Here is a 72,089-nt window from a genome sequence, read left to right as displayed (position 1 = left end):
AGTTAACCATTTAACTAGTCACAATTAAGGCGGAAGCGTGATATATACAAACTAAACATATGTATCCATGTGTTTATATATGTATATGTTCATGAATAACCTAGTTTATTCATGTTATAAGATTACCAATAATCTATTTACTAGAAACCCGAAGCAAGGATCAAATGATACGGAAAAGCTAAACTATCAAGCTAGTAAATACTTACATTCTTAACCCTTTAAGAGTTTAGTAGATGGTTGAAGAAGATGATGATGTGAATGTTAGATTTTCAAAGGAAAACCCTCAAACGGAATATACCCCGAGCCTCCAACACACACCGAGCTATGCTAGGAAGCTTGAACACGAAAAAACCGAGACCCGAGCCCTTCTTTTTCTTTTGGCCGTAAAACAAGAAAGAAAGAAAGAGTGGTTTTATTTTTTGGTTACTTGAAAGTCTTTATGATCATTATCTTTTATCATCATATCCATCCATCCATGATGTTTGGTATATGGTTAAGTAAAACATACTCATTATATACCAAATACATGACAAGATTTGACCAATACATTGGGGTGTGGGGCCCACCCAAAACCGGCCCCAATTATATCCTTTTTTTTTTTTTTTTTTTTATTTTATTTTATATTTTATAAAATATATAAACACCCCATCTTTTATAAACCATTTTATAAAAGAATACATAGTTAAATAATTATTCCAATAATAATTATTTGAATAAATAAATTAACCAATTAATTTATTTAACACTTTCAAGTAAATATTCAGAAACCCGATTTTCTGAATGTATCGTGTTCTGTATTTGTTTTATAGATCTTATCTTAACAAATTTATAATTGGTGTGTGTCTAACTCGTTATTGGGTATGACCCGACTTGGATCAAACACGGCTAGCCGCATTAACCTAATTATGTGTCTCGGGCATATGGTATTCCAACAATCTCCCACTTGCACGAGACTCATAGGAAGTTAATGCTAATGGTGAATACCGCCTAACAACAGGTCACCACCCCTAGTGTGTTTGACTAAGTGCCATTCAATAACATCATCCCCTTCAAGTCCATACTTGATATGACATAGGTAAGTCTTATCACTACATCCCTTTGTTGCTAGATGTCCTGTCAAATCGAAGAGACACAGATTGATCATTCTCTCATTGATTTAACTTAACAGGCCTTAGACATCTAAACTCTCAACACATAAGAGGAACAAATCCCATCTTGACTGCATACATCCTTGTTGACATCTCGTATGATATCTGAGCTCTTTCTTTTTACGTCATCGTGTTACCGAAAAACAAAGAAGAGAGTCAAGTTATCAGACTTGATGAAAAGACCAGATCCAATATGCATCTCAGGTCAAAGGACACAATGATACTCGCCTTTACTCAAGGATTACTTATGATCAGTTGCACTAACTCTATGCAGTGATCCTTGAGAGCGGATCATGTCCAATATTTGTATCCCACAAATATCTATGAACCTTGGTGGCAAACCTATGCCTTATATTCATCACATGAATATCAACCAATCCGGGTTCATAATAGTCTTACCTTCATACTTGTTCCCACAAGCATGATCGACTACGGACGTTTAGAACAACATAAGTCATTCATGGATTAAACATGCAAATATAGAACATAACTCATTGAATAATTAAACATAATTAATTTTCATGAGATACCCATTACATTCGTTCTTTTACAAACACTAAATACAGATTAAATCCACTCACTAGAATACCGAAGTCCTAATGCACAAACATGACCCTCATGCTTTGGCCTATCGAGGAGCTTCGTGAGTGGGTCCGCAATATTTTGATCGGTATGAACTTTATGAATACATATCTTTCTCTTTTCAACTTCATCCCTTATGTAGTTGAATCTGCGCTCAATGTGCCTCGTTTTCTGATGAGCACGAGGCTCCTTGATCTGTGCAATAGCACCCTCATTGTCACAGAATATCTCTAGGGGCTCCTGAATGGTAGAGATAATCCCTAGATCCATGATGAACTTTTTCATCCATGCAGCCTCTTGGGCTGCCATTGAAGCGGCGATGTACTCAGATTCTGTAGTGGATAACGCGACAACATCCTGCTTCGAACTCTTCCAAGAGACAGCGCCTCCATTCAAAATGAAGACATATCCCGACTGTGATCGAGAATCATCTCGGTCAGTTTGGAAACTCGCATCCACGTAACCCTTTACGACGAGTTCCTCCTCACCAGACCCATATATTAAAAACATATCCTTAGTCCTTCTAAGGTATTTTAATATATTCTTGACAGCCATCCAATGACTGTCACCTGGGTTGTGCTGGTATCTACTCGTTATGCTTAAAGCATACGAGACGTCCGGTCTGGTGCACATCATTGCATACATAATAGATCCTATTGCCGAAGCATAAGGAACATGCTTCATCCTATCCTGCTCTTCCTTAGAGCTAGGACTTTGGGATGAGCTCAACACGGTTCCTCTAGGAATAGGTACCAAACCTTTCTTAGAGTTTTCCATCCTGAACCTTTTCAGGATTTTATCAATGTACGCACTTTGATTGAGTCCGATCAATTTCCTTTGTCTATCCCTATAGACCTTTATTCCCAAGATATATGTCGCTTCTCCAAGATCCTTAATTGAGAAACGACTACTTAACCACGCTTTAACGTTTTCCATACTTGGTATATCATTTCCAAATAAAAGTATATCATCGACATACAAAATAAGGAAAATGATTATACTCCCACTAGCCCATTTATACACACACGCCTCATCACCGTTTTGGACGAAACCAAACGCTTTGATTTCTTCATTAAAACGATGATTCCACATCCGTGATGCTTGTTTCAACCCATAGATTGATTTCTTTAACTTACAAACTTTATCAGGATTAGATGGATCGACAAAACCTTCAGGCTGAACCATATGGACATCTTCCTCAAGATATCCATTTAGAAAAGCGGTTTTGACATCCATTTGCCATATCTCATAATCAAAATGAGCTGCAATGGCAAATAATATCCTGATCGACTTAAGCATCGCGACCGGCGAGAAGGTTTCATCATAATCAATCCCTTGAGTTTGCGTGAAACCTTTTGCTACAAGTCGTGCTTTGTAAGTATCTAAATTTCCATGCATATCGGTCTTCCTTTTGAAGACCCACTTACATCCAACCAGTTTGGAGTTAAGTGGACGATCAACCAATTCCCAAACTTGGTTATCGTGCATGGATTGCATCTCGGCGCTCATGGCTTCAAGCCACTTGTCACAATCAGATTGTGACATAGCATCTTTGTAGGAGATCGGTTCATCCGAATCGACCAAGTAACAATCATCCACAAGAAATCCATATTTCTTGGGAGGTCGACTAATCCTATTAGATCTGCGAGCAACGTGTGTATGATCAACCATTTGATCATCTTCAACATCCTCGTGTTGAAAGCTAGTATCGACCAACTGTGTATCATCCAGTGATTCTTGAACCTCTTCAAGTTCCACTCTCTTTTCACTAGGTCCTTCCATAAGGAACCTAGTTTCTAAGAAGTGTCCTTTGCGTGAAACAAACACTTTTTGTTCACTAGGATCATAGAATATATATCCTATATCATCCTTTGGGTATCCTATGAAGATACACCTGATGGATCGAGCCTCAAGTTTATTTGGGGTGTCACGTTTAACATAAACTATGCATCCCCATACCCTTAAATATGAAAAGGATGGAACCTTTCCATGCCACACTTCATAGGGTATTCGATCCACCTTTTTGGTCGGGGCCATATTCAAAATACGAGCCGCTGTGAGTAGCGCATATCCCCAAAATGATGGCGGTAGTGAGCTTCGTGCCATCATTGATCGAACCATGTCCAACAGTGTTCGATTCCTCCTTTCGGATACTCCGTTATGTTGAGGAGTTCCAGGAGGAGTGAGCTGTGAAATAATCCCACAATCTCTAAGATGACTTTGAAAAGCTTCACTTAGGTATTCGCCTCCTCTATCGGAGCGGAGTACCTTGATTGTTCGGTCGAGCTGATTTTGTACTTCATTTTGAAATTCTTTGAACATTTCAAAGGCTTCATGTTTGTGTTTCATTAGATAAACATACCCATATCGACTAAAATCGTCGGTAAAGGTAATGAAGTACCTTTCACTATTCCTACTAGTTGGCTTGAAAGGTCCGCATACATCCGTATGTATGATACCTAACAAATCCTTAGCCCTTTCATTTGTACCTTTGAAAGGCTCTTTGGTCATCTTGCCTTGAATACAAGATTCACACTCATCAAACGAACCTAACTCGTTTGTTTTCAAAAGACCTTTCTTTTGGAGAGTATTTATACGATTCTTGTTTATGTGTCCAAGGCGACAATGCCAAATGTAGGAATCACTCAAATCCTTTTTGAGTCTTTTAGTAGAGGTTTGATATAATGAGCTATTTAAGGTATTATCATGAACCAATTCATAAATACCGTTGTTTGGTACAGCTTTAAAATAAAAGATACCATTAGATGATACATGCATTTCTGATCTTACAAATTTAAAGTCAAAATTACATTGTCTAAGAAGGTGCACAGAAATAATGTTCCTAGTCAAACTAGGAGCATACAAAACATTTCTCAAAACAACTTCCAAACCACTTGGAAGCGATAAAGTGAAGTCTCCTCTAGCGACCACGTGCACCCTTGCACCGTTGCCCATGAAAAGATTCACTTCGCCCTTCTTTAAGTCTTCATTCTTTTTGAACCCCTGCAACCAATTGCAAATATGAGTTCCACATCCGGTATCCAATACCCATGTGTTAGAAGAAATAAGATTTAGCTCAACATTAATCATAAAGACATTACCCGAGGTATGCGCCGCATTCCTCTTGTCTTTTAGCTCTTTTAGGTAGACCGGGCAATTGCGTTTCCAGTGTCCGGTCTCCCCACAACCAAAACAAGGATCATCCTTATGACCCCTCGGTTCCATAACCTTTTGTTTCTTTGCCATAACCGGTGATTTGCCCTTACCCTTAAGATGCACAGGAGGACCCTTTCTTTTGGCTACCTTAGCCTTAAGATTGGGTTGAGATCGATTCTTGGATCTACCTTCATTGATCGCAAACATGGGTAAAACCCTTTTGCCCATGCTCGCCTCGGCTGTTTTAAGCATTGAGTGAAGTTCTCCAATGGTTTTGTCCCACCCGTTCATGTTATAATTTAACACGAAAGTGTCGAACCTTTTCGACAAAGAGTTAAGGATCAAATCCGTTGCTAACTCTTTTGAGATGGGACAATTGAGCTTGGCGAGGCGATCAATGTAACTTTTCATCTTAAGTACATAAGTTGAAACTGGTTGATTATCATCCATTCTACATGCATGCAAGGCTCGAACCGTTTCGAACCTTTCAACTCTTGATTGCTTAAGGAACATTTCCTTAAGTTGAGTAATCATGTCGTACGCATTATGGTTTTCGAAATCCTTTTGGATTTCGGGAACCATAGTCGCCAACATGAGGCATGACACTTGAATGGAATCTTCCGTGAGTTTGACCCAATTCATATATTCGACCTCACTTCCCTCTTCTGGTTCTTCGGGGATAGGTGTTTCCAAAACATGATATAATTTTTCTTGTTTTAGAACAATCCTTAAATTTCGGAACCAATCCGAAAAGTTATTGTGGTTAAGACGGTCTTTAGCGAGAATAGATCGGAGAGATACGTTTTGGACGTTAGGGATTATGTTGTCGTCGACGTGTGCGGCCATCTGCAGAATTTTAATTAAGTTCATTTTAGTGTTTTACCTTTTAATTATTAATACCCTTTTTATATATACCAAATATAATTAATAATTAAAATCTAGAATCCAGCGATAAACCCGACTCCGGTTAGGTGACCTTTTTCCCATTGTCGGTTTATCAAGGTAGTTATTCATAACAATTGCAAACCCTTTTGCAACTTCTAGAGTTTATGGGACCGGTTCGAAATCATATTTCGTGTCGGCATGTTTATCCCATCAACACCTATTAGACCCCATGCTTGGGTGACCCTCTTCACATGGTTCTAATTTAAGTCGTCCTACTTGTATCAACTTGTAATATTAACATACAAACGGTTAGGTGACCTTTTTCCCATTTATATGCCAATATTACCTCAACATATTAATTTACTCTACGCGGTTAGGTGACCTTTTTCCCACTAAGAGCTTACTAATATGTTAAGCGTTATACAAAAGGATGGTGTTTTAACTTATTATCCTTAATTTTAAAAGGGAATTTTTAGTTTTAATAATTCTAGTTGTAAAACTTTAAATCATGTTCTAACATGCATTTAGTAACACGATATTTTGAAACCATTTTCAAAATTCTAATTTATAATAAAGCCATTTTATTATGGGCGTGAGACGGCTAGTTAATAAATCCATTTTATTAAACTATGTGTCACGTAATTACCGATAATTATTAGAACCCGTTTTATGCTTTGTTAATTAATTCTATGTGACGAAGTTGATATCCTAATATCTAACAACCACACAATCAAACAATCAATTAACAAGCATACACAATTATACTAGACACGAGCCACTAAATTAGACCACACTTGTTAGCCGAAACAAGTGTGTGTCTTAGGTCCAATCCTAAGGGACACATGACACATGGATGTTGTAGCTCCCACTCGATCCCGCATCCAAATGCTTCGAGCATCTTCTTCAACCCCGTTGTGATCCATTGGGCTTGAACTTGGGCCTTTAGCTTCCATAAGCTTCCATTTGGGCTCAATTGGTGGGCTTAGGTCCTTTTGGGCTTGAATCCCTTTAATGGGCTTGTGAGACCCATTATCACCATACCCGGCCCAATTAGGCCCAAACTTCCAATTTTGCAATCTTCTTTAATTTTACAAAATCAAATGTCCTAATACATTTTTCTATAAAATAAAGATATTACAAATAACCTATTTATTACATACCCATATGAATAAATAATTACAAAATTACAAAATTGCCCCTAATTAATTATTACAAACCGAAACTTGAATAATTAATTACAATCACAACATCAACCACAAACAAACATCCACTTGGTCTACGGCTCGGTCTAGTATTTAACAAACATAACCCTTTATGTCTTAGGAACCCGTTCCAAAACCCCTTGACTTTATCGGGCCTAGCCCAACCCAATTTGGGCTTGACCTAATAACGAGATTATGGGCTTCGGCCCACATGTGCAAAACACATGGGCTTCGGCCCAATTAAAAAACTCATGGGCTTCGGCCCATTTAACCAAAAATGGGCTTCGGCCCATTTAGCTTTTTCCCTTTTATATCCAGTTAGCCCAATAACCGTATTCAAGTGGGCTTCGGCCCAAATTCACCCGAATTGGGCTTCGGCCCAAATACTCGGTTTTATTTATTTATTTATTTTTTTTTTTTTTGAACAAAGCCAAAAACAATAACAAGATTAAATACAAAAAAAAATCATGCATGTTAATTTTTTTGTATAAAATCTTTCAAGGGGAAAAATATAAAACCGAGAACCCGAAGCTTAGTTTCCCGTATCCCGGCTCTTGATGCCATTTGTTGGGTTTCTATGAAATTAACAAGCTTAGTTAACCATTTAACTAGTCACAATTAAGGCGGAAGCGTGATATATACAAACTAAACATATGTATCCATGTGTTTATATATGTATATGTTCATGAATAACCTAGTTTATTCATGTTATAAGATTACCAATAATCTATTTACTAGAAACCCGAAGCAAGGATCAAATGATACGGAAAAGCTAAACTATCAAGCTAGTAAATACTTACATTCTTAACCCTTTAAGAGTTTAGTAGATGGTTGAAGAAGATGATGATGTGAATGTTAGATTTTCAAAGGAAAACCCTCAAACGGAATATACCCCGAGCCTCCAACACACACCGAGCTATGCTAGGAAGCTTGAACACGAAAAAACCGAGACCCGAGCCCTTCTTTTTCTTTTGGCCGTAAAACAAGAAAGAAAGAAAGAGTGGTTTTATTTTTTGGTTACTTGAAAGTCTTTATGATCATTATCTTTTATCATCATATCCATCCATCCATGATGTTTGGTATATGGTTAAGTAAAACATACTCATTATATACCAAATACATGACAAGATTTGACCAATACATTGGGGTGTGGGGCCCACCCAAAACCGGCCCCAATTATATCCTTTTTTTTTTTTTTTATTTTATTTTATTTTATATTTTATAAAATATATAAACACCCCATCTTTTATAAACCATTTTATAAAAGAATACATAGTTAAATAATTATTCCAATAATAATTATTTGAATAAATAAATTAACCAATTAATTTATTTAACACTTTCAAGTAAATATTCAGAAACCCGATTTTCTGAATGTATCGTGTTCTGTATTTGTTTTATAGATCTTATCTTAACAAATATATAATTGGTGTGTGTCTAACTCGTTATTGGGTATGACCCGACTTGGATCAAACACGGCTAGCCGCATTAACCTAATTATGTGTCTCGGGCATATGGTATTCCAACACCAGTTTCCTGAAACATTGCTCATACATTATGTCTGATTCGCTGCCAGTGTCCACCAGGACTTTTGACACTTCGTAATGAGCAATGTGTGTAGTGATAACAAGAGGACTGCTGATGGAAGGGCTTCCCCTGATTCTTGGGAAGATGACTTGTTGCTCGCACCAATCTCCTTGGATTTGCGCGCTTCTCTTTTTTGATGTTTGCCCTTGCCTTCCTCCCTCGGCTACACAGATTCTTTTCTACTTTTTGCTGGCTGAGGCTCCTGATTGTTCATTTTCTGGTCCCGAGCCTTTTACCAGGTGAGCCAGCTTGCCTGATTTCACATCCTTCTCAATTGCATCCTTCAAGTGGTGGCATGCGTCAGTGTTGTGTCCTGTGGATTTGTGAAACTCACAGTACTTGCCACTGTCTGATGGTCCCTTGTAGTGTAGTGGCTTGGGGCTTTTGAATTGGACATTCTCAGTGCTTAACACCTGTGAAGGCGTTTTAGTGAGGGGAGTCCATATTCTTGGCAGAGGTCTGTTAGGATCTCTGCCGCCCTCCCTCTTGTCACCCTCCCCGCGATTACGAACATCTTTTTGGGGCTGGGGTGAGCTTGGTTGCGCCTGCTTTTCTTCGGAAGAAAAACTGGTTGGTTGCAACCTGGACCATACAGAGTTCTGTTTGCCCCTCTTTTCTTTGCTGCGCGGTGACTCAGCTTGATGCGCTCTTTCTCTTGCCCTATCTTGGGCAATTTGTTTCTCATTTCTCGCGAAGACTCGCGATGCCTCCATTAACTTGGCCCACGTGGTGGGCATGCCATCTCTGCTTACGAGAGCTCGGCGGAGTTGATCACTGCGCGCGCCTTGTATAAAGGCCACGCGCAGGAGTTGCTCAGTTATACCTCCGATTGCCAGAGACTCCTGATTGAAACGAGTGATGTAGTCTTCAATCGTTTCATCATTCCTGCGCACGCAGTGCATGATGTCATCAGGATCGCGCGTGTGTCTGCGCTGCTGTACGAAGTGGGCTTGGAACTTTTCCAGTAGTTCTTCGAACCCATCAATTTGCCCAGTCGGCAAGCTCTCGAACCAGACACGCGCCGCGCCCGTGAGGCAGCGAGCAAACATGTGACACCATGTTGGCATCGTCCAGCTCTCTAGGTTTCCCGTGTTGTAAAAACCTTGCAAGAAATCGTCTGGATCTGTTGTGCCGTCATATTTTCCCAAACCACTTGGCATCTTGGTTTTGTGCTGGATGGGAGCCTTAGCGATGCGCTCAGTGAACTTTGAATGTTTCACCAAGATGGCTGGTCTGTACGGTGTGGTTACGTCCACTTGCCCTCTAACTGGTGGGCTGTACGGCATGTGCAGATCCAGATCGGCTCTGGCTCCAGGCGCCATGTTCACAGGCGCGCGGAGCTGTGAGCCTCCTGCATGAGTATCTCGCGTCTTCCTCATGCTGTGCACTTCTTCATCACTGAACTCAGTGTGTGCAGTGTGAACAGAATGTCCTTCTTCCGGCGCGCGCGGCCTTTTTGTTCCATGAGCAGTTTGCTTATCAAGCGCTTGCCTTTGTGTTAAGTCGGCTAGCTTTTTCTGCTTGACCATCTCATTGTACTTGTCCATTAGACGCCGCTGCTCGTTTATGAGCCATTCTTTAGGATCATTTGTTTCATCTTCTGGACCCATTGGTCCTTTTTGTTTCGCGCCGGCAAGATTTTGTAACGTGAGATCGTCTGGAGGAGTTTCAGTCTGGCCGTGAGGAGTTGTGATGAAGGGACGGTTACTGGTGGTGCGCGTAGAATCACGCGGCCCCCTCAGAAACTGCTGTCCCTCATTAACGTCCTCACGTTCAATATCCTCCAGAACTTGATCAACGTTATGAACGCCAGAAACCATGGTGATTTTTTGTTTTTTTAAAGATCTGATGAGATCTTGCTGCCGTTGTAACAGTGGATGGCGCCAATGAAGAGACGTGGATCGACTCACTGGTAGACGATCTACTTTCCTCGGGTGTGATTATGTTTCTTCACCGATGGTTTTCTTGGATCTGTGTTCTTCCACCTACAAAATGAACAGCACCGTCAACTTACCCCTCAGAAAGGGACAGAGGGGTCCTCTTTGGGGTAACCCTCCGGTGTGAGAATAAGTATCTGTAGGAGAAGATAATGTTATCCCAGTAAGGAAATCTGGAGAGTATTGCTTAATAGCTGAATACTCTGTGTGATTGTGTTACTAGATGTAACTGTCTGTGAGTGAATGTGATTGAATATGATTGAATGTGAATGAATGAGTATGTTATTGGCTGTAACTGTCAGTTGTTGGATGATCCTTTCCTTGTGGAGTTGATGCTGTATTTATAGTGCTAGGGTTTCCACTGATTGGGCTCAGCCTTGTTGGCCTCCTCCAATTGCTCTGCGCCACGTGTCCTCTGGGACACCTGGTGCTTTCTCATTGGTTGTAATCACGTGGTAGCACATGTGTTATGCTGAGTTGTCCACCTTTCATTTGGCAGCTGTCAACATCAGCATATTCTTATTCCTTAAAAAGATACCTTCTGGAAGGTTGTCTGACGTGCACAATCAAGGTTGCCCTAATCCTGATTTGGATAAGGACGAGGTTGATTATGTGCATGTGTGATACGCGCCTATCCTGAGGATGCGCGAGGTCTTCATCTTCTCTTTATTCTCACGCGCAGATGTTTCATGCGCAGATGTGATATGCACGAGCATGTGATATGCGCCACGTGCGGATGCGCCACGCGCATATGTGATATGCGTGAGCATATGTGATGCCTGAGCATCTGTGGTGCCTGGGCATATGATGCCTGAGCATGTGTGGTGCCTGGGCATATGATGCCTGAGCATGTGTGGTGCCTAGGCATATGATGCCTGAGCATGTGTGGTGCCTGGGCATATGATGCCTGAGCATATGTGATATGCGCCATGCGCATAGGTTTTGGCTTTGTGCCTTCATAATGTCTTGATTTCAAGTCACTTGTCTGTATCTTTGTGGGTTGACCCGCCTCGCTCGGTGTTGAGACGGGTACATACCTCTTCACAAGCAAACGTAAATTTCAAGGCTCTTTTGCTCACAAGTAACATATAAATTAACATGTAACCAATACATGCATATGATGATTAATCATCATCTATTTCACGCTATCAAAAAACAATAACTTACCACTTAACACTATTAAACATATATATATTAAAATTCGTCGGTGCATTATGCTTATGTAGTTATGTAATATGTCGGAAATCAAATAACCCACAACCATATTTCCACATAATAATTACCGACAAATTAAATCTCTTTCGTAACAAGCTTGGACATACCGAATGGTTCATCGGTAATAGTCATATGTTATGTATTGTAATTAATATCCAACTTGAATTATCATTGAAACTAGTTGAAATTATGCCTGGAAAAGTAGAAAGCATTTGATATGGAATTTATGGAGGTTGGTGTATGGTGATGCATTAACCAGGGCACATGACATCGACAATGTTTTGTAAGTTGGGCAATTGCTTTTACTCAACCATCCAAATCTGTGACTCTAGAAAAACAATACATGAAAGTAGGTTGTACCATTATTATTGTACGCTTCTTAAAACCATGGAGGTCACATGCAATGTCTCAGAGACTCAAACGCAAGCTAGCCAGGGCTTTATGGTTTGATAATTAATGATAATGTATTAAGGGATAATCTAATTAATCCAATCTTTTTAATTTGGATCACTATACTTCGTATACTAAAGTTAGTTGGTCATCAAAGTATATATCAAGTTTTAATTATAAATACGTTATGGTAGGCGTTTCTTTTAACTATTTGAGCGTTTGGTATTTTCTTAGTTTTAGAGAGTTTGTGTTATGAATATTACGAGCCCAACCTCGCGGCTCAATTCAAGAAGCCCAACAAGTGTGATATAAGCAATACGGTTAGGAAAACGAAAGGCATGATCAACGAATATTGTGTAATGGTTTCTTCTTCCCATCTCCCTCCCCCCTTCTATGTTTCTTGTTCCTATCTTGCTTTTAGTTTCTTAGTTGTAATTGTTTCATGAAATTAATAAAGATATAGTTGATTAACGTTTCATTACGTGTTGCTTCTCTGCACTGGCGGATCCAGACATTTAACTCAGTGAGGGGAAAAATAAATTGCATGAAATTATAAAATAAACTACATTAAATATAGCAAAACAAAATTTATATTACAGTTGTATTCTATGTGATTTCATTGAATGGTGTAAATGTTAACTTAATTCGAAACACTTTAAAATGCTTATTTTCAATTATACAAACTACACAAGCATTCGAAAAATCCTTGCCAATTCGATTACACAAATTTGTCATTAACATCTTCATCGTTGAAAAAAAAATCATTCACCGTTGCGGTTCCAACGGGTGAAACTAGTTCTTCAAACGAACTTGATATTCATGAATTGCCTGCATGTCCGTCTTATTCGTTTAACAATTAACATATGTTTAATTGATCATTAAAAAAAGAAAGAATAAGCTTGTTTTTCACTTTATAGGTCTACAAGAAATATAGAGTACAGAGCTTATTAAAAAAAATGAGTCTTAACTGATTATTTTTATTTATTTATTTATTACCAAAATTACCGCTACAAAACTTAATCATTACATAGTCTCATTAAATTTGAGTGTGTGACTAATCTTCGTTGGACTTGTCTTCAATCCGCCATTGCTTCTCCTTCTCTGTGCTGTAACTATATCAATCACTGCCGATTGAAAAAAGGTAACAAAGGATAAAGTTGTTTCCAAAATATATGAAGGGTTATATTTATTCATCAACCCGTCTTTTTTGTTAATTTAGATATAAATGAAACTATTAACTGTTTTAATAAAAAAACTGAAATGTTTAGATGATTTTCTTACACATTACCTTTCTCTATATTCTCTAAATTAAGGATCCTAGAAACTTGGATGACAGTCCATTCACCCATCAAACATACGATTAGGACATACAAAGATGTATAGGTATGTTTGTATGTGATAAGAATGATTCTCTCTTTCATATATTTCAGATTATTTGTTGTATTAATTTGTATATAGTATTTTTGTAACTATATATAATCGAAAGAATAATAAAGGAGACCACGTTTTCAATAAAGCTATATATGGCAATTGGTCTTCAGGATTAATGGTCGTGAGTGATGGTTAAAATTTAGGATCTCTAAGATTTCAAGTTCAAAACATGACTCAAGGACTTTTTTCACAGTGATGGACTTTCTCCTTAATAAGGCATCAGAGCCATTATGATTAATGAAGATGTTTTTCTCGCATACACCTAGTTTCTAAACTTGTTCATCTCAGCCTAAACATGCTCATCGGTCTTCTTTGATCGATCATCTCTTTATTCTACCCACCTCCCACCACCGATGATCTTGTCGGTTTTATTATTTGTCCCCATGCCCTTCTATTGAAAACAATGGTTTAAACTTTAAGTGAGCATAGGTAAGGCGACGAGTCTTGCACATGTTCACGAGATTGTTTATGAATGTTACGTTAAGAGGTGTATTATGTGATGTTATGAGTAGTTGTTATGTGTCAGACTAGAACTCACTAAGTATATTTGACTTTTAGTATGCATATCATGTTAATTTTAGGTAATCTTTGTACTAGGATGGAGTGCATTTACAAGCTATATATATCCGGATTAGTGACTGACATCTATGTAGGAATTTTATGTTTGTTTACTTTCATTTCAAAGACAACATGTCATGTTTCACTGCTTTATGACCTTAAAATGTTTCCATTGCCTTTAATTAAATGAAACTATCTGGTTTAACAATAATGTTTATGAGTAAATCTAATCACTGAAACACCCTAGGTTCAGGGCATTTCAAGTTCATTAATAAAATTAACGAACACACACTTTTAAAGTCATTTTTAATAAACAAACACGAACAAAATGTTATGTTCAGTTACATATTCCCAAACCACTATTTATCCAACAAACGCTTAACAAACAAACATAACCAATATCTTATTCAATTCTATTATGTTCATTTACAACCCTAAATAGAAGTTATCAACCACTAAACCAAAAAAAAGGATATTGATTTTTAATACTCCCAACCTTCGCCCATTGATAGATAACACTCCCAACTTTCACTATGTCTCCATCACTCTCAACTTTCACCGTATTTGTTTTTTTAATCACTCCCTCGTTAACTGAAGGCTAACGCCGTTAGTGGAGACGCTAGCGTGACTTTTTTTAATTAAGTCAGATGAGGTGTCATGTCTACTTGGAAATTACTTTTAATTGATGTTTGATTAAAAAAAAAATAATTTCCAAGTAGGCATGACACCTCATCTGACTTAACTAAAAAAATTAAGTGGCAATAGACAGCAACTCAATGAAACAACTCAAACTTTATACTTTGAAAAGTAGACACTAATGAAACATACCCATAAGGGCGAGGTGGCTATCGAAATTTGTGATGACAAGTGGCAATAGACAGCAACTCAAACTTTATACTTTGAAAAATTTGGTTTTGAGTCTTAAACTGTTTGGTTCATGGTACCGTTTTTAAGGTTTTAACTTGATACAAAATTATGTTTTTTTTATATAAGAAAAACTTATTTAAACCGTCAAAACCGTAGGAGCCAGCCAGTTCATTTGACACAATCAACCGTACCGGTTCATTTTTGCCTTTGTCCAAAACCATAGTTAGTGGTTCGACTCAAAACGTTTTCTCGAAACCGGCAAACCAATCATTGGGTTTTACACTTTGTTACAAATATTTCTTCATGGAGTGCAAAGGTAGCAAGGTACGGCCTGTTCAGCTTGTTATAAGGATTGGGCTCATGCATTCTAGGCCCACTTGGTTATAACTCAAAATCTTTTTTTAATAAGGGATGGCCTTCTAGGTAGAGGTGTACAAAACCGGGTTTAAACCCAACGAATTGGTTTATAAATCGAATCGGTTTGGTCAACGGTTGGTCAAAACCGGTTTGACTCAAACCGGTTCGGTTTATAAACCGGTTTAGAAGCAAGATAGGCCGGCATGGTCATGTCGGTTCGATTCGGTTTATAAACCGGTTTTAACCGGTTTTTCTCAAACCGGTTTGGTTTTAAAACCGGTTTGGTATATCTTAAGGGGAACCGGTCCTGAAACTGACGGTTTGGGTCGGTTCTGGAACTGGTTTGGGTGAAATTGGTTTTTTTTACACCTCTAATTCTAGGCATTAGGTAAGCAGAGAATTTTGATCCCTGTGACCCTGTCCATTTGTCTCTTCAAGACATACAAGTATACATCGATAATGATATATTTTAGGCTAACTTAAGTTACAGGAGGTTTTCGGCCTTTGGTCTGAAGGCCTCTTCTAACAAACTTATGTTATAAGTTATAACATGTTTTGGTTCTTGGGACAAGAGAGGCCGACTCAACCCAACTACAAGGATCGGCGCATCATATTGTTAATGTAACATACTAACATGGGGATCTACCAAAATCATGAAAACAGTTACCTTTACACCATAGAATACAAAATTTACAAATGGGAGATAAAAAAATCTGATTAAACTTGCTACTGTTGGTCAATCATTCAATCAGTATATGGACATATATAATTCTAAATAATGTTTAGATAACTTAATATTTTTATTTTATGTATTTAACATTTATATCATTTGCTAAGTAATCAAACGCATGCATTTAATTTAGCTTTGAAGGGTGCGAATGAAGCATAATTAATCCTAAAGATGACTCACTTATAAACACAAGAATTACACAATTACAAAAACTCCCTTATCTTCTAAACTCTCTCAAAATTCCATCTTGATTCTTGAAGCTAAGAAGTTTTAGAAGAGCCCCTCCCCATCATGCAATTCTTGTGTTAACTATGCCTAGCCAACCCCTTAATAAGGGATATTATAAGCCTATAAGGTGATCAAGAAAGACCTTCAAATTCCAACACTTCTAGTCATCATTTCTTGATATCTCCTATAAGATTCTTGTTTCTCGAGCCTGAATTTCTCGTGGCAGTTTGCTATAAACTTATCAGCGAGACGATCAATCTCATTCATCTCATCAACGGTAATCTCAGAATCATTACCATTTTCATTACCCATGTTCTTCTCTTCAAGCCATCTAAGGTACCCTGAGAGTTGAGACTCTGGAGCCATGTCGTCCACGAAGGAATTCCATGTGGGATCATAGTATACATGATTGTTATACAAGTTAGGTGAAGTCATTGGGACAACATGAGATGAGCACCAATTGTAGTGGAACCTAAATGAACCAAAGTAAAGCTTATTCTTGTTCTTATTCTTGTTCTTATTCTTGTTCTTATTTGTAGTGCCCACTTTCATTTTCATTCTTTTCCCTTTTAAGTTTTAACTTGTAATGTATTTGGTGATGCTATGCACTATGCAGGACCACATTTGATGGCTACAAGACCCGACAAGACCAACTTCTGCTACCATGTCTTTCTTTCTTGGATCAAAGTATGCATCAAAAGTTGGACCGTAAAGAAAATGAGCTTGTACCTTTTGAACAAAAACAAAAAAATATATATGTTGGTGAAGGAAAAAAAGATTACAAGCTGATTATATATTCATGATGGGAGTAACGAAAAGGTTATAAATATTTTCCAACTTAAAAGAAGTATGCTTTTGACCGTCATTTGATCATAAATTACGCAAGAAAACGTCTAAACGATTCGGACGCATGGTTAATCATAACATACACATGGAAAATGCTTAGTTGATCTAAGAGGCAGCATAATCTTTTATATATGGATTAGAGAAAAACAAAGGATTACAATTATTTTCAAATATAAGCAACTAGGCAAGTATATTTTTATCGGTTTGTAATAATGGGATTACAAGATATGACCAAAAACGAACAAGCTGGACATGTCGGCATATAGTAAAAAAACGGGTTGTCCGACTATCAAACCTAAATTAGTTCATATGGAGCCATTGACATAACCATGATTTTTTACTAGCGTTATATTTCAATATCACTCGACTGTCGGATACATAGTCAACGAATATAAGATACTACATAACACAAAATACAAAACAATACCATTTTCACGTGATACTAATCTTCAGTTCTTTACCATTTGGGTCGGCATCCGTCCCTCTTTGAGCTCTGGTTTCAATGTTGTAAATATTTTTAACATATATATAATTAATTCTCGTGTGTTCCTAGTTGTGTAATTAGTTACTTCTTCTTGACAAGTTTTAATCTATAACATGTCGTCTTAATGTTATTTATTGCTGATAAAAACATCAGGCCTTAAAACAAATTTCTTATTTTGTAACCAAAACACTTAACAGTTAACACTTTTGCTAAATCTACATAAATACTTGTGTTAAAAAGTATATGAAAATTTTGAGTGCATAGTTTTCCGGCTTTACCTTTTAAATACTGTAGCCCTGATAAAGCTCCCGAACCTGCTTGATTTATTTGAACCAGTATTTTGAAGTGGTCAGTTTGGTCAAATGAGTCATAGAAAATAAATAAAAAACTACAAGGTGGACTATGGGAATCAGAAGAAACAAAATATAAAGGACGATCAGTCCGTGCAACTCGATGAGGTAAATATGCCCGATTCCCCGCCGTAATTACTACCCCAATAGCTTTTTTTATGCAAAGATTACAAAATATATATTTTATTAACTTATATATATCTTATCTTGTATATACATTTAACTATTTTTAAATGACATCATCAATCTCGAGTAATCCTATTTATTTTCTAGAGTCTAGAGACTCGCCTGTTTTATTTATGAATGTTTTTGGTGATTATCAAATAATACATGTATTAGTTACAAAATATATTTTGAATAAAACATGTTTTTATGTTAGTTAAGTAAATATTATCATGGTAATACGACGCGTTCGCTATAGTGATTAACTTATTCATCCTGAAAACACCAGTGATTAACCTAAAATGTTTCTTCGTTGTGATTAACCTACGACGTTTCTTCGTTTGATGACTAATGGAGACATAGATTATGGTTCAATTCAGAGTACTGAATCAAACCGTATAAAAGCTAAATTAATTTATTAACGATGAGGGTGAATCCACATAAATATACATAGATAAATTACTAAAATAAAAAAGGGAATATTTTCATTCTGACAACAAAACATTAATATAGAGAAGGAATGCTTGCAATCAAAGATACCGCCGTGTGATGTTACCTTGAACTACGCCGTATAATTATACTAATTATTTATCTATTAATATTAGATTATAACTTAATATAATACACACACGCCCGCTCTCTTAGGCTATATGTTCTAGTTGGGTTAGTTAAAGTGTCACGTCAGTATCACGTAGGCAGTGGAACTTTAACTAACACCCACTCGTAAATTCACGCGTTATTGTTTAACTAGACATTATATAAAAGAAAAAAAAGAGAAAAAAAAGTGATTGGTTATTTGGCATTGGCCCGACCATTTCCTTGTTCAAAACATCGTTATCCTCCATAATGATGGGCCCTTAACATGTTAACGTGGTTTAAACACCATTAAGGGTTGGCCATGTAGATGATAATGTCACTTTTGCAGCCCCACAACGTACGTCTAGCCTTGTATAGCTAACTTAAATTAAGAAAAACAATTCTCTCATTAACATTGCCGTTTGTGAAGTCGATGAACCCATCATAGATGCTCTACAATACACAACCGCCTACCTCACTATATTTCTCTCCCGTTTTATGAAAAGTACTACGTTCCAATGTATTTTTGGATTCTCTACTAGAAAATTTTAGTTTATTAAATAAAAGCCTTCTCTTATACAAAAGTTATGAACCTAGATGGATGAAAAATACTACTTTGGATCTTGATTTTTTTTTCTAACTTATATATACACATGCCTTGTGGATAGAGTATGGTTAAAAAACTATTTGAATGTGTTTTAAACATGAATATTATATTGACAAATTTTATAAATATTTATGTTACTAAACAGAGTTTCTACTTATCAATACCATTTTTATTATAAATTGCTAGTAAGTTATATTTTTGTAATTCTTTTAGTTTAATTTAATTACACACAAAAAAGAAAATAAATAAATAGGGTTCTTAAAAGAAGATCGGTGATTGAGAGATTAAGTGTGGGAGACAAAGATCGATGGTATTAGGGTGATATCATATAATGAGAAAAAAATCTCCATATATACCAATTGAGGGAGAGATGATTTATATTTATTTATACTAAAATATGTTACAAGATATATTTTAGCCAGTCATGACTCATCCCAAAACAAATAACCTATGACAATTTTAGGTTTTCTGAATATAACTTGTACACTGATGGCTATACCATACAACCCTTTCATCCATCCATAGGGTCAAGTAGTACCGGACCCACATAAACTCTTTTTCACATTATTTTTCTTTCGAACTTCATGAATTTTTAATACAAAAATATTTCATTTTCATACATGTACGTATCTAAAGATTGACACATCTCAAAAATCACATAAAGGAAGATTGTAGGCATCACCCTTTAACTTTATTACAACTTCCCGCATCTTTTACAAGACCTAACCCTAGCTTTATAGATATCAATAATATTTTTATGGAATATTGGATTTTAATAATCCCTATTGAATGGTATTGGCCGATAATAATCCCTATTTATATTATCGCCACTGACGGTCCCAAATTCAAAAAAGTTGGCCCTCAATGGTCCCTCGTTAAATATGACTTAACGGCGTTATAGTTTTTTCTGAATTTCAAACCAATGCTTTAGGGCTTTTGATCGTTAGGAGAATACGAGTCGATTGGTGTAAAACTTAGTTCGAAACAGTGCTTCAAAATGACGAAGCAATGCTTCAATTCGGGTGTTTGAACTTACAATTAACCAAAATCAAGTCGTTTAGATCATTGTTTGGAGCTAAGTTTTATATCATTCGACCCGTATCTTCCTTCCGATTAATAGCCTTAAAATGTTGGTTTGAAATTCGGAAAAAAATATAACGCCGTTAAGTCTTTTTTAACGGGGGACCATTGGGGGCCAACTTTTTTGATTTTTGGACCGCCAGTGACGAGTAAATGAATATGGATTATTATCGGCCAATACCATTCAATAGGGATTATAAAAATCCAATATTCCTATTTTTATTCGTTATCTAATTTTTGTTACTAATATATCTATATTTGAAAACATACCAAAGCCATTAGCCTATTATGATTTTAACTCGTGGATGAAGACCAAACTTCGTTGTCAATTATCTTTACCTTAGTTACAATGCTAGTTGGGTTAAGTGTGAGACAACAAGTTCACTAAAGCCATTTATAAAACACTGTTTTAGGATTCGAACTCGAATAAGACGGGTTGTATGTGGGTGATAAGACTTTCAGAGTCTCCCGTAAACCAGCTACACTAAAGGCAGTTATAATTTTTTTTACCGAACTCTAAAGGATTAAATACCATTCAAATACTTGTGGCACAAAAAAATGTGTTTCTTGGGTTTAGGGCATGCATTTTAATATGAACACGCGAGTTGGAGAGATGTGGGGTTGGATGCATTTTGATGTCCTAAGGAAAGGAGAGGTTAAAATAAGACGCAACCCCGTGTGACAACTAGCTAACATGGATGACAATAGAATACTGGCGTGTTATCTGATGTGTAAAACTAATACAGATGTGCATGACAAAATCATTTGCTTACTATTTCTTCCCTAATTATTTAACTCATGAAATGAAAATGATGATTGTACATAGTCATATAAGATTGTAACATTCTAGTTAGCCACTTGTTATGTGATGAAGATGCGCGACATTATGTAAGTACAGTTGTCATCTGTAGGTTTTGAGAATTCTTACAAGTATTAAAGTTCAACTTCCGTGTCCTCATACTTCAAAAAGTAAAGTTTTCATGATGAACACGTATGTAATCAATCATATCGATCGCCTCAATGATTAAGGTTGATATAAATTACATAATACTAAAGAGCAAAACTATAAAATTATATAGAAAAACACATAAGCAATTTGCTTCATCCATGTTCTGTCTTTTTAAAAAGCAACCCTTCTTACATGAGCATAACATAGCATATGAACTTTTTATTGTTATTGTTAACTTTAGAGGTTGAGTACTTGAGGGCTATATTGTCTCGTATAAAGAAGTGGGCCTATTTTTATTTTTGAAGCAACCCAAAGTAAGTAAAAAAAAATAAAGTTAAAATCCCCATCCACAAACTTAATGAAAGCCCAAGTTCCTCACAAGTCACAAACGTGATTCATTCATGAGGTTCGTTTTCACTCTACAAATGAACTAGTGTATTCTTTTTAGCTCATTAAGAATTTAGGCTGTGAGCATTATGGTAAGACAGGTTAAACTTTGTAACATACGTTTTAACTTACACTGGTTTGACCGATCAGTTTTTAACAAGTGACAATCATGATTCATTACACATTCATTAAAGAGATTTGATTTGGCACCACCTTAGCTGATGCTACCGTCACGGTCACTTTGTCGTCGCCATCCATATCGGTGAAGAACTAGAGGCCACTAATATGACTTGCGGCAATATTTTTAGGTGTGCCAATAGATGAATACAAACATAGAAAACAACTAAACTGAACTGAACAGCAAGTTGCATGTCCATTTTTCTCGTGAAGAAAGGATTAGTAGACTACTGAAAATTATACAAGAATAACTAGCTCTTTTTGTATTCAGATAGTAGTTATCGGTACCAACAACGCCACCACCACTGCCACCAACACCATCACCGTCTCCGCCTCCACCCGCTGCTGCCCCCACCACCGCCACCCGCCAGGTGAACCTATTTTTGTATATTTCTTTTCTAAAATAACTCATTTCAACACGAGTCCATTTGGTCATAACCAGTTTCACCCGAACCAAATTGCTACTTTTCTAAAATACCTTGTTTAGATTAGAACTCATTTTACTCATAATCCACATGACCTTCTCAATTTACCAGACTGGATGTAAACAACCTCTATATACGTTTTGATATATAATAACCTATATTTATAACCTCATGCACATAACCTGCCCATGTACAAGAGGCATGCGCCTTATGTACTCCTCATGCACGCCCATCACCTATAGCAGCATGAAGCGCAAGACCCCGCACTTGAGGCGCACATTTTTATAAACTTATAATCATACTTGATAAACTCTCAAATATTCATAACAAATGAAATTCTAAAATAGACTAATAATTAGAATACAAGTACCTGCTTGCAGACTGTTTCAATAATAACAGAAGGTTAAACTGTTTAGAAGCGTAACAATTTATACCGAATCTTTTTATAAAACAATTGAATCGTTCGCACATTATACAATCAATAAATTTGACGTTTAAACATCTCATAAACCTCAATACCTTTAGGATGATTTCTAACTTTATCTTTAATAAATTGTTTTTCTGAGCAAGCAAGAATGGTACTAAGAGCCATACTATTAGTCCCCCCTTGTTCTTTTAACCAATTATAAAACATACACCTAAGTTTCATCTTCTCTATAGCATATGACAACGAAGACGGGTATCCCGATATCGACCCCAACGAGTACCCCAACTCGTTGACCAAAAAGTCAACCTTCATTTCAAGCACCTCTTTCGACTGGTTAACAATTTGAGGCGCCGATTTCACCATTTCCATCACAACTTCTTGGTCAAACCCTGCGTTGACCAAACAATCAAATCGTTCACGAAGCTCTCGTGCTCTCCCGCGAAACCGCTTAAGTGCGCGTTCCATCTCCTTCGAGTTTTCAACGAACCCTAAATCTAGTAAAAACTTTGTTTTTTCTATAATACATTCCTTAGATGACGGAAGCGGTGTAACTTTCGATCCGATAGCTAAATTCATCAGTTCCTCTGGGTTTTTCATTATTATTTCACAAAGACGTTTTTTCCCCGAATTCAAACAATTTAATGCCGTTTTCACGCCCTTTAAACTACACGATCCGAGTATATGCGGGTGCGAACGAAAAACTTTCCCAATAATATCAACATCCATTTCAATTCCTAACAAAAAACAATAAGACCGCTGTAAATTTGAAAAAAAATCCCGCATATTAATTTCTAGAAACCGAGAAAATAACAATAGAATATCCGTCTTGGACGCTCCAAACTTAAGCAAAAACGTTATAACCAAAAACGTTATAAGCCCCGAACCTTCTAACAAAATTGTCGGATGTTTACGCAATAATCTTCCTAAACGCGCATTGTCACACTCTAATTGTTTTAATACACACAAAACTTGTACCATATGTGTCCAATTGTAGCATTCATCATCTGATATATTCTCAACAAACCAACTATTCAAAATCCCTAAATTCTTTAACTCCGTAACAACCTTAAAAACGTCACTAATTTCACCACCGAGTAGAACACAAGGACACGACCCCACAATTTTAACAACGGCGGATTGATGTAACAAACAGAAACCTTCAACTTCACGAAGCCGTGACAACAAAACCCCATCATCAAACCTAAACACTTCTTTAACCTCCTTATAAATCTTACCTATACTTTTACTAGCAAACCCGTATTGACACAACACACGATAATTCTCCAACAACACCTTATCATCGGCCAAGAACATTAAATCACGCGGCAAAAGCGTCGTAAACTCACACGGGTCCAACCCCATGCTCTCGAAAAAGGGCTCGAACTCGTTAATCGGATGGTACCGCAAGAACCGGGTCACGAATTGCCCGATATTCTCATTATTATGTTTATTAACATTATCATTACTAACCCCTTTCAGCAGATTTTCAAGAAACCTAGGGGAATTCCGACTAATGTTTTCGGCATCGATAAACTGTAAGTTTCTAGTGGAATGTAAGTAATCTAATAACGCATCTTCGGCTTCTCGATAATCCGTAACCTCATTCTTCGATTTGGGGTTACAAGTTGCTTTTGTGCGATAAATTCTAGGGCTTTGGATTGCAGGGTGTGACCCGATTGGGGAAATTGGGTTATTGGTAAAATTAATAATAACCCTTTTGAGAAAAAGTGATTTTTTAAAGTTCTGGATGTGATTCATGAATGGGGTTTTAAATATTATACAGGAAATTGATGAATGTGAGGTTCAATAGTATATGTAGATGCAGAGGTTGAAGATAAAAGATTTACCTTGTGATTTGAATGGTTGTATTGGTCTGATTGTGGCCATTATTTGGGAGAGATCAGATTGATATTATGCAGTGGTATGGTAGCCATTGGAGATGAAGCTCTCGTTGAGGGTTTTTGGGTTCTATGCCACTGGTTGTTGGTTGTTTTTGTCTTTGAACTATTAGCCCTTGTGGTATAAGTATTTTCATAACTCTGTCCTCAAGTTTTTTTTTTAGAAAGGCGAACATATTAAGTGGGTGTTTGGCCTAGCTTTTTTAGTTTTTCTTTTTTTTTTTTTATGAAATAAGCTTCATTTGGTGTTTGGTTTAGTTTTTTTAGCTTAGGCTTATAAGCTTATATAAGCTAATTTGTAGAAGCTTATTGAAAGATGGTTATTTAGCTTATTTGAAGAAGCTTATTTGTTTAAGGGAGTAAATTACTCATTTGCCTTCAAATGGTGATGGATTAATAATATTAAAGTAACTTATTACTATAACAAATTAAAAATGATGAATTTAACAACTTATTAAGATGTATAATCAACTTGTAGAATATAAGCTAATCCAAACACTTCAAAAGGGCTTATCAAATTATATAAAATAAGCTATAAGCTTCAAAAAGATATAAGCATAAGCACAAAAATATAAGCTAGGCCAAACACCCCCTAAAACGAAAAACGAGAACAGGATGTGTTCCCGAGTTCATTTATGTGTAAAGAAAGGGAAGGAAAATAAAGTTCATTTATATAGTAATTTGGTGTATTAGCTTTATTAATTCCAACTATCATCTTTTGAATGTTGTCGGTCTCAACTAACAAATTTACTGATAATGATCTCAATTTTTATCATATTTGTTCTCAACGGGTAGCGACTAACAGATGCTAACACCGTTAGTTGCAAGTCGTCGGAAAAACATTTTTGGCTAGAAAACTACATTTTCGTCCCAATGCATCTTTGTAACTTTAGATAGGACCTTTAGGAATCTTTTTCTAGTAAACGTCTCAGTTATCGAGGTCGTTGGAACCCTAGAACCATCAACGAAATTAGATGGTGGTGCTCGGTGGTGGTGGTTGATTGGTGCTGGTGGTTTTCAAGTTGAGTTTCCCGACAAAAAAAATGTGACATTTCCGGCCAAAAGCATTTTTCCGGCGATCCGCAACTAACGGTGTTAGCATTATGTTAGTGGCGTACTGTTGGGAACAACTATGATAATATGTGGGATCGTTATCAGCCAATTTGTTAGTTAGACTGACAACGAGCAAAAGATGATAGTTGAGATTATTTTATCTTTGTTTATTGTTTTTTAACATGCCCATTTTAAACCAACCTATTTTGATATGGCCTAATGTAATCTGTAGCGACATGATCTTGTTAAATGAAAGTGGGAATTATATAGCTTGAGTTTGAATTTTTTTTTATTTTTTTTAATCTAAGGTGTTGTTTGTTTTTTCAGAGGTAAAATGTCTCCAGTCTACGGATCATATCTGCATGCATATGTAGTAGAAGAGGTGGACCAAACCTCTGCAATCTACAAGAATAAGACTTTGTTTTTTAACATCTGCAGACTGCTAATAAACTAAAAAATTTTAAATAAGCTGAAATTTAAATAAAAAAGTCATTTAACAACAAAATTTAAGTAATTGTCAAACAACATTGAAATAATATTCATAAAACCACAATAACATTTTTTTAAAAGTACAAACTAACGGCCTTGGGCATCCCGGGACATTTCCCCAATGACAAAATCAAGCCAAACAAACAAACAACCAAACCTAACCAAATAACAAAGCTAAACGCCCCGAAAAGAAACCGACCAACTACCCTAAAACCAGCTAAGACCAATCCAACAAGTAAGCTAATAATCAAATCCAACCACTACAATTACATCACAAAAAAGCATAACAAATATCGAAACTCAATAGTCTGCAGCCATAAATCCAAATCTTCCAAGCATAAACCAATCAGTAACAACTTTTTTGACCATTTTCATTGACTTTATATCAACATGATAAAGTGGTTTGCTAGAACTGGTATTTTGGTGGCAAATTGGGCAGGTCAGATAATGGTCTGAAACGTGTCTCTTTAAATGTGTATACATGTCTGATTTGTTTCTTTCTTTTATAGTTCTAAAACGTTTTGAGATTATATAGATTTGGTTCAATCCTCATCTCCAACCTGTAGTGGCGATTGAGATTTTGAGGCCGGCGGCGGCTGTTTGTTGGAGAGAGAGAGAGAGAGGCCGACGGCGGTTCAGGTGGAAAAGTTTAGGCCGCGGGCGGCGGTGACGGTTCTGGAGGAGGAGAGCAGCGGTGGTTAGGGTTGGTACGGGAATGAGAAGGCTAGGGTAGGAAAGGAGAGACCATAATGTTTTTTTTGTTATGTTTGATGAATGAAAAAGGAAGATGAGAAGAGGATATAAGTCACAGGTCCATATCTTCTGGGAAAGATGATGCACAGACCTTTTTAATGAAAGGTCTTCGGAAAAACAAACAAACTGCAGACCACAACATCTGTGCGTGGTCTGCATGGCGTAGACAAAAGAGGCCAGGAAGAGCTTTTGAGAAAAAAAAACAACCCCTAAGTCTTGTACGTGCTTTCATGTAGATATTGTGTGACATAAGTATTAGGAATGACTAAGCCTTTTAAATACTTTTGAGTAGATATTGAGTAATGTAAGTACTAGGGAGGACAAAGCTTTCTATGCGCTTTCGTGTAGATGTTGTGTGACGTAAATACTATAGAGGACTAAGCCTTCTTCGTGCTTTCATGTACGCAGGTGCTATGGACTAATCCTTCTACGTACTTTCGTGTCGATGTTCTTTGACGTAAGTATAAAGGAGGATAAGCCTTCTACATGGTTCAAGTGTATGTGTGATGTCAAGTTTTGATGTGTATGACGTGGTGATATTGTTTGTGATGAGTCAAGTTACCCAAGTGGTGTCATAAACAAGAATTCACTTAGTGTAGTTGATTTTTAGTATGCACGCATGTTGCGGATAAAAAATGTGAAGAAGCTTGGAGTGATTGCAGAGCTCTCCACACTGTTCTAGCGTCCAAGACGATGCTTTGTGTAAATGTAGTTATAAAATGTTTAAATTTTGCTGAAAGTTCTAGAAATCTCTTATTTAGACTGTGCTTATGAGTGAACCAACTGTACGTAAAGTGCTCGGGTTGGGGGTATTACACCTAAATTATGTCAATCCAAACCGTGCCCCCCTATCAAAAGGATATGTATCATGCACAACCAATGGCAGATTTATGTAGAAAGGAGGGACGATATGTTCTCATCTTAAAGTTTATATTTTAACGTCCCGAACTTATTTTCATGTTTTTTTAGCTATTATTCTGGTATAGATTGGGTTTTTTAAGGGGTTGCCCTTTTTTGCGATATTTTCCGGGTAATTTCGGGTGTAGATAGAGTATTTAAAAAACCCGTTTGCGGGTATTGGAAAAACCCGGTTCCAGTTAAGGATCTGGTTTCAGTTTTCGGGTATTACTAGGTACAAATCGGGTCCGGTTACGGGTACGAGTTTTGGTGCTGAAATGCATACTCTATCCGGACCCTACGGGTAGGGTTGGATAATACAGGATCGAGTTGTAAAATACCGGGTATAAAAAACCCGGTTCCAAGTTTTTTTTTTCAATTACGGTTTGGGTTTTTTGTGCATCTATAATTATTGGTTTGGAGATAGTGCAAGGTATGCGAATGCTCTAAACACTACAAAAAAAGAAGCTTTAGTGGCGACACTTGTCGTCGACATTACCCTATTTTTTGTCGCTAAAGATTTTAGTGGCGAGATGTCGCCTATATTGTGTCCCTGCTAATTCTCACCACTGATACCCTTCTTGTGTCCGCTAATGCCAACACCTTCTCCGATAATTCCTACGCCCGAGATTTTTCCGGAAAAAAATACAAATACCAACTTCCATATTTATTTTATAACAAAACACGATTAATTCACATGAGATTAAGTTTTAACTTGAAATTGACAAACAAACATGACTAAATTCTCATTAAAACCGGTAACCATTATACAAAAGTTCAACAAGAACGGCTGGAGCTCTAGCTAAACATACACTATACATAATTTGTGCATAAAACTACAAATGATAGAAACTAGTGTGGTTGAAGGTGGTGGCCATAGCTGAAGTTGCAGGTACTACAATGGTGGTTGTCGAAGCTGAAGTTGTAGGTGGTGTCGCAAGAGGTGGTCGGTGATTGTAGAAGTTGCAGGTACTATCAAGTTTTAGTTTGTGCATAAAACTCGATCTCCCCGATGAACTCTCTACTGTTCACCCGACTTTTCATGTATCTAATCTCAAGAAGTGTCTTGTAGAGGGTAATCTTCATATACCTCTCGATGATGTTCATATTGACGAGACCATCCACGTTGTTGAGAAACCGGTGGAGATTGTGGATCGCATGGATAAGGAAACGAAACGTAGCCGAATTCTATTAGTTAAAATTCGTTGGGAATCTCAACGTGGTGCTGAAGTTACTTGGGAATGTGAAAATCAAATGAAGACCAAGTATCCTCATCTCTTTGTTGCAGTTTCACCTTATTTTCTAGGATGAAATTTCCAAAAGTAGGGAATACTGTGACAATTGTCAGTTTGCGGTTTCTAATTTATTGTATTGTAACCGGTTTCCGCATTTAAAATTTTCGTATTACTTTTTATTTATTTTTGTAAGGCCTCGGTCCTGGTGCCATACTTTGGCGTTAGATTTACTCATAAACATAGTTCTAAATATCTGAGTTAATTAAAATTTTTCGCGGAATATAAAACTTCAACCATATATTACATAATCATTCAAACCTTGTCTTAACATCAAACTTTTGTCTTTAACATAATATAAAAAGTCATATTTAAACATCATAACATTCTTCTAAATATTCCAACCTTTTCAGTCCAGTGTCATGTGTCTTCATTCAAGCTAGCTCCTTTAACCTATTCACCTACGTGCATACTAAAAGTTAGCTACGCTAAGTGAGTTCTAGTTAATCAAGCAGCATACAGTGCATCCATATTCTACATACATAACCTGCTTTACTTTTTTTTTACATACATAAGTATATACCTACATTCTTACTTTCATACTTTTGTTCTTTCATTCTTTCATATTTTATCTTACTTTACATACATACTTATATGTTTTAAAGAACCTTTCACCCTATAACCTCAAAGATATTATTAGGGTTTGCCATCCTCCTTCACATATATTATTAGGGTATGTCACCCTCTTACCATACAACCATACATGCCTTCAATTATAACTATATTTAAGTACTTTCATACATACACTTAATCTCTTCTATATCATTCACATATGTCATTCATATATCATTCATAACACATTCACATATCATACACTTATCACTTAAGGTAAGTGTATTAACTAAATGAGGCTAGAAACTCACATGTGTCATGTGCTTCTCAGAGTTAACTATAATACCCCACATTAGCTGTGCACAGCTAACTGTGTAATAATTATAAGTATCAATTAACTATCTCTAATTATAACATACTTCTAGGTTAGTGTAACCCCTAGCTAACTAGTGTAACCCCTAGCTAACTAGGGTCTGGGGCAACACCCTTGGAAGCGGAGTCTAGGGGAAGCAGCTCCTAGCAGGGTCCAAGAGGCAGAGCCCCTGGCAGGGGTCGAGTCGCCAAGTCAGCTCGGAAAAATTTTATTTTCATTAACAGTCCTTTACTAAAAGTTCATCAGAAAACTTAAGTTTGAAATAATCGAATGGAAGATTATAACGAATCGAATTCGATTCGATTACTTTGTCCATTCGATTCAATTACTTTACCTATTAGATTCGATTACTTTCCCCACTCGATTCGATTACTTTTCCCACTTAATTCGATTACCCTCTCCATTCGATTCGATTACTTTTCGTTTGAATTTGATTCTATTTTCATCATTTTCCAGCCTTTCTTTTTGACTAGTTTTGCCCGTCTTGCATAATAAATGAGCCTAGGACTTTAACCAAACTGTTTCCTTGCACTAACTTGGTTCAAACGTTACCCATTTGTCCCGTTTCATACCAAACATCTCGTTTACGTTCAAGTTTATATTTTTCTTACATAATAAGGCCCGATTTACCTTAATACCAAATCCTAGGGCAAACCGACCTCAAAAACTTAACCTTTACATCTAAAACGTACCTTTTAGGTTTGGTTTTGCTTCGGCTTGGATTCAACATGTGAATCTGGACGTTTTATCTCGTTGTTTAATGATGTTGAACACGAAACTCAACCTTTCTTCAGCTTGGATCTAGGTCCGAAATGATTAGAGTGTTTGTGTGTGTTGTGGAGGCTAAAAGATGGAAATGAGGGTTTTAGGGTTTTAGGGAGGTTTAAGGGTTTATATACTCTTAAGCACATGGACCTAAGGCCTATCACCATCCTTTACTCCATTTTTATTGTCCAAGTTCACACTCTATTATCTTTATCTAACCAAACTAAATAATTACACACTATAAGTAAACAAAATTCTTTTATTTATTATTATCAAAAGTAGGATGTTACAATTTTGTTTGTTTTAATTTGAAATATCTTAATGTTAGAGCCAATGTGCAATCAGTTGCGCCCCCGCATTTCGTCGTAGGTTGGGGTGTAACGATAAGATTGTTGATCACAATCCTGATATCACCATCACCATCACTAACATCCCTCTCAACATCAAATGCCTCTTTTCCGCCATCACAAACCACCCTTATCCGCCCTCTAATGTCCATCTTAAGTCGCTCCCATTCAACAACTCCGATCATGGTCTCCCTCCCAACTCAGAAAACACAGATGGCCAGTTTCCGTCCCAAATCGTAAAACTCTTACATGCCTCCACGGCCCTCGAAGCCCCATTTCGTATGTTCATCTCCGAGGTTATTTCGGATGAAGGAAGTCTGTTGATATGTATTATTTCATATGTGTTCACAAGGTGGGCTAATAGCGTAGCCGAATCCTTTTTGCATTTTCAATTAGTCGTTTACCACCTTCGGGGTAGCATATTGTTCTATTTGGTTGAATTTCCCTCATCGGAACCGAGTCGATGGTGGAACCCATGATGAGTTTCCAATGTTGGGGTTCCCAGAATCTTGTCAGGTTACGATCACACAATTTTCTCGATATGTTCAAGATGCCGATGGTAATGACGAGTTGTCAGTTACTTCCGACCCCAAATATTATTATCACTTAACTTTAACGACTGCTTATGTAACACGGTTGAAGAGGCAGAACCATTGGGGCTGGAGGTCTTGCGAAAAAAAAACATTAAACTTCCGGATTGGTGTATTGGCCCTCTTGTTCCATCGAAAATGCTGCAAAAGAATTTGGGTTGGAATATGAGTTTGGGTAGTATTGGTCAAAGATCTGGAAAACGACCGAGTATATCCAACCCAAAACATGCATTGATTGGTTAGACTCGTACCCTACCAGGTCGGTGCTCTATATTTCATTTGGGTCTCAAAATACAATAAGTGAGACCCAAATGATGGAATTAGCAAAAGGGTTGGAAGAGAGCAAGAAGCCTTTTATTTGGTTAATCATGCCACCGATCGGGTTCAATTTAAGTGGAGATTTCTGGCTTGAATGGTTGCCTAATAGTTTCGAGAATAGGATAGAATAGAGAATCAAGGATTGGTGGTCCATAACTAGGCACCTCAGCTAGAGATACTATGCCATCGGTGCTTTTCTAAGCCATTGCGGTGGAATTATGTGACAGAGAGTTTGAACCAAGGGGTGCCACTAATTGGATGGTCTTTGGCGGCATAACAAGGCTTTATTGCGAAGATGTAGATGGAAGAGGCAGATGTTTGTGTGGTATTAGCGAGAGGGGTATAATAGGATCATGAAAGAGGAGTTGAGTGTGGTAATTAGTGCAGTATTAGATAAAGTTGAAGGCGGAAAAGGTGAAGATATGAGAAAGATAGCAAACACGTTAAAGGAATCGATAACAACAAGTATTGAAGTTAATAATGGTTCTTCTTCTAAAGCCATGCATGGATGATTTCTTGATCACCGTCCTTTCTGCATTTTAGTGATTGTTTTATGCTAATATATGAATTCAACATGCAAATAAACTGATCTTAATTATGCATTGTGTAGAAATTCAAAATTTTAAAATGATAGCAAAATGGTCCTTAGCGAGTTATTCAGAAACACCATAATTGTATTGGCTCGATCTGTGACGCACTATGACCTCGTTTCATGTGAAATTAGGCCACACCGATATAGTTCAACAAGAGGGCTGAATGTTCAAAAAAAAAAAAAAAAAAAAAAAAAAAAAAAAAACAAGAGGGCTGAAAGAATTCATGGTGACAGCCTGACAGGTTTGGTGAAAGAGACTTTACATGAGATATGTAATTGATTCAATATGAAGTTGGGAATGTTACTCTGAACTGATAATTTTATTACGTACAGAGATACCACGCCTTATATTGGCGGATTTACAATACCGAGACAAGGAAATTACATGAGTAATTAAGTTGTGCCTCTATACAAGGTAAAATTGCATCCCTTTCTATGTTGATTGTATTTCTCATAAATTTATAAAAACTAATAAGTTATATAAAACTATTTACTGAAACAAATAAATAAAATACCTAAAAGAATTTTAAGTCTATGAAACTTAGTATACGTAAAGAAAACCAAGAAGGGCTGTAAGCGGATTGAATCGAGCCAGATGAGACCTTATCCGTGTTCATCTGTTAAACTTTTATCGGAGAAACGGACGGTTCACCTACACCCTACCGAACGAAAATTCGTGTCCATATCCGTTAATTAAGGAATTGAGTTTGTCTGCGTATGTTTGTGTCACTACTAGAAAAAGAGATGTTTTTCTACAACTGAATTTGTAGGAAATTTGTTGGAAAATCCAGTTTCTAGCAATTTTTCAACAAAAAGTTACGTTGGAAAAACACATGCTTGAAAATCGTTTTCAACCGTTTTCCAACAACTTTTCTTACAATTTTGCTACAAAAACATGTGGTTGTAAACTTTCTATAACTTTCCTACAAAAACTATTTTGACTTAACATAATGTTTATTAGATAATGTTGTAGCAAAGTTGAAGCTTATTTTTTTGTTGGAAATCTGTTGGAACTATTTGTCGTAGGAAATTTGTAGGAAAGTTTTGTGAGAAAATGACTTGTTTTCTAGTAGTGTGTCCGTTCATTAGTATTATAAACGAACGCTAACGGAAACTAATAGACAACTGACCACTAATGGACAAACAAACACCAATGGATACTAACGAACGTTAATGGACAAACAAACACAAACTTATCAAAATACTTAACATAAACGCTAATGAACATTACACCACATGATATCTGAAAGGGAAAATTCCCATAATGGTCCATTTATCTAATTCAACTTTCCGACTTTGTCCCTTTGGTATCTCGTCGTCAACGACATGATAGCGAACACCGACAATGCATTACTAAAACAAATAGGTTAACGACACGTGGCCGGAATAGGTCGTCGACTAGGTGTTCTTCGGCCCATAATTTAATCACAGACGATGTGTTCTTGTTAACGACGTTAACGGCGGACTGCCATACCTGACACCCGTGTTCACATCGCCAGCGAAGACCTACCGGATCTCATGGCCGGTGACTTGTTGGGTATAACATAGGGTTGACGATGCGTTATGTTGCTAACGTAGGGTAGCAGCGATGCTTTATCCACTAACGCATCGTGGAACCCCTGCTTTAAACATTAGCGCATCGTTGCTACCCTATGTTAGCAACATAACGCATCGTTAATCCGATGTTATGTCAACAAGTCGTCGGCGTTCGCTAACATGTCGCCGGCGACGATATACCAAAGAGACAAAGTTGGAAACTTAAATAATGGGGAAAAATTTGGAACCACATTCTGTAAATGAGTCATTTTGAGAATTTTCCCTATCTGAAAATACTTAACACTTAATATATCAGCCAGACACATAATCATATCAAAATATGTTTTGGTGTTCAAAATCAACAAACTTCTAGTGTTTCACGAGAAACAAGCTTCAAATTCTTTATTTTTCAAGGCATTTCAACATACAAAACACTATTAAACGGACGTTATCGGAAGGGCGCTATCGGGTGTTCACGAACACTATTGAACGACCGCGGCCTTTGTCCGTGTTCAACTGTTAAGCTTACCAAACAATTTTTTTACTCGTATCTAATTCGAAAGATGAACAAACTTTCTACCGAACATCCGATTCACTTACGGCTCTAAAACCAAAACCTAGTATCAAAGAAAAAAAAAGCATGATATAAAACAAAATAAAGAAAGCTGTCTGCTTGCCGCCCATTCCAGCCAATCATTTATTAAAGGTTTTTAGAATGTACTGTTCTGAATTAATGAGTTTTGAGCGTTTTGTCCAGTTTTTAGAATAGGGACAGATACACTGTTCGGATTTTGGGCAATAATTGTACCGTTTATTCAATGTTTTGTAAATAGGGCCATGATATTATAAGAGTTCACATGTTTAGATCGATGGACATGTCTTTTAAAAGACCCGACTAAGGATTCAGTCTCACAATACAAACACCAATTAAATTTGCTATGGAAGCTCAAGCTGTCAACAATAAACACATAATCATGCTACCATACATGGCACAAGGTCACTTCATACCCTTCTTAGAATTAGCCTACAAGATCCTTGATCACAATCCTAATTTCACCGTCACCATCGCAAACAGCCCTCTCAACATCGAATACCTCCGTTCCGCCATCGCCAACCGCCCTTCTAATAATATTATTCATCTTAAGTCTCTCCCCTTCAACAGCTCAGATCACGGCCTCCCTCCTAAGTCCGAAAACACAGACGCCTTACCGTCGTCCCAAATAATAAAACTCTTGCATGCCTCCACCGCCCTCGAAGGACCTTTTCCTGGGTTCATTTCGGATGTTATATCTTGTGAATTAGGAAGTCGGGCTGTATGCATTATTTCAGATGTGTTCATGGGGTGGGCTAATGAAGTTGCCAAGTCTTTTGGCATTTTTAATTACTCTTTCACCACTTGTGGTGCGTATGGTACCGCCGCATATTGTTCGATTTGGTTGAATCTCCCTCACCGGAACCTAGCAGATGGTGGAACCCATGACGAGTTTATAGTGCCAGGCTTCCCGGAGTCTTGTCGCTTTACAGTCATGCAACTTAATCAATATGTTCGAGATGCTGATGGCAAAGATGAATGGTCAAGAGTCTTCAAACCGCAAATTGCATTGTCTCTTCAATCCAATGGATGGTTATGTAACACAGTTGAAGAGTTAGAAACATTGGGGTTGGAGGTCTTGAGAAGTTTTATAAAACTTCCTGTTTGGTGTATTGGCCCCCTTATCCCATCTAATATGTTAAAAAAGAATTTGGGTTTGGATATGAATTCGGGTAGTATCGGTCAAAGATCCGGAAAACAACCCGGTATCCAACCTAAAAGATGCATTGAATGGCTAGAGTCGCACCCTACTCGCTCGGTACTTTATATATCTTTTGGGTCACAGAATACAATTAGTGAAGTTGCAATGATGGAATTAGCGAAAGGGTTGGAAGATAGTAAAAGGCCTTTTATTTGGGTGATTAGGCCACCAATAGTGAAAAAACACGTATCCACTCTTCAGGTATGGGTCCTGGATCCAATGAGTCCACAAGGTAAGATACGATAATTACTACCAATGATATGAGTGTAACTTCCCAAAGTCCAATGACCGGAACCTGCAAAACAGACACCGTGAGTCTTGTTACAGGAAGGACAAGAGGGGGGTGGGGGTCTTCCTGTAACCACCCTCCGGCGTGAGAATCAGTAACGTTCGTAAATGGAGAAAGTACTGAAGTAAACAGACTAAATGTAGTCAGAATGCAAGTGAGTGAATGAATATCTCATACCATTTGACAAGGTATTTATAGCCGAAGGATGTAGGAAGGTGATTGGGCCAGCTGTCCTCTTCCAGAAGATCTTTGATAACTGCCTGGACGCGTGTCCTATTGTGATAGGTTGAGCTATACGTCCCATGTGCATGGGTATAACAACCTGGACACGCGTCGCCCAATGATAGGATGGATTGCACCCTGGCCATGTGCACGGTTATAACAAACTGGCCAGGTGTCCTTTATTTATTGGCTGTTCAGTCACGTATTCCCCAAGTAAGAGTCATGAATCTTCTTCTAGAGAGTATTTGAGTGATGACAGCTGTCCTACTGGCATTGTCTTCCGGATGTTTAGGCGGACAGATATCCCGTCCCGCGGATGACTTTTGAGGATGCCAGGATGCTTCTGCACGTGTTGTGAGGACGTTCCTCCTCATTCGTGATATGCGGGTGGTCCATGTGTCCCGCGGGTGGCTTATAAGAGGATTCTCTGTGACCCGCGGGTGGTACTTAAGGGTATTTGGGTCTTTTTGGTACCCTACCTCTATAAATAGGATTTGACCTGAAAGGTGATTTTAAATCCGAATGGTTGCCTATAGACTTTGAGGAAAGAATTGGGAAACAAGGGTTGATGGTGTATGAGTGGGCACCTCAAATAGAGATTCTATGTCATCGATCAACCGGTGCTTTTCTAAGTCATTGTGGGTGGAACTCTGTAATGGAGAGTTTAAGCCAAGGGGTACCACTGATTGGGTGGCCGTTGGCGGGAGAGCAAGGATACAATGCGAAGATGTTGGTGGAGGAGGTAGGTGTTTGTGTCGTGTTGGCGAGATGGGTGCATAGTAAGATTACTAGAGAGGAGGTGAGTAGGGTGATCCACATGGTGTTGGATAAAGTGATGGTGGAAAAGGTGAAGATATGAAAAGAAAAACAAGTGAATCTGAAGAATTGATAAGAGCAAGTGTTGAAATTAATAAAGGTTCTTCTTACATTGCCATGAATGATTTCTTAGCTACCATTAATTCTTTTTAGATTTAAACAGTCATTATATGAGTTAATGATGCAAATAAAGTAAAGTTGTCACCGAAACTTATTTAAGCTGATGATAGCCTAAAAGTATAAGTTCCCATTATTTGGATTCTGTACGTAACCATTATAGAAGTTTTAGTTGTTAAGCTATTATTATCAACTTTGAATATTTTTATTTTAGTACATATACTACTAATATGTCGATATAAACATGTTAATCAATTTTTGATATTGTTAAACTCATTTTGTTATTAGACTTATATACGTGATTGAGTTTCGACAATTAAAAATTTTCAAATTTCTCTTTTTAAAACTCAATAGCAACTGGATAATTTCCATATTCAATCAGAGTTATATGACTGGCGAATCTTGAACGAAAACAAGAAATACTTAATTTTTCAGACGAAAGAAGTAAATTTACACTTTTATGAGATGAGTAAATCTCTCATATTTGTCATCTTGTCACTTTTCATGTAGGCAAACTTTTTGTATTGTTGAGCCAATATTTCCTACTCAACACATTTCATATTGTTGAGCCAATTTACACTCTTAGGCTATGTGTAGTGGAGGGGCTATAAAATGAGGCATTTTGCATCATGTGGCGCCCAATCAGTAAAGGGTGGGTTTTTGTTTTTGGGGTGTAATGGTGTTGTAGCCCCCCCCCATATATATATATATATATATATATATATATATATATATATATATATATATATATATATATATATATATATATATATATCGCAAACAATATAATAATGATATAAACACAACAAAAGCCCGGCGATAAATAGTTCGCACCCCCCTTATAGCCCAACTAATTGCCTGGGGGCGGTGTTTGCGTCCCAAATCGCCTAAATACCTCGCCCAGTACATATAGCCTTATGAGATGGGTACCCCCACGTTCCCACCCCACCACTTCCGAAAAAATATGTATTTTGGTTAAAAAAAAGGCAAATTCTACTCACACATCACCTAGGCTTATCAAGTAGGCTTAAATACACATCATTCAGCATACGCTTCGTATGCTCAATATACGACCCGTATACTGAAATCTTGGTTTTGACTTTTTTAGATGTCATACGCTTTGTATGTAATGTTATACGGTTCATATAGATTATATAAACAAAAATACGAATCATCTAAAATGTATACGAGTCGTATGAAATTTGTTGTGTAAAATTAATAAACATCTCGTATAGAAATGATACACTCATATAATATAACATGTGAATCGTCTAAATTGTATACTAGTCGTACTCCCACTTTTGTGTAAAGTGGATAGTCGTATATGACATTCTATGAGGCGTTAGAGAACATGTGAACGTTATACGAGTCATATGCTATTTTATACGATTTGTATGCCTAATTTATAACTATAAAACTAGCTCTTAGCTCTAGAAAAAAAACACATAATCTTACTTTAATAAAATCTACCTTCATATATCACTTCTCACTTTTATTTCTATTTGTTACCGGACACATAATTTTAATATATTTTATTTTTATAATATATGGTTTTTGATAATACATAGTTATACGAAAGATAATATGTTTCATCCACTCAGCGTGTTGGCTTTTGCTTTGTTTCGCATATGTAATATCCTATTTAAATTTAACGTTAGTCCCATTTTGAAATTTAGTTAATATTTGTTTTTTCAACTGAATTTGTTTCAAATATTTTATTTTAATTGCTCCATAAACTTTATTAAATTTGTTCGGCTATTATTTTCATCATGTGTTTTGTCTTACTTAAGTTCGGTTTCAACTGCCAAAAACCGCTTCTAACTGTTTAGCACAAGTTTGACATAATAAACACGAAACGATGAACACCCTAAGTACTAAGCTCGCATAGTTGTATAACAAATACATAAAAATATACTATTTCTGTCCTATTAAAAGTGTCATAGTTTGAAAAATACAAAGTTTAAGGTGGATTGAATGATTACTATTCTTGCTTACCAAGTGACAATAATGTCCTTGGAAATTGGGTCCACCAATATTGTTGATTAATGCTAGTTGTGTGTGTTTAAGAGTAAACATGAAAATTGGCTAATAAATTTTAAAAATGGACATTTAGAATGAGACAAATAAAAAAAGGAAATATGGACACTTTTAATTGGACGGAGTGAGTAAGTGTTAGCATACATCAAACCCATAAATAGTTGGAAAAGAAGAATACTACTACATCAATCCAAATTACTAGAATCCACACATGCATACAATAAAAAAAGATAGCATTTGTGTGCGGCAACTTCAAAAGATAAAGCATAATATCTAAATTGTGAATTTATCATACTAGGCATTATCATAAACCTTGATCCTCATCACTACCATCATCATCACCAAAACTATCATCATCATCATCACCAACACCACTAACATCATCATCGCCAGCATCATCACTAGCGTATCACCGAAATCATGAAGGTCCGACTCCTCCTGCGACCGAGAATTATTTGGCGGAGCCGGCGTATCACGTAATGGCACATCATCAGTGGGACCGGAACTTGTCTCGAACCAGCCACTTTATCATCCAATCCATCCTTATCATACGCTGCTTCACATTAATTAATCATATATCCTGATTCACCGTCCTGACATTGTCTGGCTGCCCTTGATCGACATGTGGCCCCTGAACATATACATAAAGTTAGGGATGACAATGTAAGAAAGTTTTGAACAACAATTTAAATAATACTATATATTGAATTTAGTAACATCAATCAATCAATCAATCAATCAATCAATCAATCAATCATACCCAGTGAAGTCCCATCAACAGCAAAACTATAAGTAGGGTCTAGGGAGGGTAGGATGTAGGCACACCGTACATATATCCAAAGGGATAAAGAGGTGGCTTCCAGAGAGACCTCAGCTCTAAAGTACATATGTATGAAGCAGTACAAAGGAAATCAAAGTTCAACAGTTAATATAAAAAATATTAATAATACTAATAATAATAATAATAATAGTAGTAGTAGTAGTAGTAATAATAATAATACTAATACTATATATATGTGAAGAAAATACCATTATGGTGTGTGACTAAAATAAGGAAAATAGAAGCCATAAAGTATTCCTTTCTCCCTATAAATCCTTAACTTTAATTCTACTTCTTCAAGAATTCATATCCTCAACCATGTCCTCAGAGAGGTTTGGGTCTATCAAATTATGCCTAATCCTCTCGTCCCAAGTCCATTTAGTTCATCCTCTACCCCTCATCCACCCTATAGTAATGTTTTCTACGGATCTAACAGTATTCGCCGCCCGTCTTCTCTTCACATGTCCAAACCATCTCAATCTCCACTCTCTTATCTTGTTTGCTATGTTTGATACCCCTAATATATCCCGAAACACAACGTTTTTTAATCGGTCTAACCTTGTGTGCCCACACATCCAACGTAGCATTCTCATTTCTGTTACCTCCATCTTCCGCACTTGTGCCTTCTTGATGGCCCAACAATTTGTTCCATATAGCATTGCAGGTCTAACTGCAACCCTATAAATTTTCCCTTTAGTTTAGTTGGGAAACTTGTGTCGCACAATATACATGCGGCTGCTTTCCATCTACACCATCCAACCTGAACTCGATGAGTTACATCACTGTCTAATTCCCCATCGCTCTGAACAAATGATCCTAGATACTTGAACTTCGTTACCTGCGGAACCACCTGCCCTTCAATGGTGATCTGTGCGTCGTCATTGTCATATACCCCACCAAAATCACAGTGGAGGTACTCCGTCTTAGAGCGACTAATCCTTAAATCTTTCGTCTCTAAGGTTGTTCGCCACTCCTCGAGCCTCATGTTTAGATCTTGTTTTCTCTTAGCAAGTAACACAATATCGTCTGCGAACATCATGCACCACGGGAGCTTCCCCTGAATCGACTTTGACAACTCATCCAAGACAACTGCAAAAATAAACGGACTCAACGCTGACCCCTGGTGAAGACCTACCTCTACGGGGAAGAAATCAGTATCCCCCACTGGCGCACAAACACTTGTTGCACTCCTAGTATACATATCCATAATTATCTCTATGTATTTCCTGGGTACTCCTCTACCCTCCAAGCACTCTCAAAGCACCTGTCATGGCACACTGTCGTAGGCCTTTTTCAGGTCAATAAACACCATATGAAGGTCACGCTTTTTCTCCCTTTACTTTCCATCAATCTTCTTATATGGTGCATTGCATCTGAGGTGGAACGACCCGACATGAAGCCATATTGGTTCACCGTAACATGAGTTTCTCGTCTAAGTCTAACCTCAATCACTCTTTCCCATAGCTTCATAGTATGGCTTAGTAGTATGATTCTCGGTAGTTACCACAACATTTGGCGTCTTCTTTGTTCTTTTAGATAGGAACTACAACGCTGCTCCTCCACTAGTCTGACATCTTACCAGATTTGAGGATACTATTGAACATAGTAGTTAACCACATGACTCCTTCCTGTCTAGGCCAACCGCTTTAGCCCTTCCCATCCTCCTAAGTGCAGTCTGCACCTCTTCTCGTATGATTCGTCGGCAGTAGCAGTTATTCGGTTGTTGTCGTTGGAAGGTTGTGTTGTCATGTTCTTCTTGGTAAGCTCTCTCATTGTTAAAAAGATTGTGAAAGTAGGTTTGCCATCTTAGCTTGATGTCCTGCTCCTTGACCAGTACATGCCTATATGTATCCTTTATGAACTTCACAGGCCCTAGATCTTGCCTTCTACGCTCCCTGGCTTTGGTAATCTTAAAAATAGCATGTTCCCCCTATTTTACTTCTAAACGTTCATACATCCGTTTGTAAGCCGCGTTCTTTGCTTCCGCCACTGCCTTCTTCTCATCTCTCTTTGCCGTTTTGTAGATCGATCTCCCTCAATTCCACTCGCTCCTCATTCGTGCACCTCATAAGCTCTCTAAAACGTCTTTGTTTATCTCTTATCTTGTCTTGAACGACCTCATTCCACCATCAAGGCTCCATATGCCCACCTGTCTTTCCTGTTGTGACCCCGAGAGTTTCCTTTGCTACTTGAATGATCTTTGTCGCCAGAGCTTCCCATATATGAGTTGAGTTCCCATTTATTCGATTCCGCGTCTGCAGTATGAGTTTATCCTTAAACAGTAGGAGATTTTCGTTCTTCGAATTTCCCCATCGAATTCTAGGTGTACCATTCTTCTCTCGAACAATTAGCTTATTTCTGAAGCCTATATCTGTCACCAGCAGTCGGTTTTGAGACACAACTGTCTCCCCAGGTATGACTTTGCAGCCCTTCCACCAACGTCGGTCTCCTTGCCTCATCAAAAGGCAGTCAATTTGGGTGTCGCGTCCGCCACTGCTAAAAGTGATCAAATGAGAATCTTTTTTCCTAAAATAAGAATTTATAATACCTAGGTCATGAGCCACCGCAAACTCTAGGAGATTTGTTCCGGTCTCATTCCTATCACCAAAATTGAAACCCCCATGTACGGCTTGAAAACCATCGTTAGCCTTACCAATGTGTCCATTAAAATCACCTCCTATACAAATCCTCTCACCCCTAGGTATGCCCCCTACCACTGCGTCTAGGCAATCCCAAAATTCTCTCTTTTCTTGATCCCCTAAGCCTACATGAGGCGCGTAGGCGTAGACTACTACCACTACTTCCTCTCCTAGTACTAATCTCAACACCATAATCCTGTTATTATATCTTATCACCTCCACCACACTAGTGTGTAGTTCCTTAGCCACTAGAAACCCCACTCCATTCCTAGCTCCATCAGTACCCGAGTACCACAACTTATACCCATTACACTTAGTCCCTCTATGCCCTTTCCACTTAGTCTCCTGGAGGTATGCTATCTGAACCATACGTCTTCTACGCACATCTACCAATTCTAGCAACATACCATTTAGTGTTCCTACATTCCATGAAGCCAAACATAATATATACTCCCTATCTTTATCCTTTCCTACACCCCTCATTTTAGGACATGGTCTCAAGTAATATTCATGGTTGTAAACCATAAATAATAACTTGGTTTGGTTTGGTTTGAATATAAATTTTAACAATTTATGTTTGATCATATATCTGTCCATGTCTCTGCATATACCCATGCACAAGTGGCTGCTCCTGAACGGCATGTGGCCCATGAGCCTGTACATAAAAAAAGGTTTAGTTTCAAATGTTAGTATTCAAATATAACTAATTCCCCATGATATACCTGACCGCTCCACGACCACTGATCCTGAGCTGCCAACAACTCCGCAATTATTATATCCCGCTCCTCCACCTCTAGCAGCTGTCTTGGAAACCACAAAACTCCTGGCCACAAGGACCACTACAGACCACCATCGGGAAAAATCTCGGAAATACGCATGAGTGTAGGCCTTTACTCTTATTCCTGTTCCCGGAATGATTTCTTTCATCAAAGTCACGTAAGATGTCGAGTTGCTTCGGAGGGAACAAAGTCATGGAGGACAGCCACACTATATTTTTTGTATAGCCCAAAATTCTGCAATCTTTGTAATGTATGGCCTGCCACAGATGTTGCTGGTGCTCTTCCTAACTTTATAAGAATTAAAATACATGGCCATGATATACGCTAGATTGTAGTTAGCTTGGGTCATCATACAATAAAGATGGTATAAATCACATTTAGTGCGCCACTCTTGACCCATGTAACGAGCACAAATTGTAGATGCGATCACCCTTTGTACGTATCTATTTAATGGTTTTCTGATCATCGTTACTCGTTGCTTCATACCTCAAACTCATCCAAACTCACGATAACCTATATTAGGCCAAAACTCTATCATCTGTTGACGAGTAATCTCCCTTAACCAATAGTTAAACACCGTTGTCTCAACCTCCTCCGTCGTGTATAATCCCATATGCATTCCAATTCTGCTAATGATAACTCTTGTTATACCTTGTTCATTCTAAAACAAACTGCTCTATTATAATGCAAATCATCATACGGACTGAATGAAAAGGTACAAACTCTTTTATTATAATGCAAATCACCATGTATTGGAATTTATGATAACTTATGTATGTTTTAAATTAGTTATATGATGTAATGTTTATCTTTAATTATGTTTAATTATATTAATGTTGTTTTTTCTATTGCATTATAGTTTCTAAAAATAAGTCATACGATCACTATGGATGTAGAAAAAGTTGAAACGAGACTGAAGTAGGAAGAACTAATTTGTAAATCTAACTAGTATACGAAACATATTGAAAATCATTTGTATCGCACACCCAACTTATATATACTTCATAACTTGTTTATAATTATCTGAAAATCATACTAATATACGAAACATATTGTTTTTTATATAGTTCGCATGGGATGCATAGACATGTAGAAAGATTTGTGTTTTGGCCATACGCGTAGTGTGACTTGTCATATGCTTCGTATTGCATATAGTAAAAAGAACACAGGGTGATTAAATTTTCAAAGACTCTTTTTTAAAACCTAGTATTCTTCTTACACGAACATGCTATGATTAAAGGTTCAAAATTATTTTTTTAAACCTAGTATTCTTTTTACACAATTCATATGCTCAGAGAGATTGATTGATTAATTGTTCACACACGCATACTGCAAAAGTAATTGATCAATTTTAAAGATTCTTTAGCATACTTTCGTATTATTTCTTATACAGTTCATATTGATTAATTTTCATGATTTTTCAAAAAACCACATGCATAAGATTCGTATTCTTTCTTATACAGTTCGTATGGTCATGTTAGATTTATATGATTTGTATGAAATGTTATACGTCTCGTATTTCATATACAACGGAGGATACAAATTGTATACAAAAGAATATGGTTCGTATAGTTTTTTTATAGTATATGACTTGTATAGTTTTCTATATGATTCGTATGCCTTCGTTGATTTGACTAACTTAAGTGATTATTCTTTACGCTGCGTATGTCAGCATGTGCTTCGTATAAAATCTATGATAAAATAGGGGATGGTGTCAAATGTTTTTATATGGTGTGTCACACCCCTAATTAGAGCCTAGAAGTGTGACTAATAGTTGGTACATGTTTTGTAAATATATCAGAGTTTAAGGTTGTAAAACGGAAGTTATGGTTATATATTAATATATTTCAAAAGACGAGGATTAAACACCCGTTAGTTGTTACAAATTTGTTTGAAGAAGGAAAACCGTAATTTACATTATTTTAATAATAAAATTGCGACTGAGCCATCAGATCGACTAACGGCTATCCATCATCTCCAAACATCTAATCTTGATTACCTATAAAACAGTTTAAAGCACGTCAGCAATGCATGCTGGTGAATCTGTTGACAAAAAATATTTTAATACTTAAGTATCCCCTCGAGAAATCGTAGGCCTCGACCCAACGTGGCTTAGGAAACAATCAAGTATTAAAAGTCTGAATAACTATTACAAATTACAGCTCAACTCGAAATCGTTCAGCGAACACCGTAGCGTTCGAGATCGTAGCCACTACCTATATACACAAGATTATCACCACTCAAACATCGTAGGTCCGGCCCAACGTGGCGAAGGCATAATCAGGCGTGGTGCGATGTACCCACCGTCTAACCACATATGAAAGGATCCGGGCAAACGTATACGATAGCATAAGGACCAACGTTTACCTTTGTTTATAACATTTTAGGGATACATAATCCCATGTAATCTTTAAAGACTTAAATTATAAAGTTGTAAAGAGTTTGGACGTATTCACCTTTATTATGATCAGTGTGTCTCACTGATGTATTCTTCTTGTTAACTCGGGCCTATAGTACGAGAATAACCTTTTATAAATACTAGATCGGTGATATAGCTTTAGACCTTTAGTCTATTTGTATATTCTTTACCTTGATATTCATTTCTTTATACTTGGACCTTTAGTCCAAAACATTTATCAATTAAACACTACGTTTCTTCTTCTTGAAGAAACCTATATAATAAGTTTCTTCTTTCTTAAGAAACATATTCTAAAATCTTTATAATTATAAAGAAATAATTATTTATCTATACTCTTGTCTTATGAAAACTATATTTCACTTATTATATTATCAAGTTATAGATTATACCCCCGACTAGGGTTTAAGCCATATATAATAAAATAATCTGACGGACTCCCTACCTTGTATGACTTATATTTCTTAAAATGTCTAAGTTTGACGCGGACAACACTCATACCTATCGAAGGAATATTTATTATGGTACAATCTACATAAATATTCCAACGACATCAGTTAGTCCAATATTTATAAATCCATGAAAATGTAAAGTTCGGGGTATAAATCCTGCAATGTACAGATATAGGCGATTTATATATATATATATATATATATATATATATATATATATATATATATATATATATATATATATTTAAATTAACAATATTATCGTTAACACCAATGACTTTAGCTTGTCGTATAGGTACTTTTTTGCTTGTAACTTTTTAGTTACCCATATTGATTATGATACACTACTTTACATAAATGGTCCAACGACAATAGGTAGTACTCCGGTATCTATAAATCCATGAAAATGCATGAAAACGTAAAGGTTGATAGTTCAAATACTTTAAGCGGATATAGGTGGTTTATGGATATATTTAAATTAAAAAAAATTATCGCTAAAACCAAGTTTACTTTTGTGGTACTGATATTTTTTTTTCTTTTGGCATTTTTGGTTACACATTCATGACCGGCAGTGCGTATGGCGGCATCGCGTATAGTTACGTTCTGTTGAGTCTCCCTCATCGGAATATATATAGCTAAAGGCGGAACCCATGACGAGTTTACAGTTCCGGGATTCCAGGATCTTTGCGTTTTGGGTTGCAAAACTTAAAGAACATGCAGGGGAGGCTCGGAGGGTGTGCGAGCCGCACCATCGGCCAGGGCACATAAGGTTCGGGGGCACAAACGTTTTTATACATATTACATATATATGTTTTTTGGTGTTAAAAATAAGGTTTATTGCAATGGTTAATGAGATAATTACATGCTCAGAATGGTTTTTGCTTATAATAAATCAGTCGATAAAAGTTTTATCCATGCACATTAGCAAATAAAAAAATTTTGCTAAGGCCTACGAGCCTTTTTATATCGGCTCAGCCAAGTTATTTAAATTCTCGGAGATGGCCCTGTGAACATGCTTCATCTACTGATGGGAAAGACGTGTACTGAAGATACTTACAATTGCATGTCTCATTTTCTCTCCAATCTGACGGTTGATTATGTAGCGCAGTTGAAGAGCAAGAAACATTGGGGTTAGAGGTCTCGTGAAATCATGGAACACTCCCTGTTTGGTGTATTGGCCCCATAATTCCGTCAAAAATGTTAAGAAACCATTTGGGTTCGGATTCAAGTTCAGATATTATCACTCAAATATCCGGAAAACAACTAGGTAGGTATCCAACTCAAAAATTGCATTGAGTGGTCAGACACGCATCCAGCTAGGTTGGTTCTTTATAGTTCATTTGGGTCTGAGAACAAAATAAGAGACAAAAATGGTGGAGTTAGCAAAAAGGTTGGAAGAGTGCAAAAAGTCTTTATTTGGGTAATATATATCAGACCACCAATCGGGTTCGACCTCAAAGGTGATTACCGACTTAAATGGCTGCCTACTAGATTTGTGGACAAAAGTGGAAAACAAGGATTGGTAGTGCATAACAATGCGTTTTAAGCCATGGTCAACCTGTGCGTTTCTGAGCCATTGTGGATAGAACTATGTGTTGGTGAGTTTCAGCCATGGGGTGTCGCTGAGTGGTCAGCCGTTGGGCAGAGAGCAAGGGTTTAATGTGAAGTTGCTGTGGAGGAAATGGGCTTTTGTATGGTGTTAGCGACATGGGTACATTGTCGGTGACGAAAGAGGATGTAAGTAGGGTGATAAATGTGGTGTTGGATAAAAGTGAAGGCGGTAAGGGCGAAGACATGAGAAAGAAAGCAAGCGAATTTGGGGAACTAATAAGAGTATCATCATACATTTTAATGAATGATTTCTTGAGCAACGTTCTTTATTAATTTAGACAGCCAACTAAGAAAGAAGCATGACGAAAAAAATTATGTGTCAGATTATTTTAGTTTGTTATAGTCTAAAACTATATGTTTCGTTGTTGGATTTTGTAACAGTTTCTTTTGGTTAAGAAGCAGTTTGTCTAATGGGTCGTTATGTCGGTTTGAGATTTGATCCCTCTCCAATCCATTATCCCATATCAAACAAATCCTTAGGGATTATATTTCTCAATCTGCTTTGCAAATCATCAATGATCAATTTCACACCCGGATAAAAACTCAAAAGGTTTACAGCCATTCCCAAACGAATATAACCATACCGAACAAATTCAAAAACCTCTTAGACAAGTTTTTCTCATCACTATCGAGTGATTTCGTACCCTAAGGATTTATTAGCAAGGGTATAACAAACAACTGATGTTTGGCTCACCATCGTAGAATCAAACAACAACATTATATTACCCAAATAAAAATTTAGGGCTTAATTACCTCCTAGATTAGCCTCGGCTCAACATCATCAAGTCAACAATCATGTCAAAAATCAAAGTAAATTAAAGATGAAACCGAAAACCCTAAATCACATAAGAGTGAAACCCAAAGAAATATATGCCATTCATCCTAATCACAGAGAAACCCAAATAAGTGAGAGCACATGGTCAGATAAAGACCAACACAACCTCGCTGCCATGGTGGACCACGAAGAAATATACCAACACAACCTCGCTGCCATGGTGGACCACTAGAAACAAAGAAAATCATCGTAGTTTCTCCCTCTAGCAAAAACCTCTATGTCGATGTTCCTCTTTAAACTCAAAAGAATTCTACAACTAAAATTAACTATCACTTTGTAGCATTTCGTTCTATAAACCCTAAAAGGTGAAATAGTGAAAGTCAAAGAAACAGAGCCCATATGTGCTAATTAGACACAAAGAGGGTAAGGGAGAACCGTAGAAAAGCCTCGTCGCATATGACCTCTTGAAACAACCACTCCGACATGAGTTCTCTCTCCAGCCAACAACTGTGTATCATTATCAACTTATCGCTAACACCAACGACTTCAGTTTTGTTGTATCAATATATTTTTGCTTGTAGTTTTTGAATTTGCTAATATTTATTATGGAACATTTTACATAAATAGTCAAACGACTATGGTGAGTTCAATATTTATAAATCCGTGAATATGTAGAGGTTAAGAGTTGTTCAAGTTCTACAAGTGATGTGGGCCCAAGTATTGAAGACCAGGCTATTATGTATTTGGAGGTCCAAGATCGCACTATCAAAGGTGCACCACGAAAACGGGCATAATTTGGCCCACAAAGCTCCGTTTCAGGCATATTACCAGTCAAATCGAAGCTTGAGACGAGGAGCACTTTGATGTCTTAATTGTGATTAAAATCCACAATGTTGTTGTTGCTGCTATTGTGTTGTTTTAAGCTTATTTTTGTTTTAAACCTATAAAATATGAAAAACACTTAAAAGTAATTGCATTTAAAAAAATACTTAAATAAAAAATACAATATTATTAACAATCAGTCATAACCAAACATTCACTTATCACCGGTACTTTTAATTTGCTTGTAATTTTTTAGTTTGCTCATATTACTACGGTACACATTACATAAACAGTCCAATGGCTACGGTTAGGCCAATAATTATAAACCATGAAAATGTAGGGATGAAGACTTGGAGAGTTTAAAATCCTGAAAGGTGAAAATACAAAGTGGTTAATAGATGTATTTAAAATAACAATAATATTAATATATTTGCTAACACCAACAACTTCACACTTGTTGTATTTTGCTTGTATTTGAGTTTACTAATATTTGTTATTGTACATTTTACGTAAACGTTCCAACGACTAAAGCTAGTCCAGTATTTATAAAACCTTGAAAATGTATTACACATATAAATGTTCCAACGACTAAAGTGTGCAGTTCCAACCACAAATTTATTATTTATTTACTTTGTTTGAAACTTGCCATTTCATAAAAGGTGCATTTAATTTATATTAACATTTTGTTGACTTAAATAAAATCATATTCATCTAAATTTATAAAGAATAATATATATAAAATTAAAAAAATAAATATTATACATATGTGTATAGTTTTTCTAAACCAATAGTTTTTTTAATTTTCTTTATTTTTTTAAGAAACCGGAATAAAAAATAATAGTTTTTGTTTTTTTTAATTTTCGCGTTTTTGTTGTTTTATATTTTTTTTAAAAGAGTTTTTTTTAGGTTCAAAATAATTCTCAAAGTTCTCAATTTCAAAATGGTTCTCACATGATTCTAAACATATTATATATATATATATATATATATATATATATATATATATATATATATGAGTATCATTACAGAACTGTTAAAATATTTAAGAACTTGAAGGAACCTTTGAACCCTAACGTTTTTTATAATTTTTTTTGTATGTTAATGTTACTTAAGTTTAGTTTTATCATTTTTTATATCTATAATTACGATTACAATTTTGAAAATTAAATTTTATACGTATCTATGTTTTGTTTTACACATATGTAAATTTGTTGGTACATAAATTCTACACATATGTAAACTTGTGATTAATATATGTAATAAAATTTTTTTATATAAAATATGATAAAACTACTCTTAAATAATGTTAATATGTAAAAAAATTTTAAAAAGTTTTGGTTGTGTAGAGTTCCTAAGAGTTCTTAACTTTTTTAGAGTTTTTAAATGATACCAACCATATATATATATATAAATATATAGGTGTGGTTTATAATAAAAAGAAATAGTTTAGTAAAAATAAATCTAGGCCATTGGATCTATGATCTAGTGGTTGAGATTGGTAGTTTTTAAAATAACAAATAGTTTCCTAGGATTAAGGATTTATGCTACATAGTTTTCTAACTCTAAATTTTGTGTTATTTCTACTCTTCCTACAAAACTATGTATTTTTATTTTAACACACGCACACACACACACACACACACACACATATATATATATAGAGGGTAAGGATCCTAAGAGAACACTTTGCAAATTGAGAACTTTGAGAACCATTTTGGACCACTAAAAACACCTTTGAAAAAAATATTTAAAAAAAATCATAAAACAAAAAATAACAAAAATTTTAAAAAAGTAAATAAACCAAATTTCTTATATTTCATTCCGGTTTCATTAAAAAAAATAAAAAAAAAACAAAAAAAAACATCGTATTATACACATATGTATAATTTTATTTAATCTTTAGTTACGTAATATACACATATGTACAATGTCATTTATCTTAGATTATACACATGTGTATAAAAAAAATCATGTAAATGTACATATATGTATATATTATACATATGTGTATATAATTTGGCTAAATCGAGTTTTTTTATGAAACCGGGATGTTAAAATAAGAATTTTGGTTTTTTTACTTTCTTCATTTTTGTGTTTTTTTTTATTTTATGATTTTTTTTTATTTTTGGGTTTTTTGTGGTCTAAAATGGTTTTCATGATTCTTAATTTCAAAAAGGTTCTATCATGATCTGATCATATATATATATATAAACATAATCAGATACAAATCTGCTGTTATTATTAGGTTTATTTTTATAGGTGTTTGTTGTTATTTTTTGTTCATATATGCTAATTTTCGATTATGAGACGTTATAAATATTTGCTGATTTATATTTTGTTGTTATCATTAGATGTTTTATTTTGCTGTTTTAAGTATTTGCTGGTATTTGCTGTTATTATTTTGTTGTAATTTTTAGATTCTTTTCTTTGTTATTATAAATCATTGTTTATGTAAATCAGTATTGTAGCTAGTATTGTTTCTTATGTTCTCATTTTTTTATAAATGGGTATTATTTTCTACGTTTTCATGTTAAGATTAAAATATACATGAACCTTCCCCTATATACATACATAGGGTAAAGCAAAACTTTTTTTTTTCTTTTATCAAACCGGGATGATAAATAAGAATTTTGGTTTTTTTTTTACTTTTTTCTTTTTTGAATTTTTTTTTGTTTTATATTTTTTTTTTATTTTTTAGTTTTTTGTGATCCAAAATAGATCCCGTGGTTCTCATTTTTCAAATGGTTCTTATATGATTCTGATCATATATATATATATATATATATATATATATATATATATATATATATATATATATACTAGACGATTGCCCGCACGATGTGGCGGGAAACAAAAATCATAGCAATCATGTAATAATTGTGGATGTTCTAGGTTCGTTTGAAACCTTAACGTTTGAACCAATCATCACTTTTTGTCAGCCGGTTTTTGAATGTTCAAATCATAGTAAATGGTTTTGGTTTATGGTTTATACAGAAAATTGACCATATAAACCGGACCCGACGATAAACTTATTATTGAAGCTCAATGCGTGAAACTAAACCATTAGAAATGATTCAGTTTAAAGTTTCAACGATTAAGTTGTAGTTCTCAATAGCAAAAATCAAACCAACGGTTTGGTTCACGGTATAACTTAGAAACCATTAAAATCGAATTGCAAACACCAATACGTGATATGTTAAATTTTTTTTTATTTGAAAAATTATAGCAATACCATACCCAAATTTAAGACAATAAAATGCTCATTTTGATGATGAAACTTTTTATAAAAAAAAAATATTAACATGTGAAAGTTATGGCCGTTGGAAAATAGTTGATGGGAGGTTATTTATAATTAAAATTAAAAGGAATATATGGGTAAAGATAAATGTCCAAAGTAGTAACTATTTCTTAAATTTATAAAAGTTGAGGGGCAATGTTGTAACTAGTTCAAGACATTTTCTAATAGACAATTTTGTCCACATCTTACATGTTATATAAGGTGTACCTTAGGAATTAAAATTTGTAAATTACTTAAAAATCAATTGTCTTAATTTACCCATGTCTCATGTATTATATATATATACTAGACGAATGCCCGAGCGATGCAGCCGGAAATACAGATCCTAGTAATCACTTAAGAGATTTTTGGGTGCTCATCGTTCCGTTTGAAACCGTGGATTAAGAATTCTTATTTTAACTCAATTTAGTATCAGAGTACAAATGAAACCGAAACCTAACCATTGTTAATGGTTTGTTTTTGTTGAGTTTTAATTTTCAGCGGTTTGGTTTCAGTTTTCGATGAAAAAAAACAGCTTGGCTCACGGCTTAGCTTAAAACCATCAAAGCCGAACCACAAACGCCTATACGTAAGATGTTATTTTTTAATTGAGAACAAAATATGACAATATCATACTTAAATTAAAAAGAATTAAATGCTCGTTTTTATGGTGCAATTTTTTTTAAAAAATATTAACTTATGAAAAAGTTATATACGTTTAAAAATCGTGGGGGAATTTGGGTTAAAAGTGAAATTATAAATAATATATAGTTATAAGATGAGGGATCAAAGTTGTAACTATTTTTTAGATTTCCAAAAGTTGATTAAAGTTGAGGGGGCAATGTTGTAAATAATTTGAGAAAATATGAAAGACACGTGAAATTTAGTTTTTGAATGACTACTTTACCCCTATTTAAGGTTGTACGTACTATGTGTTTAAAAATTTGTAAATTACTTAAAATTGAGTGTCTTAATTTGCCCATGAGTGGTGCATTATATATATATAAAGGATAAAATACAATAATCTCTTATCGTACATTACGTACGCGACACCCTCAACCCTAGATTTCAAAAAACACGCGGTGGCAAATTTGTAAATTAGTTTAAATCGTTTCCATCCTAATTAACCGTTGCATAGATTCAACCATCGTCACCGATGTCATTTGCAGAAACACACTTCAATTGATTTTGAATTGAAATACAGCATTTGCAGAAACCTAGTTGCAGACGTTCCATGTTTTGTTCATATGATCAAATCGATGATCAAATTGACGGTCGATTGACAATTTTTTGACGATTACGAGATTATATGAAGTGATTTCTGTGTTCAATTTCATGTTACAGGTGTTTAATTTTTTTTGTTAGTTTAGAATTTCTGTTTAGAAGTTCAAAACTTTTAAACTTTTTTGAACACCCAGAACTTCTTTGAACGTATTAGAACGTTTAAAGATGCTCATTTTTTTAACACCCAGAACTTCCTTGAACATATTAGAACGTTTAAAAATGTTCATTTTTTAACACCCAGAACTTCTTTGAACGTATTAGAACGTTTAAAGATGTTCTTTTTTTTTTGTCAGAACGTTTAAAGATCTTCAGTTTTGTTTTAGAACTTTTAAACATAATACTTTGAACCCTAATCAGAGATCGATTGAGTGCATTATTTCTGCAATTTCATAATCGATTGATGAATCTAAATACTTTTACACATCAATTCGATTGATTAAATTATCAATTTTTGATCAATTTTGAAGATTTCTTGATGTTCAACGCCGTTCGATTTTGATTTGGTTTTTTACTTTAGAGATTTCATACTTTAAGCTGTGATTATAGTTTCGAAATTGGATTAGATTGAGCGACGAGTTCCAAATTTGGATCAGACTCACCCTATATATATATATATGTTAACGTACAAATGGAATTAACGTGCTAAACGTGAGAATCAAATAGAATAATTATATATACAAGTAGAGTAATTATGTAATTACTCTTACTCTATTTGTATATATAATTACTCTACTTGATTCTCACGTTTAGCACGTTAATTTTATTTGTATTTAATTCAAACTATATATATATATACACACTCTAACAAACTTGATGTTTTTACCTTATGATTATAAAAAAAGAAGCACTAAAAAAAGATTTCTGTTTTGAAAGAATTAAAACCATAGAAAACGAAATTTCAATATTTAAAGGCACAGTCATTATTTCATTTTGGAAAACTACCAAAACGATCATTGACTTTAAAATTCTATAAAAGGAAATAATTCCCATCCAATGAGAGTTGGCCACATGACCTTCTTGGGCTCCACTAGGCCACCAAGTGAGCTTTGTGGGTCTTCCATTTAAACGAGTATGACATTCGTTTTAAAACGCACACCATGTCAAGCACCTTCTTAGCCTAGGCAGGCCACCTACCAAGCCATTTTTGCAAGCCTACTTCAGTATATGCAGCGATCGGGCTATGGCGGTGACTGGCGAAGCTGGTAAGGCTCTTTTGGTGCCGGACCGTCTGGGTTGAAATGGTGGCAGGCTTGTTAGGCTCCCTTGATGTTGCCATAATTAAGAATAGCAAACCACATACCATTTTGTACATAATGCATCTAAAATGATCAAAGTAGTGGAAGAATTGTGACGGATCCATGCCTAACTGATCAGTTGGGGAAACACCCCACTCAAATCTAGTAATATATAGAGAGAAAAATGTTCAAATAAGAATAAGAAGTTTCATTGAAATGGTAAGAACTAACAAATTTTTGACATTTGGTACTACAAATGATGGTGAAAGAACAATTTTATAAAACTATGTCGGTTATAATGATTAAAGAGTAATTCTAGGAAACTATGTCGGTTATTGGTAATTTTAAATCTCAACCATTGATTAACATGATCCAATGGCTATGATTTATTCTTAGTCTTCCTAAAAAACTACTTATTTTTAGGATAACCATCTCCTTCCTCAATATAAAGATCCGGTTATAATTCATCTAATTCACAATACAATTAGCTCTTGTAATTTTATATCAGGTCTCATAAATACTAATTGAAGTCCAGGTGCACCTCAAAAGGATTAAACTACATACAAATATGAAACTTAATTTGTTTCAAAGGCTAATTGAACAAAGTTTTCGTCTCAAAAGAGCTCTACTAAAATTGACATTATCGAATACACTTAGCATTTCGTTCAATAAACCTTAAAAAGCGAAATAGTGAAAGTCAGATAAACAGAGCCAGTAAGAGAGAATCGCAGAACAGCCTCGTTGCGGATGATCGTCGGAAACAATCGCTCCGACATGAGTTCTCTCTCCAGCCAACAACTGTGTACCATTATTGGCTTATCGCTAACACCACCGACTTCAGTTTCGTCATATCAATATTTTCTTTGCTTGTAATTTTTTTAATTTTCTAATATTTATTATGTAACATTTTATGTCCAACGAATCACAGTGAGTCCAATATTTATAAACCTATGAATACGTAAAGGTTGTGAGTTCAAATCCTACAATGTGCAGATATAAATGTTTTATAGATGTATTTAAAATAGCAATAATATTAATATTATCGCTAACACCTACAACTTAACTTTTGTTGTGTTTTGCTTGTAATTTGAGTTTACTGATATTTGTTATTGTACTACATAAATGTTCCAACAACTAAAGCTAGTCCAGTATTTATAAAACCACGAAAATGTATGGTACATATAAATATTTCCAACGATGAAGAGGTAGGTCCCAGCAGAACCCAGTTGGACCCGCAAGACTCACCTCAAAGAGGGACGTCTGCGCAGTTGAACCCGCAAACCTTCAACAGGAACGTCTGCGCAATGGCTAAACTCGCATCTCACCTTGAAGAGACGTCTGCGCAGAAACCAACTGGATCCGCAGGACCCACCATGCTCAGAGACGTGACGTCCTTACGCGCAGTACGCAAGCTGTTCCCGCAGGAAAAGCCTCCCAATGGTCGACGTACTCCTCCTGTTCCCGCAGCAACGGATACTAGCCATCAGGGAAGGCTACCCGCGCAGCAAGGCTACACGCACAAGGCACTTAACTCTTAAATAATTCAGTAATGTCACCTGAAGAAGGAGTGAGCAAGCCGGGAACACTCCCGCACAAATGAGCCAGTCCGTACGATACTGGAGGATCTTTTGTACTGTACCTGATGAGGTATGGACAAAAGATCTGACCAAAGATACGACAGCTCACTGACAACAGTATGACGAGCAGCACGCTCTTGTACTGTATGTCACTATCAGCCGCTGCCTACTCACCAACCTGTCGGAGGACGTGCATAGCCTGCAGTTGGTGGAACAGGAATAGTACACAGCCGGCCTGGTCACTATCAGCCGCTGCCTACCCACCAACCACCAGCATGGCACGTGCGTAGCCCACAGTTGGCAGAACAGGAATACTATTCAGCCGGCTGTACCTGCTTGGAAACCTACCTTCGGCTATAAATACTCCAACACCTTGGAATGGTATGGACACATTACATTACCTTATCACATCTTATCTTTTCTAGCAATCTCTTAATATACACTTATATTCAAGAGCAATCTAGTCTGATTCTCACGCCGGAGGGTGGTCACAAGAAGGTACCCCCCCTTCTAAGTGACGAGCTCACGGTGTCTGTTTTGCAGGTCATCAGAAGAACCATCTTTGCCGGACATAACCCCTCGTGGGAAACATCTATTTAACCCCCAGATTATTCGTAATCTGCCCGGGGTCAATTAGTGTTTCTTCATTGGCGTCATCCGTGCATAAAAGCTAGAACTAATTCTCAGTTTTTTCGAAACCTCCGAAAAGATGGTTAACGTTACTCAGGTCCCCAGGCCAGGGAGTAACCAAGAAACCCCGGTAACCACAACCCCAGCTACTGGGGGGAACACCGGCGAATACACACATTTTACGAACACTACCCCGGTTACCCAAGCCGGGGCAAGTGCAGTAAATTTTACGAACACTACCTCGGTTACCCGAGCCGGGGCAAGTGCAGTAAACAATCCTCCCCTAGGATTCATTGATACCCAGGTGGAAAGACAACAGACGAGGCCCCCCCGCCAAACACTTGAACAAGTTAAAGCGTGGGCGGAAAAACGTCAAAGGGAATTCCAAGCTGAGTTGGATGAACGCTTACGTTCACTCCAACAGGCTGACGAATTCGGAAGCACTCGACAACAGCTCAACATGAGCAATGAGTGCGAGTACTTGGACGATGATTCGGAGGAATCCGACACCGACGTAAACCCTCGCCATGGGGCGAAAGGGAAGCGTAAGGACACGGACTTCCAACCGAGAAGGAATTTGGGAGAAACTTTCAAACCAAAAAACGCGGGTAGAAACCCACGTGACTTCTCCAAAGCTTTTAGACCAACTGTTGCAAATGCGGGAACGTCCAAGTTTGCAAGGGACATTGCGGAAGCAATCGCCCCGAAGAGTGCCAAGCAGATGCCCAACATCGGCACTTATGATGGTATATCCGACCCAGACGATCATTTGAACAGATTCATAGCGGGGGCAACCGTCAGCAATTGGACGGAACCCACGTAGTGTTATATGTTCCAGATGACGCTAGTTGGAGCGGCTAGAGCGTGGTTTGACCGTCTACCGGTCCACCACATCTATGATTAGGCAGACTTCCAACAGAAGTTTAGCCAACACTTCAGCCAACAACGAAAGTATACCGAAGATCAATGGACAATCCTCAATTGCATTCGAGATGAAGATGAATCTTTGCTAGACTTCATCACTCGCTTCAACTCAAAGAAGCTAAGTCTGGGTAATATTAGCGAAGATCTTGTTCGCGCTGCTTTCATCCAGGGCACAAAAGACCCAGAGCTCATCCGCACCTTAACGGGTAAAGATGGCATGCCATCCACATGGGATGCCATCATGACAGCAGCTAAACGCTTCGCGGAAACGGAAAAGCAACTGGGTAGAGATCTTCCCCAGAGCACAAACCTCTACACCCAGAAAACAAGAGAAAACAATGTCCTTACCGCCCGATTAAACAAAAAGAGGTAGCTAGGCATTTGGCAGTCAAGGGTAAACTTTGACACCTCATCCGGCTCGCACCCTCGGTTAGGCGGAAAGGATAACATGCCGTCGTCAAACCGGAACTCCAGATGGACGCCACTCACCAAAAGCGTCACCGAGATATTCGACACCGAGAGACTCCCATGGCCAAAGGCTCCAATAATCCGAGAGCGTCACAACGCTGATCAGAGCAAATTCTGTGACTTCCACAGGACAAGAGGCCACAACACCGAGGAATGCGTAGACTTGAAGGACATCGGCGAAGCATTTGTCAGAGATGGGACGCTCACGCACCTCGTGGCGTAATGAACGCTGAGCAGGCTAATGCGTGTAGAACCCCAGTTGGGGAAAACACGAATAAAACTGCAGCTTCAATGTCGGAGACTATATACTGCGTAAACAACGAGATTCCGAACCAAGTGCATATCGGCTCGAAAGGCTCGATGACTCTCCCAAGAACATGGAAGGGAGCTCAATTACACAGTCTGCATGTATATCAATTCCAAACTTGTAAAAGAAAAGGCCCAGAGTCACTTCTAATGGAAATGATTCTCCTTATCACATTGACGCTGATGGTCTTACATTTATACTTAAATGAACTTTCCACACTGATATGCCGGTCTTCAACGTATACATAAGTGGGAAAACAAGTCGTTGCATGTGGAAGGCGGCAAAACCCGCATAAACACAAAACGAAAAATTTTTAAAGAAAATATAAGGAAAGCCTTCACACAGGTCAGTCATAGGTAAAGTTTGATCATCCTACTAAATGAAAGTGCCGGTCCTAACCGCACAAATCATGATAGAGGACACCGAAATAACCTATTGACAACCGCGCGTCGAACGGTTAATTTATTCAAAACACTGATATGCCGGTTTTCACCGCATAAATAAGTGTGAAGAAATCGTTGAGTGTGGAAGGCGGCAAAACCCGCATAAACACAAAAAACGGCAAACCTTCACGCAGGTCAGTCATAGGTGAAGTTCGGTCATCCCACTAAATGAAAGTTCCGGGCCTAACCGCACAAATCATGATAGAGGAAACTGAACTTTAACCTATTGACAACCGCGCGTCGAACGGTTAACTTATTCAGAACACTTAGAAAATATCTTCAAGGAAAAAATGAGGAAAACCTCCACGCAGGTCAGATATAGGTAAAGTTTAGCCATCCTAAGTGCAAGTGACGGTCTTACCCGCACAATCACGAAAGAGGAAGCAAAACTTTAACCTATTATCTGCCACGTTGATAGGTTAACTTATTCAAAGTACTTAAGAAATTACTAAGTTAAACTAAAGTATGCACAAGCAAATCATATATTGATTATGCGGCAAAACAAGTGCCAAATTAAACTATAATATGCATGAGCAAGTCGTATAACGTTTATAAAGCAAGAGTGACGGTCCTACCCGCACAAAAGATTTACATTCCATAAAAATTCAAGTATTACAAGAATGGTCAGGTATCTACCCGCCTACAAGAGTGTAAATCTATACAAAAACATAAACCTATCCTAACAGTGGGAAGGGATCTAAAGGTTCAAGCTTCAGGACCACTCCCTCCAAACCCACTTATACCCGCACCATCAGTTGGCTGTGGCGGTTCAATGAAGGTCTTGAGAATGGTTAACCCATCATCAGCAGCAGCAACTTCGTTCACATTCTCCACTACTGGATGCGGGAAGGCAGCATACTGGTTCACTGCTTGGTCATAAGCAGCTTCAGTATCCACATCATATAAAGGGAAGTTGAAAGGCGGGATGCCCTTCTCAACGAACCCTAGACCAAGCAGGAAGCCAGCCTTTTCCCCATCCTCATGAGAAGCGTTGAGGGCTGCGCTCATGGCATCGTCATATGATGTGTCCGTGAAGACCCGATGCACAACCTACAAAACAAAAATACAAGTATCAAAACCTTTTCTAAGTATAAAGAAAAGCGTGAAGACATTATGAAGCTAAGCTTACCTGTGACAACGCTTCTCGTAGAAGCCATTCCTTGGTAACCAGAACCTCCTGGAGGGCAGCTTGAGCTTGGTTACGGGCGCGTTCGGCTTCACTTTTGTTAAGGCTGGCAAGCAACACTTCCTTAGCAGCAGCCTCTTCAACGCCCTTTAGCTTACGCTCAGTATGGTCAAGCATACCCCTCTGGTCCAAGATTTCTTGAAGCTTCTTGGCGTCTTCCATGGCCAAGGCGTCATGAGCCTGCTGGAGCCTCTCTAATTTGGCTTTGAGCTCCTCATTCTCGGTGCGTAGAGGCTCAGCAACAGCTTCAGCCCTGGTGGCCCTCTCAGTTGCGTTCCGAGCGGTTTCCTTAGCTAACCGAAGCTGTTCGTTAACAGCTTGGGCAGCCTTGGAACGGGCCTCGAGACGGGCCTGAACTTCAACCTCAAGGGCCTTGAAGGCCTTCTTCTTCTCCGCAGCAACGGCGGAGAGCCTCCTGTTCTCCTCCCGGACAGCCCGCGCCTGAGCTACTTCTTGGATACGAGCTGCTTTTAACTTGTCGTTTTCACGACAAAGCAGCTCGACGCGCGGCTGCATCCGGGCAAGGAGAATTCGAAGCTCGTTTGTCAGCCTACCCTCCTGGTAGCTTGACATAGCCTCTCCCAGTGCACCACTGGGGGCGGCATGGCGCGCCCACTCGACGCAGTCCACAGCCGTCCGAATGGTGGTTCCCCGGCGGATGTTCCACCGCGGAACAAACACCTCATTCGAATCCGACACTGCAAAAACAAAACGCAGTTAGGAAAAGATGATAAAAAAAAACATAACAGGCCAAAATAACCCTACGCACCTGTAGGGTCGACGACAGGCCTGTAGCCGCCAAACCCATCACCCGAACCTAACGGATATCCATCCAAGAGGTCAGGCAGATGGGAAGGAGGCAGAGATTGGCTAGACGCCCCAACCCCAAACATACCTGCTGAACCGGCCGGGGGCGAGGTGGTCACCGGTGCCGGAGGCACGGTTGAAGCCGCCGTCGTAGGAACCAACAGAGGTGAACTCACCGGAGGTGAACTCACAACCGTGGTCGCCGCTGCGGAAGAGCCCGCAGAAAAACTCACCGCCGGCTCAGTGAAGGAATCAGTGAATATGGAACTGACAGCCGGCGGAGACGACGTCACAGTTGGAACAGTTGCCTCAACCGAGTGAGCAACTGAACCAACACGTGAAGCAGGCGCAGCCGCCTGGGTCATCGCCTCGGGTAGGTTGACCAAACCTACCGTCATGGGTCCAGAAGTGCTCCTCCCCGCTCCACCCTGGAATGCGGTTGCATCCACGCCTGCATGAAGACAACATATTTAAATATAATAGCGGAAAGATATGAAGTTAAAGTTAAAGTTTACACTTACGAGTCCTCTTGAGCTTGAAGGTGCGAATAGGGGGGGACGAACCCGATGGAGCCGGCCTCTTCACGCCGGTCACCGTCGTTGTACTAGGCTGCCCGGAGGTGACATCTGTCTCAACCTCCGGAACAATGGTCTCATCACCACCAGTGTTCCCCGCCACCTCTTCACTCTCAGTCTCCGACTCTGACCGATTCCCCTGATCGGCAGTGGAGGCAACCTTCGCCTTGCCCTTCCCGCCGGCAGCCTTATTCTTCCTCGCCAAGAAAGGACCATCTGCGGATTCCTCATCAGAAGATGGCAAAATTAGAGGAATTCCCGCAGAGGTTTAAGCATTGAGAGGGCGAGGGTCAAAAAGTTCTTTACCTGGCCGCCTGGCGCTCAGGATCTCGTGGCCTGGTGGGTAGACCTCCACGAACCGATCCGCCGTTTGCTCAAGGATGGGCAACTCGTTCTCATCTAGAGCACGAGTACCCATTCGAGCGGGACCATCACTCTCCCGCGGCTGCAGGAGAGACTGCAAGTCGTTTCCCTCTGAAAACAAAAAGAAAAAACGGTTAGAACAAAAACCCTAAATTAACGGATAATATGAAGCATACCGTAAGGGACAGAGTTCAAACCGTATTCGAGGACGATGGGAATCTGTGACGCCTCCTTCCACACCCGGCTCATCCCGAGCATCACCATCCCTGACTCCGCAAAGCGGTAAACCGAAGACTGGATCCGGGAAACCTTGGAGAACTATTCCGCCTCCTGGTAGTTGGAGGCGTGAAGGTTTGGGAGAGCTCTCCCGTTCTTGAACGTCATCGCTATGGGGACGACGCGAGCGGAGATATAGAAGAACTCCCGCTTCCAAGATCGAAGACTGCGCTCGGTAGCGCAGATCTTCAAACCCTTGATCCGATTGACCAAGGTATACCACCACTGGATGCACCTCCAGGAATAGAAGGTCATCAGGCGGTCAACATGGGGCTCCACACCCAGAATGAGACACACCCACTCGAAATGGCGGATCTTGGCGATCGCCATTGGGTGTACCTCAGTCAGATGCACACCGTGTCTCTCTAGAACACGGTATACAAACTTCGTCAATGGGAACCTGAGATTCCCATAGACGAAGAATGCAGCGTACACCCCTATCTTGCCCTTGGGGGCATCGTACACCGTCTGATGAGGTGCAGGAAACTCAGGCTCGAAAGGCTCGAGCATGAACTTCCTGATGACGTACTGATAGAGGTCGACCGGAAGAGCACACTGGCACTCGCCAGCAGTACTCTTATCATCCTTGTCCGACGTGGACGACGGATTCTCGAGGTATACATCGGACTCCTCGACAGTAACCTCAGGATCATGAGAAGACATGTTTGGGATGTAAACAAGAACGATTTCAGGAGAATGCTCGACTGAAAAGTTAGAGTATTCGCCGGAAATCGTTTAGAAGAAGAAGAGAGGTGAAACTGTGAGTTGAGATGCAACCTCTCATCCCTTTATATACTCATCGCAATGAATGCGATGAATTTAATGCGGAAGAGAGAGGAAAACGCTGGTGCAATGAAACTATGACACGTGGAAAAAGCAAGCTGGCAACAGCTGTTGACAGGACGCGTGCCGTAAACTTCGCGGCCACGCGCCCGTAAACTCGCGCCCACGCGCCTGAAAAAGCGTCTGGAATGACCATATACTGTCACGTCGTCATAACTTCCTGCACGTCCTGACACTGTCAGAAGAAACCTTCGGACGACATTTCAACAGTTTGGACTGTTCTTATCCTTTCACCAACTCTTCGAATTTCAAAAAGATTCAAAAAGATTCAAAAGTAAGCGGGACTATACCCCTTACCTTGGCAACCAAGTAACTATAAGACATGTGCGAGTACAGTGTTAAGGCAAAACCCTTCACATACTTAGCACCTGCAGGGAATTGAAGCCAAGAATACCTCGGCGACCAAGTAACTATAAGACGGGTGCGGGTACAGTGTCAAGGCAAAACCCTTCACATACTTAGCACCCGCAGGGAATTGAAGCCAGGAATACCTTGGAAGTAAAGTAACTATAAGACGAGTGCGGGTACAGTGTCAAGGCGAAACCCTTCACATACCTAGCACTCCGCAGGGAATTGAAACCAAGAAGGATCTTCTGGGCCATGCTTGCGGAAACGGGAATAACATCCCCGCGTAGTGGGAACGTCGAGAACTAGATTGTTTGAAGCTCCAAGATGGAATTGGTTGTTTTAACATAATTGATCACTATGTTCAAAACTACCAAAACCTCATGGAGAATCTATACAAGTGGAACTCAACGCTCCTGACTTGCGAGGAGGTTACAGACCTACCCGCATCATACCCAAAGATCAAGCAGAAAAGTCGGGAATTTCTGCACGTGACATTAGGACTTCCGCGGGAAGAATCCCCATGGAAAACCTTAAAACTAAACCCTTTTCAAAACCCTTTGCTTAAGTCCAAAAGTTCACCTCACTTATTAACAATTCATGAGAAGAACATTGGACTGGGGGGACTTGAAGAGGTAGGTCCCAGCAGAGCCCAGTTGGATCCGCAAGACTCACCTCAAAGAGGGACGTCTGCGCAGTTGAACCCGCAAGACTCACCTTCAACAGGGACGTCTGCGCAATGGCTAAACTCGCATCTCACCTTGAAGAGACGTCTGCGCAGAAACCAACTGGATCCGCAGGACCCACCATGCTCAGAGACGTGACGTTCTTACGCGCAGTACGCAAGCTGTTCCCGCAGGAAAAGCCTCCCAATGGTCGACGTACTCCGCCTGTTCCCGCAGCAACGGATACTAGCCATCAGGGAAGGCTACCCGCGCAGCAAGGCTACACGCACAAGGCACTTAACTCTTAAATAATTCAGTAATGTCACCTGAAGAAGGAGTGAGCAAGCTGGGAACACTCCCGCACAAAGCCGGGAACACTCCCGCGCAAATGAGCCAGTCCGTACGATACTGGAGGATCTTTTTTACTGTACCTGATGAGGTATGGACAAAAGATCTGACCAAAGATACGACAGCTCACTGACAACAGTATGACTAGCAGCACGCTCTTGTACTGTATGTCACTATCAGCCGCTGCCTACTCACCAACCTGTCGGAGGACGTGCATAGCCTGCAGTTGGTGGAACAGGAATAGTACACAGCCGGCCTGGTCACTATCAGCCGCTGCCTACCCACCAACCACCAGCATGGCACGTGCGTAGCCCACAGTTGGCAGAACAGGAATACTATTCAGCCGGCTGTACCTGCTTGGAAACCTACCTTCGGCTATAAATACTCCAACACCTTGGAATGGTATGGACACATTACATTACCTTATCACATCTTATCTTTTCTAGCAATCTCTTAATATACACTTATATTCAAGAGCAATCTAGTCTGATTCTCACGCCGGAGGGTGGTCACAAGGAGGTACCCCCCCTTCTAAGTGACGAGCTCACGGTGTCTGTTTTGTAGGTCATCAGAAGAACCATCTTTGCCGGACATAACCCCTCGTGGGAAACATCTATTTAACCCCCAGATTATCCGTAATCTGCCCGGGGTCAATTAGTGTTTCTTCAAACGACTAAAAGCAAGTCCAGTATTTATAAAACCATGAAAATGTATTATACAAATAAATGGTCCAGCATTTATAAACCATTGAAATAAGTGTGATTAACATATAAATGGTTTGACGACTAAAGCTATCTGTTGTATGTTTAAGAGATCTCTTACTATATAAATAGAGTTGAACTGAATTATACAACACAAACAAACACCTAAATCCGAAATGGAAGCTCAAGCTCTACGTAGTACACACATAATTATGGTACCATATATGGCACGAGGTCATCTCAGACCCTTCCTAGAATTAGCCTACAAGATCCTTGATCATAATCCTAATTTCACCATAATCATCGCCAACAGCCATCTCAACATCGAATACATCCGTTCCGGCATCGCCAACCGTCCTTCTCCACTCTTTAATATCCATCTTAAGCCTCTGCCCTTCAACAGCTCCCACCACGGCCTCCCTCCCAACTCCGAGAACACACACGGCCTATCCCGGTCCGACTGCGGGAAACTTTTACTTGCCTCCGCCGCCCTCAAGGCCCCTTTTCGTCAGTTCATATCAGACGTCATTTCCAGTGAAGGAAGTCCGCTGGTATGCGTGGTTTCAGATTTGCTCATGGGGTGGGCTAATGGTTTAGCGAAATCTTTTGGCATTTCTAGTTACACATTTATCGTCTGCAGCGCATACAGTTTAAGGGCGTATAATTCTGTGTTGTTAAATCTGCCTCATCGGAATATAGCGGAAGGTGGAAACCACGATGAGTTTACAGTTCCAGGATTCCCGGAATCTTGCCGGTTTAGTGTTGCGGAACTTAATGAGTATGTTCTAGCTACTGATGGGAAAGACGTGTACTCAAGATTTATCCAATTGCAAGTCTCATTTTGTCACCAATCTAATGGTTGGTTATGCAACACAGTTGAAGAGCTAGACACATTGGGGTTGGAGGTCATGAGAAATTATATAAAGCTTCCTGTTTGGTGTGTTGGCCCCCTTATCCCTTCTAAATGTTAAAAAAGAACTTGGGTTCGGACATGAGTTCGGACAGTATCGGTCAAAGATGTAGAAAACAACCTGGTATCCAACCCAAAAATTGCATTGAATGGTTAGACTCCCACCCTACTCGGTCGGTTCTTTATATTTCATTTGGTTCTGAGAACACAATAAGTGAGACACAAATGATGGAACTAGCGAAAGGGTTGGAAGAGAGCAAGAAGCCTTTTGTTTGGGTAATCAGACCACCAATCTGATTCAACCCAAAAGGTGATTTCCGACCTGAATGGCTACCTACTGGATTTGAGGATAGAACTAGAAAACAAGGATTGGTGGTGCATAACTGGGCACCTTAACTAGAGATATTATGCCATCCGTCAACCGGTGCTTTTCTTAGTCATTGTGGTTGGAATTCTTTGATGGAGAGTTTAAGCCAAAGGGTTCCATTGATTGGTTGGCCGTTAGCATCAGAGCAAGGGTTTAATGCGAAGATGCTGGTGGAGGAATTAGGCGTTTGTGTGTTGTTAGCGAGATGGGCGCATAGTCGGCTCACAAAAGAAGAGGTGAGTAGGGTTCTGAGGACGGTGTTGGATAACACTGAAGGCGGAAAAGGCGAAGACATGAGGAAAAAAGCAGGTGAATTTGCGAAATTGATTAGAGCAAGTGTTGAGATTAATAAAGGTTCATCTTACATTGCGATGAATGATTGCTTAACTACCATTGTTTCAGGATTTAAATAACTAGTTATGGAATGATTGTGATGCAAATAAAATAAGTTTGTGAATGAAACTTATTTTAGGCGATTATATTGATAAGAGTACGTGATGAGATTAATAAAGGTTTTTTACACCGCAATAAATGATATCTAATTAACTACCGTTGTTTATGGATATTGTTATGCAATTATGCGGAATCAGTTGAATAAAGAGAACGAAATTGAACTCAACAATGGATCAAATTGAAACAATAAAGGTCATGAACTCAATCAGAAGATTAGGGTTCTTATTAACGATCAAGAAACTAATAATTTTCTGAAAAGAATTGAAGAATGAATACAAGATGAAAAGAAATTGAAAAACTGATCCTTCTAACCCTAACTTCTAACGGCTATATAGAAAAACAAACTAAAACCAGAAAAGTTACACTATCACCCCTTCAAGTCTCATAAGATTTGCAAGTTGCAAATAACCTTCCTTCAGTATATAACATCTTTGCCAAGTTGACAAACCTAACCCCTGAACTTATTAACAGAGTAATCCATTTAAACATGATGCAAGTCACAATCCAACAATCTCCACCTCTTGGATCAGTTAAAAACTCCAACTTGTAACATATCCAAGCAGTTCATACATCCATAACCACCAAGAACCGTGGAAAGCATATCAGATGCATTATACTTTGACAAAACATCCTCAACTTTGACTTTACCACAATTTACAACTTCTCTAATGAAATGAAGTTTAACATTGATATGCTTTGTTCTCTCATGAAACATCTGGTTTTTAGAGAGATGTATGGCTCGTTGATTGTCACATAGTACAGCTGTATCAGTCACATCAATGCCAAGATCAGAAACAAAATCTTTAAGCCAAATGGCTTATCTGACAGCTTCTGTCAATGCTACATATTCAGCCTCTGTGGATCACAAAGAAACATTGTGTAGCAATGTTGACTTCCAACTGACCAATCCACCAAAACTTTAAATGCATATCCAGTAACAGACCTCCCCTTGTCTGGATCTTTTGCAAAATCTAAGTCAATATACCCTATAACTTTTGTTTCTACTGAACTTGATCCACCATAGACCAGACCAACATTTTTTGTACCATTCAAGTATCTCATGACCCATTTGACGACTTTTTCCAAAATTAGCCATATACCTCCTTAATACACTTACAACATAACCCAAATCAGTTTTTGTACACACCATTAAGTACATTAAACTTCCCACATCATTTGCATATGGAATAGTTTCCATTTCCGTCCTTTCTTCTTCACTCTTAGGACAATCATTATTTGAAACCTTAAAATGCAAAGCTAAAAGAGTAACCACACACTTACTATTCTTCATTAAAAAATTATGCAAAATTTTCTCAATATAGGACTTCTAAGATAGAAATAACTTTTTATTAACTCTATTTCTAGAAATTTCCATTCCTAAAATTTTCTTAGCATTGCCCAAATCTTTCATGTCAAAGTACTCCTGCATTAACATGTCTTTGACATCTTGTGTGCCTTGCTTATCTTGACTACACACTAACATATCATCAACATATAAGAGTAAATAGACTAAATTATCCCTGCTGCATTCCTTATAATACACAGTTTCCATATTTACTCATGTTGAATCCTTGACATATCATGTGATCATCAAACCTCCTATACCACTGTTTAGGAGATTGCTTCAAGCCATATAAGGATTTTTTTTCAAAAGACATACCTTTTCTTCTTTACCTGGTACTTCATAGACAGCTGGTTGCTTCATGTAAATACTTTCATCAAGATTACCATGTAAACATGCAATTTTGACATCTAATTGTTCCAACTTAAAATCACGGTGGCAACTAGACAATGTTACCCTTATGGATGTGTGGTTTACCACATGGGTGAATATTCCATTATAATCAATTCCAGGCTTTTAAGTGAAACCTTTTTGCCACTAACCTAGCTTTGAACCTAGGTACCTCATCCCCTTCAATGCCTTCTTTAATCTTGAATATCCATTTACACCCTACCAATTTCTGACCCTTTGGCTTGATCCACCAATTCCCAAGTACCATTCTTCGATAATGAATCCATTTCCTCATCCATAACTTTCTTTCATTTATCTTTATTTGCAGATAATACTCTTCATGATAGGATAAAGGTTCTATCATACTTTTTTCTTCAGCAACATTAAAAACAAAAGATGAGAAATGTTCTTCATCTCTAAACCTTAATGGTTTAGAGATATTTCTCCTTGATCTGTCCCTAGCCAAATTATAGCTAGTAGATGCACCATTATCTGACTCCCTTGTTCAACTCCTGCTTCACCCCTTGGTTCCACCTCTACCTCAATATGACCATGACTAGAAACAGTACTTTTACCATCCAAGACATCTCTGTACATGACATCTTCATTGAATACAACATCCCTACTTACAATTATCTTAGGTCTAACATCATCAAGTCTCCTTAATCTGTAAGCTTTGATTCCTTTAGGGTAGCCTAGAAAAAGACACTTGAAAGCTCTTGGTTCCGGCCAGTTTTCCTTGACTTACATGAGCATAAGCCGATGAATCAAATATCCTCAAGTTATATAATCACTCAATTTTCTAGACCATTTCTTCATATGAGTTTTCATCTCAATAGCAATAGATGGAGATCTATTTACCAGATGTGTAGCAGTAGATACTGCTTCTTCCCAAAATGCCCTTGGCAGACTTGATTTTGATAACATGCATCTAACCTTCTCAAGCAAGGTTCTATTCATTATTTCCACTAACCCATTCTGTTCTGGTGTTCCAGGCACACTCAAATGCCTTGCAATACCTTGTTCTGTGCAGAACCTACTAAACCAACTACTATAGAACTCTAACCCATTGTCAGTTCATAGCTTCTTAATCTTCCAATCTATTTGGTTTTCCACAAATACTTTCCAATCTTTAAGCTTCTCCAAAGCCTCATCTTTACTTTTGAGTATGTGAATCCAAACCCTTCTTGAATATTCATCTACTATGCTTAAGAAATAACTGCCTCCACCTAAAGACTTCACTTTAGCAAGTCCCCAAAGATTTGCATCGACATAATCCAAGATACACTTTGTGACATGCATTCCATTCTTAAAGCTAACCCTCCTAGCTTTTCCTAGAACACAATGTTCACACTGATCTAAGTCACAATTTTGATCCTTTTATATATAACACAAACCGAACTACATCTGGATAATGGGTAAGCGAGCAACAAGCTGCGCCGCTATCCCCTTTTGAATCGCAAAGCCTATTCTACTAAATATAAATCCTTGGTTCCTCGGGCTCTGCGAGTCACTGTGGACCACCTTCTGCACCCGCTCCAAGAAGCGAACCGCCTCGGGAGCTAGGGATCCAAAAGTGTCGAAGGCAAATGGAATGAACACGTGCTGATTCTCCAAACACGATGTCTCATGCTTAGCAACCTTCCTAGACTCCGCTCTCAAAACCGTCTGTCCCGGTACGAAGCCACTGTCTCTCAGCCCCACCAACGGGGACACCCCAGTGAGGTCAACACACGCATGTTTACCCCCTGCCCAGCCAAACACAAGAACATCCGCAGGACGCAGAGTAGACCTTCCCTCATGCGGATTAGTCACAATTGCCTAAATCTGCTATAGCCTCTTGTTTCTTCAACTCAACAAGACCTGACTACTTATGTGGCCTAACCTATAATGCCATAACTCTTCTAATTTTCCCTTTTTACCCTCAACAACAGACACATAACCATTCACAACATTTCCATCTAAAATGTAAATGTTATTGTCTTTCCTAGATCTTGACAACATCACTAAGGACCCGTCTATCACCTTAGTCTCCCCATTTCTCAAATTAACAATACAATCTGAACTTTCTAATGTACCCAAACTAATCAAGTTCCTTTTCGGATCAGGAATATACCTTACCTGATTTAGAATAAACTCCTTTCCATTAGTTAACTTCAAAGAAACAGAACCCACACCTTGTATCTTGCAAGGTCTGTTGTCTCCTAATTGTACCATTCCAAGTTCTTCATTGTTAACTTGTAAGGCCCCGTTACCGGTAGCCCTACTTTCGTGTTGGATTTACTCATCAAACGCAGTTCTAAATATCAGAGTTAATTAAAACATTCGCGGAACATTAAAAACATTCAAACCATTACATTCCATAACCATAGTTCTGGTTTTATCGAGCATTCATAGTCATTTAAAAACAAAACATAGTCTTTTAAAATAAAACATCATACAAAATCTTCAGATGCCAGCTTCGTCCAACTCTGCCATGTGTCCTCCTCAAGCTACCTGCCTCATTCTACTCATCTGCGTGCATACTAAAAGTCAGCTACGCTGAGTGAGTTCTAGTTAATCACATAATCATACAATACCTTCTTAC

General features: G+C 37.9%; 2 protein-coding genes and 4 pseudogenes across 2 annotated transcripts; 4 read left to right on the top strand and 2 right to left on the bottom strand.

Moving 5' to 3' along the window:
- Positions 1-16,417: 16,417 nt before the first annotated feature.
- LOC143546712 (uncharacterized) lies at positions 16,418-16,825 on the bottom strand. Its single transcript, XM_077038317.1, has one exon. It carries the CDS (start codon positions 16,823-16,825, stop codon positions 16,418-16,420), a length of 408 nt encoding a protein of 135 aa, XP_076894432.1.
- A 5,958-nt stretch (positions 16,826-22,783) lies between these two features.
- On the bottom strand, positions 22,784-24,710 carry LOC143546702 (transcription termination factor MTEF18, mitochondrial-like). The gene has a single exon (XM_077038310.1). The coding sequence runs from the start codon at positions 24,499-24,501 to the stop codon at positions 22,795-22,797; it is 1,707 nt and encodes a 568-aa protein (XP_076894425.1). The 5' UTR covers positions 24,502-24,710; the 3' UTR covers positions 22,784-22,794.
- A 4,023-nt stretch (positions 24,711-28,733) lies between these two features.
- On the top strand, positions 28,734-32,613 carry LOC143546711 (UDP-glycosyltransferase 92A1-like; annotated as a pseudogene).
- Positions 32,614-35,136: 2,523 nt separating this feature from the next.
- LOC143546701 (UDP-glycosyltransferase 92A1-like) lies at positions 35,137-37,584 on the top strand (annotated as a pseudogene).
- Positions 37,585-47,576: 9,992 nt separating this feature from the next.
- On the top strand, positions 47,577-48,462 carry LOC143546710 (UDP-glycosyltransferase 92A1-like; annotated as a pseudogene).
- A 17,752-nt stretch (positions 48,463-66,214) lies between these two features.
- LOC143546700 (UDP-glycosyltransferase 92A1 pseudogene) lies at positions 66,215-67,808 on the top strand (annotated as a pseudogene).
- The last annotated feature ends 4,281 nt before the right edge of the window (positions 67,809-72,089 follow it).

Source organism: Bidens hawaiensis, unplaced genomic scaffold (genome assembly GCF_021521415.1).
Source record: "Bidens hawaiensis isolate Kalapana, Puna unplaced genomic scaffold, B.hawaiensis_p1.1 tig00014424_1, whole genome shotgun sequence".
Taxonomy (NCBI): domain Eukaryota; kingdom Viridiplantae; phylum Streptophyta; class Magnoliopsida; order Asterales; family Asteraceae; genus Bidens; species Bidens hawaiensis.
Note: the sequence above shows the minus strand (reverse complement) of the source record. Positions and strands in the feature narration are given on the sequence as shown.

Bases quoted from the DNA above. Each gene is read 5' to 3' on its own strand.
- LOC143546702 (XM_077038310.1), bottom strand. From the start codon at position 24,501: ATGAATCACATCCAGAACTTTAAAAAATCACTTTTTCTCAAAAGGGTT.
- LOC143546712 (XM_077038317.1), bottom strand. From the start codon at position 16,825: ATGAAAGTGGGCACTACAAATAAGAACAAGAATAAGAACAAGAATAAG.